Source organism: Chenopodium album, chromosome 12 (genome assembly GCF_948465745.1).
Source record: "Chenopodium album chromosome 12, dcCheAlbu1.1, whole genome shotgun sequence".
In the NCBI taxonomy this organism is placed as follows: Eukaryota; Viridiplantae; Streptophyta; class Magnoliopsida; order Caryophyllales; family Amaranthaceae; genus Chenopodium; species Chenopodium album.
Genome location: NC_137845.1, coordinates 14,130,646 through 14,202,734, shown reverse-complemented (window position 1 = coordinate 14,202,734; position 72,089 = coordinate 14,130,646). Strand labels below are relative to the sequence as shown.

Genomic DNA, 72,089 nt, shown 5'->3' with positions numbered 1-72,089 from the left:
TTTATATATAAAAGGGAAGTACAATTAGTACACTTCCTTTCCTTTAATTTAGCATATATATATATATATAAATATATAATTAGCATAATTAGTCTTGTGTATTGTGAAATGCACAAAAGGTGAAGTGATATTGATATACACAAGGGAGAAACTATATTAACTTTATAGAAGTAAGAACTTGAATATTAGAGAAAGTGATGTACATAAGGGAGAAACTAAAATAACTAATAAGAAGTAAGAAGATTTTTTTTTTTTTTTTTAATTTCTTACTATTTTTAACATGAAAATTTTCCAAATAAATGACATAAATTGGTAGGATTGGTACATGCACATTTGTGTTTTCTATATTACGTGCTAAATTTAGATTTTAATAAAAAAGTTTCTATAAGAAAAATTCATAAAGATAAATATACGAAATATTGGTATAAAGATTCATAGAGATAAATATACGAAATATCGGTATCAATTTACAACAAATCTTATGATTTATAATATAAATTCATCCTCCCTAGTCGTTATGGAAATTGGCTAAGACATAATTTAAAGTATATTATGAAAAAAACCTTATATATTAGACATGTTACTAATCACTTATACGAGTATATTAAAAAAATGATGAAAAGCATAGCATTCTTCCACTACTTTTTGGTGTGTACCAATATAACTTGGTTGGGCCGACCATGCATATGATTATGAGGCCACTTTTTTTCTTTTTTTTTTTGGCTGCCCTGACATTCCCTTCTCATCATCCATTTCCCTTTAGAGCGAAGATGAGGCCTCTTTGTCTTTCTGATATTTTTAATTGGCAAAATAATTTATTTATTTTTTTTTTTTTTAGGAATAATTATTTGATTTTCCCATTAATAATGCAACAATTTTGATAATTTTTGTGGTCGTGTACACTAGGAAGTGTAATATAAAAGTTTAGAAACTACAAACTACAAGAATATCAATACCAGTAGCATTTAAAATCAAATTACAAAGGAGTAATAATATACGAAGTATAAATAAACTCAAGTTTTCACACATTATGCTTATAAATCTACTAAGAATAAAAATAATATTCCGTATTAAAATTCTAGTAATTTTTTAATAGGCTTATATCTGGATAGATTTCGTGATACTATTATTCAATTATAAATCAACGTTTTAAAAAATAGTATAGATTCACTTAGTTTCATCACTGAGGATTGATTTATTATTATTATTATTATTATTATTATTTTTTTATTTTTTTTTTTTGGCAAAACTCGTTGTTAAAGATATATTCACTTTTACTATGTGCTCCATTATTTTTAGTGTACAAAAGTAAAGTAAAAAAAAAAAAAAGAGATTGAGGAGAATGGACAAAAATAAATCATGAAAAATAAAGGAAGCAATATAATAGAGTGGTCCTATCAATCCATTGATCTAAACTCGTATTAGTATTAATATTTGTATAATTAGACAAAAGTGAACAACCGGCCCTTTTAATAGAACTAATGAGTTGTCAAATTATAAGCACCATTACCTCCAATATCTTTATGAGTGCAATTAGTCTGGCCTTTTTAGATGGAAAGACAAGATTATTTTACTAATCCATTACTCATATGCATTTTAGAAATTTCCATTAAATGTATACATTTATTTTACAAAAAAAAAAAAAAAAAAAAAAAAATAAATAAAATAAAATAAAAAATAAATAAATTGGTGCAAATAGTTAAAGAAAAAGTATATTTTGTTTTACTTTGATGTGGGGTATAAGGTTGTATCTTACAAATTTGGGCATAGGAAAAGTGCATTGCACCATCTCATCCACAAAATAAAAAAGAATAACATCATTGGATTTTTTATTTATTTTTTGACAAATAAAAAAAAATAACATCATTGGAAATTTTAGCACACAAGAAATGCTTTTTTCAAACGGTATCCTAGACAGATTGAGCATCAACGTCTCTTTATAACTGTCATTTTTAAAAGTTAGTAGTGTATAGCTTATGTCATGAAAGAGATAAAGATTGGATGGATTACTTTTTCCTTAGATTCTACAATGCATTTGTTTTTGTATGACAATAAAATAGTAAACTCGTAATAGTAACGAACAAGCCTAATGCAACGAGCTTATACTTTCTTTCTTCTTTCGAGTTTTGTAAAATAAAGTTCTTTTTCCATTAGAGTTGTGAAATGTAGGTCATTGTTTAGGATAAGTTTCAAGATGAACTTTTAGCTGTGGTTTTAATGGTCTTTAAACAAATATGTTATTGTACAGATAATATACTTGAATAAGGAGGATTTGGAGGAATGGAGGGGAAGGGAGGAAAGGAGGGAAGAGGGAATTTTCCCCATTGTTTGGACGCGATGCGACATGTCGGAAGGGAGAGAGAATTAAAAGGGTCTATGTCGAGATGAAGTCTTTATCCAGAATGACTTGCGTTTATTTTAGACACAAGTGAACTCTATTGGTACTGAATACTGATTAGTGCATTTTTCTTGTTTGAATCGAATGGGTACCATCAAAGCCTAAATCCTGATTGGTAGTACTCAGCTAGGTACCAACTAATTACCAAGTTAGTACCAAATATGAACCAGAAGAGAAAATAGACAAGCCCTTTCTAACTTAGCAAACCTACATTATATTTCCCCTTTAAATAAGCCATTACAACCTAAGATCTATGACTACTATGTTAGCTGTTCGTATTTTGTTCATTCCATCGGTATGCTCCCAGATACCTGATACACACATTGTCCTATAACCTCTCTTCCCTTTGTAATTTATCCATCCCACTCTACTCTTAATATTGTACTTCCCTAGTGCTGTAGTTATCGTAATGTGACACAATTCACAACTTTGAACATTACATGCGTGACACAAATCACAACTTTGAACGCCACAGAAAGTTAGAGTGAGCAACCTATATGTAATAAGGAGAGAGAAAGAGAACCAGAGCCAAATATGATAACACTGAAATTATTTAGAGCTTACCAAAAACTAATGTTACAACTATTGAAGAACGAAAGAAGTACGGTGTATATTGCTAAGATTAGAAAGCAAAGAGAATATATTTAAAACGGATTGAGACACCACACATCATAGACTCAATACTCAATATATTTAAAGAGCTTTATGTACACAAATTCTCAGCATAAAACACAAGTACCTCTGCAGCACTCAATACTACCAACAAAGCTAAAATCATACTTCTTTCACAGTTTCACAAATATCGTCACAGCCTTTTAAAAGTTGATAAATAGCTTTCTATTTTTACATTTTTCATCATCATCATCACTAATAATTAATCCCACCCCTACTTCCGGTGAAAAAAATGAGCTTCAAACATATTTTCCTATCTGGGGGTAAACCTAGTTTCTAGGCCACCAAAGAATAGAGAGAAAATTATAGTTGGAGGTTTGGCATATCCACAGTAATTCATCGAGGCAGCAGAACAGGTAAAAACTCCATCTGAAATTTAAAGTGTATGATGTTGTGTGTCAGGTTGAAACATACTGACCAAAGAACGGTGAATCATCTCGAAACTGGTGAAGGTAATCATAGCAGCTGGTGTAGTCCTAAGCAAATTGGTGGCACAACCACGGTAAAATCCAGCGATGCCATCTTGTTGAAAAACTTTCCTGACACAATCAGTCACCCCTAAGTACCGTTTCTCTGAATGATGCCCTTGCTCTTGAAGTCGTGATCGAACAACCTGAAAGATAATTTCATTCATATTAGGGCATTCTAATCCAGTTCTATTAAAATGGGCCCCAAAAAATGCCATCACTGAGCACCAGGAAAGGGATTAATTGCAGAAAAAGTCCAAGAGATTACGAGAGACAAAGATCATAATTCATAAGCTAAGAGAAGGTTGAGAGAACATTCCATGTATTGTTTTCTTTATACATTAATCCTTCAGCAAACAATTACAGAAAAGGAACCTTAGCCGTCAAAAAGGTTGGTGGAAATATGAACTATTCCAATGCAAATATTAGATAAAGTATTTCTCCTTCAATCTAAAATATACATTATCTCCTTTCCACAAATATACTTCGGAATATAAATGGCTCACGTTCTGTTTTACTCAATGAGGATAGCCTACTATCTCCTTTCACGTCTGCTTTTAGAATAAATTAACAAGTACAAATGACACACATAATCACTTTCCTAAAACTCCATGTAGAGTCAGGTATTTATTCTGGGAGGAAGTATTATAGTTGAATATGTGTTAACCACTAAAAGAGGTTGATAACAGACATCTGATTTCTAAATTATTTACCACTGCAGCTTGTAAGACCCACTCAAACCAGCATTCTAGTAAAATAGTATATGTCAGCTAATTTAGCTAAAGGTATAGATTGTTGATGACTTGATGTAAAGATCAATTTCTAAAAAAAGTCCTCGTCAGTCTAGGGCATTCTAATAATCAATAGATAATCGAACAGAAAGTGTCTGAGCTGACCATCAGAGAAAGTCTTAAGTTTCTAGAAGCATCATACCTCATGAGGATATGTCAATGTAGATGCAAATATCTTCGATACTGATGAGGCAATTGCAAAATTACGCGCAGGAACCTTATCAACAGAAGTGTCATCTATACAAACAAAAAATTGGTTATTATTCTAACATAATATGAGAGATCTATTCAGCTCATTATCGTTTTAAAGTCTAATGAACAAAGTGAAGTACCTTTGTTGGCCAAGTAGCTTTTAACTTGCTCATATATAGGAAATTGGATTGCCACATGACTTACTCCAGCCAATGCAGGGACCAGGCCACTGTTAATCCAAATACATAAAGGTCATAAACACAAAGTCAATATTACTGTGAGATCTACACAATGGGTCATCAAAAAATGACAACAAAAAAAGCAAAGTATCACTTAAAATATCCCAGATTTTACAAGGACAGTTACATAAAAGATGTTGTTAACTACAAATTGTGAGTCTAAGTGAAGTCTCTTCATTCAAAGTGGAGTGAATGACAAACTATTCTATGCCTTTAGGAATTTTAAGCCAAATTATACAGTATGGTTCAATAATCTGCCTGCTACTTATCATGAAACAGTGCAGTATTACATATTGGGATCAACAATTGAATAAAAATCAGCAATAAAAGGAGTTGTTCACTATAAAATGTGATTGGAGGCTATGTTAAGAACAAAAAAAATCCTCAATTAAGATTATCAAAAAAATGACAAAATGTCAATTGGAATAGCAAGAAGTAGTGCACCAACCCGGCAACCCCCAGAAGACTAGTATATTTGAACACTGCTTTGCTTGCTCGCTCTATTTAAACCTACATTCTTAAAGTAGCAATAAAACCCGGTGTATTTTCATCTTTTTGATATGATTTTAAATCTTGAGAAATTAAATATTCTGCTTCTGTGCTGCACCTCTACTCCACAAAAGTCTTCAAATTTCAAGGTTTTATGTTTCCCTATTCTTATTTACATCAGCAAAATGTTGGTCTTTTGCGTTTTGCCTTCCATTTCAATGATTATACCCCTCGATTATCCAGGCTAAAGACATTTACTTTATTCGATCTTCAGTTGGCTTATTTAATAAACATTGATGTCTCATACTGGAGAATTTTGAAATTTTTTTGATGAATCCATTTGAAAAATGAAGACAGCAGCATTTATGACCCAAAAGGCATCAAACTGATAGAGACATAGCAAATAGTAGTTGACAGCTCTTTAAATACAAATTTCATGATAGGGTTTGCCATGTAATGAGGATCCAGAAAGAATTCATGCTGTCATGCATGTAGTTCAAAATACGAGGAATCAAATTAGGCAGTAAAGTAGCTGGAAGATAACTAAAGCCTTGTTCTCTTCACCTCACTCAATTTAAGTTCAGTAAATATAATATTAGTTGAGAACATATTAGTTAAGTTCAGTTTTGTAAAAAACAAAATTTAATCAATAAAAATTAGTAACATTAAAGAAATAATATAATAGAGAATTAGTAATATAATTTAAGCTCATTAAAAATAATTTAAGTTCAGCAAAAATAATTCAAGTTCAGCAAAATAATTTCAGTTAAGCACTAATAAGGTGAAGAGAGCAGGGCCTAAGTGTATTTCCAAAATTAAAAATTATTTGTAGATAAATTATGCCTTATTTACAAAAAGAAGATTTTTGCTTACATGATTATTAACCCACTAATACTCTCACAAATGAAATGAATGAAATAGGATTGATTTTTAAAGGTTCACTAGGGTTAGCACTTGGCAGCCTAGAGGGGTATCCACTAGATAGTCAATATCGATCAGTACTTTCTGAACAAACAAACTGTTATGAAAAGAAATTCTTACGCATTGACACTGATCGTCAAGTAATCTAAATAACCCACATATATTCTAATGGAAATTATACAATTGTTACACATTAAACACTTTGGAAAAGAGTCATGTGAAAAGGACAATGGATAAGAGAAATGAAGGTTTGGGCTTTAGAAAATATTGGTGTTGCTCAGTTTGGTTCAGGGATTTCAAGAAAAGAAGGTAATCAACTACCGTTATTCCCTTTTATGGTATAGGTTTGTCCAACTTAATCACTCCCTTTACCCCTATGATTTGCCAACTTTCTTCTACTATGATTTCCCACCCCCTGTGAATCACCCTTAACACCAAACTCTTCTACACCAAACAACCTTGATAAACCTTATATCACAGCACAAAACAGCACCACCACCTAAGCCACCATGCCACCACCCCACCGACGACCACACCATTGCAGCCACCATACCACCACCCCACCGATGACCACACCACTCAAAACTACCCCATCCCAGTCTTGGACCCCACCCACAAGAAACGTACCCTTCACACTTCAAAAGCACACCCCCATTAAACTTTCAACACAGGTTGTCTTGGGTTCACTAGAACCTTATTTTATATCATTATCAGGTTCCCAAACATTAGGGATGAAAACGCAAACGCTACTCCAGTAAGACATGCAATTCAATTACTTGCAATAAAGCATGTAATTCAACTTGGTGGCATTATATATAAGAAAATATGAAAGAACAGACAAAAACATGGGTAAAGCAAAGTAAAAGGGATGGAGAGATATTCATTATGTCATCCGATATAAAATAGAAGATTTTGCTGCCGATCACTGTCTTTATTATTCAAAAACACATTTATATAGCATATGAGCTGGTCGAGGTGTAGGCACAAACCTATATAATCCACGAATACCCTCCTCGTGTGCTATTCTCCGCAAAGCAGACAGAGTACTCTTATATGGAACTACACCCTTTCTCATTCCTTGCGTCTGCAAAAAAATTTAAATTGAATGCTTAGTGCTACAAGTACGAAATTATGACGGATGCACAAAAGGGGCGGTGGAGCCTCAATAACACTCGGACTACCTAGCATGTGAAACACACATCATTGACAATAATGAGTAATAAAATGTCAATTCATTATTACAAAAATAAAAAAATATATACCTGGAATCTCGTCTTTACAACCCAAAGAGGATTTGTAACAATGATTGTAGCAGCCCCAGCTCCAGAAGCAGCAATCACATTTGCGCCCACTGAAAGTTGAGGATTCCCATCTACAAATGCACCACAACTGGACATATGTTACAACAATACAACTTGCAAATAAAGGGCAGGAAACTCAGATAATATACTATGACAAAGCTCTAATTAACATCTGGCATCAAAAGAACAGAGCAATTCCATACTAAAAATGTTTAGAAGTCAGAAACTAACCATCTGAGCCAAGAAGGCTCTTAAACTGTTCGTACAAAGTAAAATACACCTGCAATCAATGTAGATTCAAGTCACTTAGATGAAATCAGACAAAGAAAAAAATCCCAGCAAACAAATAACCAGATAGAATGCAGGCTGAATATAATAGACACACAAAGAACACGTGCTCTGGGCCATTCATAATTATTCCCTGCTAAGAGCACTAAAAAAGGGGAGAGAGAGAAAAACAACTGAAAGTGAGGCTCTCCAAAGAAATGACTGCAGAAACATTATGTCATGGATTTAATCTTCACGCAGGGCAGATGGCCCCAAGTGGCTTGAAAAAAAAAATAATAAAATAAAATAAAATAAAATAAATAAATAAATTAAAAAATTAAAAAATTAAAAAATTAAATTCAACAATTGAAGCCTTAATCTCAATAATGGGGTCAACTACATAAGCCAAAATTTATCTTCTGAGATCATAAACCATTCTTCTCCCTCCGTGTCCTACTCTCGAGTGATATGTGCTCCTACACCCAATTTCTTCATAAAAATCTTAAATCCTCCCATCCAAGTCAGCTTGAGTCTCCCTCGACCTCTTCTTAGACTATCAAGATCCCACCTCTCTACTTTATTTCAAATGCTCAAACCAACGCAATACAATCTCCCTTATTTAACCTTCAATATCCGCCACCTCCAACTTTTATTCAAATTTCTTCATTCCTACTTTTATCCCTTAAGGTGCTTCCAGTTTTCCACAAATCAATCTTGCTGCATATTTGCTACTCTCATCTTTCTAACATGGTCCTCCTTAGAAGCCTAACATTGAGACCCGTATAACAATGTTGGTCTAATAGCCGTCTAATAGATTTACCCTTACGCAAATGGTATGCTCTTAGCATAAGATACCCCAGTGCAGTTCTCCATTTTGGTCCACCCAAATTTAATCCTTTGGTTCACATCTTTTATATCTCCATTTTCTGCAAAATTGATCTAAGTTACTTAAATCACTCGCTCTTAGACGACTCCTTAGAGTCCAAAGTCACTACATCCCTCTTATTGCTAAAGTCACAATCCATGTGCTCTGTTTAACTCCGACTTAATTAAACCCATGGGATTCCGACGTTCATCTATGATAGAGTGTAAAACATACTCCTAGGCATCCACCACCAGCTTACGCTTTTGGTTGAGTTGGCCCTTTAACAATGGTATCAAGAGTTAGTGTAACACAAAGATCACAGGTTCAAATATCATCCCCCCTCCCCACTTTCAAGAGGAAAATTTTGCGCTAGGTATGAAGAGGGCCTATGCCGCATCCACACTTCATGCCCAACGGGCTCTTATGTGAGGGGGAGTGATAGAGTATAATCCTGGACCTCAGCCATCAACTTTTGGTTGAGTGGTCCTTTAACAATCTCCAATGTAATTATAACAATTTAAAAATATATACTTCCTCCATTCCTCTAGTATTGCAACAATTATCATTTTAGGAAGTTTAACAAATATGCAATATTACCATATTTGTATATGCTTTCTCTGTATCTCTATTTTTATTACACGAATCCCTATCTTTATTTTTTTCAATCTTTCTATTGTGACTCGAAATCTAGTAGGGCTAACTTTGAATGCAGAGATATCTCAAACTATATGTGATTTTGAGGTGATTCAAGTTGGAGGTGATAGCGTGTTTCAAGATCTTTCCAACGATAGGTCATATGCCTAATTCCGATGAGAAACAAGAAATTTATGGCCGTTTTACGAAGAACTGATGCTGCTGGACATATGTTGACGAAGTACACAACCAGGCACGCCCATGCCTAGTCGAAATTTCAGTTTTTTAGTTCGGTTTTAGCTTAACTATTTTAAGGATAATTTCCTAAAATTATATCTTTTCTACGACAGCTATTTGAGTAATGTTTGGGGAACAATTTAGGATTTTTATTAGGGTTTCCTTGTGTTATAAAAGGACCCTTTAGTTGATGAATTAGATCATACCTTTTGAACCATTAGGTTTAGGACTCCTTGTATTATTCTCTCGCTCTTTCTCCATTATAGTGAAGAAGCTCTCGATTCCCCCACCTGTAGATGTAGGTTTAATTTGACCGAACCATGTAAATCCTTGTGTTCTTTGTTTATCTTCTTTATTGCTTTTCTCGTTTTTATTTTTCATTGACTCGTTCCGCATTAATCAAACACGATTACACCTTTATTTCCTATCATCTTCAATTACGTGTCTTTCCTCCTTGTTGCAACATTAGGGGAATGGAGGAAGTATAAAATTTCTTTAAAGAAAAACATTCCAGAATATTGCAATGATGAAGAAGACACTCAAGACCTGCGCTGTTCAGTTTGGAATTTTGGATGCTTAAAGTAAAACTTCTTATATTGCATATTTGCATTAAGCTTTGGAAAATCATAAACCAAATATATAAAATTTTCCTCATATTCAGTTCAATAGAAATAAGCATGGATTCAACGTATGTCATTTCATGAACAGACAATTAAGCAAATATTATCTCTCCACCTGATTGAACAATTGTAACCACATGCATCACTTAATTTTACTGACAGAAGTGACAACGACTGTGAACTGCAAAATTTGTACTATCAACCCTGCCATGCACAGTTGGAAGTAAAATGGTTAATGGTGAGAGAAAGAGAGAAGGGGAAGCAAAAATGAATCTGTTGAGATGGATTTACAGAAGATTTTAAGCTGTAGGATTAAGAGACGAAGTGCCTCCTCGCTCCACAGTAATTTTAACAAGAAGATGCTACTAAAACCTAAGCAGATTACACCCCCATTGAGCAGGAGCAAGTTAAAAAAAATAAGGGCAAAGACTAAGAATTTGTTGATGGGTAATGGCTATATAATATTCTTTAGCCTAAAAATATGGCCCCCTTTTACAATCTCCATTAGTTCTTATAGGTCAAATCTTGAGATCTTGACAGTTCTATTAGAAATTCCATATTAGCTACTTCTTATCAACCACTGACCATAAGTCAAGCTTATGGTTTAAATAAACATTTTCCTCCATGGTCAAATCTCAAAATAACTTTTCAATCAGTTTCAACTTGTTTCAGTAAGGCAATATGGCTCAACAGACCAAACACTTCCTAGTCCCACTCCTGGAAATCCTAATGGGATAGTCATCATTGTTTATGAATGAAGTATCATCAATTTCACCAAAAAATAGTCTCAGTTACATTACCTTTACCTTTATCTCACTTAATAGATCAAAAAAAGCATAGACTACATACGAGTTAATAGGTGATGCATCCCCATAGCACCCTACCATACATGCAGACATGCTAACTAACTGTATGTTTAAATTGTTATTCACACAAACCCCATAGATCACGTATGCACGATGATATTCCATTTCAATAATAATACCCATAAAATAAAGCTATTAGGTTATAGATGAAGTAGATGAGCGATAAAGAATCCTATTAGCATCCCACATATGAAATATAATTCAGAGTAGACAAGAAAGAGAAAATTTGTCCAGCCTAACAAGAGCCAATGTCCGTGTTCTGCAACATTATATTCACCGGGAACGTCTTAACACATCATTTCAAGATGTATAAGATCAATCAAAGTATCAGGAAACTAAAAGCTTAAGCCTTTCACTCAACCACTTCCTGTTTCCCATGATTTTTACAGATTTGAAAATCTACAAAATCAAACTTTATATTGAAACATGAGCTTGGCTCAGTGTATCTACAATACTGAAGAGGAAAAGAAAAATTATAAAGGATAAATTTTTACTAAACTGTGTTTAATAAACATTCACAATGATAACTTGTCTTCAGAGCTACCATGAGAAATTGCACTCACAAAAAATATAAACCATGTTTCAAGTACCATGAAAACGGTGCCACTTACCGCCCAGTTAGGAAGCAAAGCCAAGACAGTAGGAGAGAGACCACGATACATTCCACGCAAGCCCTCTTTATAAAATATATGTTCTAAACTAGATACAATGATGCTACCTGTTTGAAATGAAATTCCAAACGTCAGACATTGGAAAAACGAAACAGTTGAATTAAGAATACTGATCGCTAAAGAAGCCAAAGCTTTACAAAGACATTTCACATGTGTAGGGAAAATAATCATTTACAAGTTAAGAAGCGGTAAACAACCTTAAAAAGAAAACCTAAGAAATAGTAGTAAATTAAACAGAGGAATTTACACAGGACACCTGCAAATGTTTAAGGGAATTTTGAAAAGGCATACAATTCCCGCCTTCCCGGTCTACGTTCTAACAATACGGATGGCATGCCCTTTCTAAGTATAACAGGCATTTAGCAAAAGATCAAACTTTCATTTGCATCTATATTTCTCTATAAACCATCACAATCGGCCACAGATTTCTCCTTGAGTTCCTAAAATCTATCCAAAATCCTATCCTTCGACATCATTACTAACATTACTTCAAATATTAGCAGTTTAAATACATGAACCCCCCCCCCCCCCCCCCCCTAAGGTACTAAATGCTTACATATATAGCGCAATCTTTAATCACCAGCTATCAATCCCAAATAGAAGTAGCAAGTTAGCAACAAACATGAACCACTCTTCTTCTCCTAATCTCCAATTTTACCTACACTGTAATCTACTGAACTTGCATATAACATTAAGTTTATAACCAATTCAACCTTTTACCTCAATTCTCATCAAACATTAAGAATTCATTTGAATTCAAACAATTAGCCAACAAAATTCTAATTCCGCAATTATAAAAATTAAAAATTCAAGTGTTAATTTAATCACCAAACAAACTTCAAATACTCATTAAATACTGACTTCCTTAAGCACAAAAAACACTAGAATAATTAATACTATTTATTGCATTAAAAAAAGAGTACCTTTTGCCGGTCCATTTCCAAGAGTGGAAAGGCCATGAACTTGAAGTCTAGTTTTAATAACATCTAAAGGACAAACAAAAGAAGCTGCAATTACACCTGCAAAACACAAATTCAAAAAAAATTAATAAAAAAACTCCCCCAATTTCAAATCAACAATCCAATCAAAAATTCGCGCTACTCGAAAACTCAAATCAAACAATCCACAATATCAATACCAGCAGCAGCACCGGCACCGGCATTACAAAGAATCGAATTATGAGAATCGGCAACCGCCATTACAGTAACAGTAAAATCGCTGACAACAATCAAATTGAAATCTGCAAATCTCTTGAATTTGTGCAGAAAATGATCGAATTCCAAAACAATCCTCCCTTGAGAGGCTGATTATCGAGTTACAGCAGACTTGCATTGCCAGAAAAACTACAAAATAGTAGTCAACTTCAACTACTATGACTGGTAAAACAATTCAATTCGAGATTTCTAGAGAGAGAAAGAGGATGAAAGTTAGGGTTTTCGATAAGATCGAGGTAGTGAGAGAACTTTAGAGAGAGAAAGCTTGAGGAAGAGCTTCCATGGCGTCGGAATTAGAGGAGAGAGAAAATCATTGAATGAATGAATCTGGTGAGAAATCAGTGAAGATGGAAAACTGGAAAATTGCAGAGATTTTTCAGAATTTTTTTATTTTTATTTTAATTTTTCAATTAAACTAAATTAAGATTAAATAAAATTTCAGGTAGTTGGGAAATTCAAGTAAATCGATTCGCCACGGCTGGGCCCGTAGTGGTGGGCCCCACTTTTGGGATGTGAGGAGAATAGTCACACGTACGTCGTCCATCACGTGGTGGTGGAAATTTCTTTTTTTGTTTTTTTAATTTTTTTTTCGGAGTTTTTTTTTTTTTTTTTTTCAAGTGGGTTTTGTAAAAATAAAAAAATAAATAAATAAACAATTATGATGTATAAAAACAAAGTGTCTCCTATAACACCGATCGAATAACCCTATAAATCTATAATATTGACTGAGTAATTCCTACAATACTGACGAAATAACACTGTAATATTGATCGAGTAACTTTTTTTTTTAATAACAAAAATATTTCATTAATTAAAGTTAATCGAGTAACCTTTATAACACTAATGAATTAACTCCAAAAACAATATGGCCAGACACATGTAAGAATTTGAGTTTTTCTTATTTTTATTTTATTATTTTTGTTTGGTGTGAGTGAATTGTGGTGTTTGTGTGTTTGGACATCAACATCAAGGGAGCCACTGGGAGGAGTTGGAAGAGAGTTTATCCATTTCTTGAGTAGTGATGATTTACTTTGACTCCATTGCAATTTTTGGATTGTTTGAAGTTATGAAAAAATTAGATTCGGATTTGGATATGATCATGAACTTCCACTTTATGTGTCTTGTATTTGTCGTGAATATTTGAGGTTGATATATCTTCTTATTTACAACTAGTATAGCACCCGTGCGATGCACGATTACTAGTAATCTTCATTTTATCTTGCGTAAAACCTTAAATTAATTGAATATTAGAATGAATAACAATTAATTTCTATAAATTAGTACATTAATCATAATTATTTTCAATGTTAATCATAATAAATCAAGATACGAACCTCTCAGAAGGATAAAATTAAATGATGTATGCCCAGTACTTATTAAAAAAAATTTTAACTCTTATGTTTAAAGAATTCAAATTAAATGCAACAACTTAAACTTATAGTGCTTTTTTACAGTGTTTTTTTAGTGTGGCTAGCCACACCGTGCGACAAGATGACACTCACCAAAACACTGACCTAGTAACCCCCGACTTATCGAATAGCCCCTGACCAACTGAGTAAGCCCTGACCGATCGATCGAGTAATCCTTTAATGACCGAGTAGCCCCTGACCAAGTTACGCCTAACCGGCTAAGTAAACCCTAACCAAGTCGTCTAATTGACCGAGAAGCCCCTAACCGACCGAGTAACCCTTGACCAAAAAACCGTGGCCACCCCGTGTGATCAGCCACATATGAAAATGTGTGTTTAACTTAAAATTTATTATAATAGTTTTGTCCTCATTCACCTGGTATCCATACCCAGGTAATACGCAATCACCCGCCTATCACCTATTATACCTGTACAATCCTTGCCCCTACAATTTATTTTCATGGTAATTATATCCACTTATAATACATGTCTCATCACCTTCTTAGTCCTTATTTGATCGACAACTTTTGAATTGAACTTAATACATTTTTTCAATACCTTTCAATTTTTTATATATCAAAAAATAATACATTAACACAAAATGATAGTTATTAGTACCCTTAAAAAAACTGCTCGGTTAGTTTAAGTTTATCTCCTATTTTTAGGGGATCCTAAGATCAATTCTCATCATATGTCCTTGTGGTTATCTAAACAACAAAAAATTACTTAATGAATGTAATAAAAAAAATACTACAGTATAACTATATATGGACTTTAATTTTAGTATTAATATATCTATTGATTTTGCGATCGATTATTGTTTAATGCAATTTCATATATTTGAAAACTAACATTTACATCAAATACATACTTAAACAATTTATGTAAAAGCATTTGGGCCTTACCACTAAACGAATAAAATAACAGAAATTATCTGACAATATAATTTCATTAAGTGTAATTTTTTTTTTCAAAAGGGAATGTGTCGTATGAAAATAATAAAATTCAATATTGTACTGTCATATAAATTGTATAAACAAATCGCAAATATGTATCTTAGTCAACTTTACAAACTATAGTTATGGGTAGTCAAATACTGAGAAAAGAAATAAATTATAATTTAGTAAAAATTTTGAGATCCTTTTCTCATTATTATATCTTATATAAAAAAAATAGTTTTTCTAACGTGTGTCCATGGACAAACAAATAAAAACAAATTCATATATATATATATATATATATATATATATATATATATATATATAATATTCAAAAGTATTGTTTTAATAGAGAGATATTTGGGGAAAAATGTGGTAAATTTTGTAATAGAAGAAATAATAAAGGCTTTGTTATTTTCCAAATGATATATTAGACCTTCCTTTTTCAAGCTTGTAAATATTTCTCATTAACAAATATTTATTAGAAAAATCGAAAAAAAAAACCCAATATTATATACAAGATCAGATCATATAAATTGATCATAGAGATTCTTTACAAAACAAAGTAATGTTTTTCACTTTAAAACTTTTTGTTACTCCATAAAATATTACGTGGTATATTTATTTGACAAAAATTTTATACATGTTTATAGTTGACCAAGATTATATAGAACTCCTTAAAACTAAATACTTTAGTAAAATAAGATTTTATAATTATGAGAAATATTCTATAAATGCCATAATATATATGAATAAGATTTTTTTACAAATATACACCAGAATATTTTTTAACCAATATTAAAAAAAAAAAACCTAAAATAAACTAAAATAGGGACACGTGTCGGCCATGGAGCTAGTGTACCCTGTTTTGGTATAGTACTAGGTTAATCCCGTGCGATGCACGGTTTAAATAATTAAAAACTTACTTGTATGTGTGTAATATAAATATTGTAAGTAAAACATAATAAATCGTGATCTATCCCTTTAGTTAGATTAACTAAGATTAAAAAATATTCTAATTAACTTCATGGTTATAATAAAATTTTTAAAATAGCATTCGTTTTTGATTCATTATAAAAAAAATTTGAAGAATTGATATAGAGGGAAAAAAATCCAAACTCTACTATCTCTAATAAATTGTGTAATTAGTCATTTTAGTCATAAAATCTTTTTGAAAAATGTATAATTAATCAATAATTTTCAAATATTAGCTTTGTTTTGAAAAGGAAAAAAGAGAGAGAGAGGAAAAAAAAAAGAGAGAGAGAGAGAGAGAATGATGTCACAAATAGTTTAGGAGGGAAAATTTTTTATAAGAAGGTGACATGTATATAATGCTGATGTCAGCGGTAATTATTTTAGTATTAGTTATAGATATAGATAGATAGATGTTAGTAGCCAAATATTCTACCCCCTCGCCCTTTCATTTCATAATGAAAGATTCATTTCAATTATTATCCTTATCTAACTGTTCATAAGAATCTGTTAATCATTTTTTTAGGTGTTATAGTATAACCGAGTGTTAGAGTAGTCTTCCTAATAAAGAAGTTAATTCACATTGGTAGAATAGAAGAAGTTAGCGTGGTTTATATAACTTGATATGTTCTTTTCTTCAAAAAAAATCTATACATATAGCTTGGTATGTTGAAATGGTATAATAAAAGAAGTAGCTTGTTTTATACTTCCTCCGTTCCAAAAATATTGCAACAATGGATTTTTACACTATTCATCACTTTTGATTGATCATATAATATGACTATATGAGATATACATAAAGTAAAATATAGTTATGTAAGATCTTGTTATATTCGTCTACATATAAATGTGCTTTGAGATGTGTAAATTCATCCTTGTTGCAATATTATTGGAACGAAGGAAGTATAGTTTGGAACCAGAAACCAGTGTATAAGTTTGATTCTTCAAAATCGGAATCGTTAATATCGTTCATACAAAGGGTAATTAATCGTTAAAATAATTCATAACATTTGAGTTGATTCAATCCTCTTCCTGTAATCTCTAAATCAAGTCACTTTCAAGTTATGTTTTTTTTTTTTTTGTATTTATATATAAAAAGCTATAAAGGGTAATGATATAGACGAAATCTAATCTTAAATTTTAAATACTACCCTCAATACTTTTACAATTAAACTAGTTGACATCCACAAAGACTTATCAGTAGTTCAAAATGAGTGATTTTGTAAGCTTGTAATTTTTGAAATCTCATCTGTGCACAAAGAAGAGTTTCTTACTGGTCGAAGTGAGTGGACTTTGTAAACTTGTAATTTGTGAAATCTCATCGGTGCACAAAGAAGGGTTTCTTACTTTTATGCATGGTAAGTGGTAACAACTAACAAGCTTGCTGTTTGTACCAAGGTCTCCTAATAAATGAAGAGGATATTATTTTTTAAAAAAAAAGAGCATGTTTTTGTTTTCAATTCTTTGCAGGAATCATGTTAAAACAATACACAATATAGTAATACACTTAGAATAAAAAATAGAAAATTTTGTCAACAACTACCAATTAAAGCACGTGTTTTGAAAACAACTACCAATTAAATTTTTTTTTTAAAAGAACTACCACAAAGCTGTAAAAAGTTTAAGTAGCACTACCACTCTAACAATTTTGGCTAGAATCTCCGACATTTGGGTCTCACTTTTTACCACTTTTAAACTTTATGAAGGGTAATTTAGTCAATTTAGATGGTTATTTTATAAAGTAAAGGTAAAAAAATAGAACCTATATGCCGAATATTCTAGTTGGAATTACTAGAGTAATAGTGCTACTTAAATTTTTTACAACTTTGTGGTAGTTCTTTTAAAAAAAAAAAAAAATTTAATAGGTATGTTTTCAAAACATGCGCTTTAATTGGTAATTCTTGACAAAATTTCCTAAAAAATAACAGCTTTTGTTAAACTGACTCTTGACTTTCTATGGAGTTCTCATGCTCTTCCAATAATCAAAATTTACAAGTACCTACTAGCTAACGTATGCCCCTAATTTGCTTAGGCCTGCTAATATTGCTCAGTTAATCGTTAGCCAGTTAGCCTCCTTTGATTTTTTTCGAGGCTAACAATAAACTCCAACAAAGATAAACACGCGATGATGATAATTGTGTAGGAGTTACTCCGTATTAGTTAGATGAAAAGTAATTCCATAGTAAGTAAAGAAATAACTTCATGAATATAGTTACATAGTCATGTTAGTCTCACAATACAGCGTAATATGATCATCTCATACAACGCGATGGCTGCCACTCTACAATCTAACACCATATTCACCCTTTTTCTTACCACATAAGAATGTTGATATCTTCTAAATCACATCCGATAAGAGTACAAACTATATCACAACAGTAAATATGTTGTTTCTATGTGCAGAGTGTTACATTCTTACATTGCGGATTGCAATACATGCTGTAGCCTGGTTTCTTCATCTGTTTCACTAAGCTTAGTGATATCATTGCTGATCTGAAGTTACACGGATAGGTCCATAAATAAAACAGCTGGAGCATTCTTCCGCAAGAGCTGAGACAATTGCCACCCAAAGTCACCACTATAAGTCATCATCAAGGATAGTAGAAAATACAAGCGACTGCATAAACTTGCATTTTTGTGCATGTTCCTCCTGCTTCTCCTCGGATATAACAAAGTTTTTCATTCCCCTGCCATTACAGAATATAGTCAATAACTGATTCAGGTTTTGGCAGATTTAAAAACATTCCAGTAACTATAAGATATTATTCAAACAGAGAGTCTAATATTTGGTAATTCCCAGTTTCTGCAAAATTGAACAAAGCAAGCACAACACTTGTAACAACTAACAAGAAACACATACAAGCTTGCTACATTTAAATTAGAGCTTTGGCCTAGAACTGACAGTATACCTCAAAGCAACAATGCCCCAGAACCAGCCCTATCTATTTCTAGACATGTAAAACAAACACAAGCCAGTCCAACAGATATCTTTCTTCTAGACCTGCACAAAATAACATGTAACATGGGGAATTTTTTTAAATATTTCAGGTGACTACTTCATCACTAAACACCCTATTATGTGGAAACTAACGACGAGACAATTGCAAATAACAGCTGATCCAGATATATAGCCTGTGACACATCAATTACAGCTGGATATTCATCAGCTCAGAAAATTTCAAGCTGCCAAATTGGTTCCTGGGAGGGTAAAGATTTGATTGTATCAAAGTAAGTTGCACTGAAGTCATATTTTACTTCAGAAAGTTCTCAAACTCACATCTGACTTATATGGTTCGGTAATTCCTCAATGTTCTGCATATTACCAGTATCTCATATTTTCATGTTTATTAAACACATTCATAATGAATTCACTAGGGGGGGAGAGAATGAGACGAAGATGACGATGAAGCTTAAGTGCAGTAAAATGCTTTAACATGAACATATCTTGTCTACTCTACTGGCACACATCAGTAGGAGTTGCACTCTGGAACAGATCAATTGATAAATGAGGTATTGAGGTACAAACAACAAGGATAGTATAATAGCAGTCTAGATTGGTCATACACTCACACAAAAAGAGCTTTAATAATAGCCTGAAGAAGCTATCACAAGCACTACAAACACCTATATCTTGATTTATTTTTCACCCAGCAGAGAATGAAAAAAATAAACTGCAAATTCAAAGTGCAAAATTTTAAGGAACTATAAACATAACCAATTTTTTATTTTTTTTTTAACCAAACTAGATACCCATATTTTGTATGGATAGAAGAAATCAATCCTGGAGAACTGAAGTCTTCAGGAGGCTTTGCTTATCTACAGCTTGGGTAAAATTTCTTTTAGTATACAACAGACTACAAATCTACAATGTAAGGCAACCCCAATGTTGACTTAACTACTCAGAAGCCTTAACACTAGCCACAATGCATATAAAAACCCCCAGCTGTCCAGGAAAACTTGGGTTAGATGTCCTACATACTGCACCCTCTTCAGCAATAGATTACAACAGAACCACAATAGCTCGTAAATCCAAGAACAGCCAAATATGAAGAGGTAGCAAGATTTCATTTACTGCATTTATAATTTGCAGCGATTTTTAGAAAATAAAGGGGTGGTTTCAGAGGTTTCTATCACTTGAAAGAAATAAGTTGAATAACAGGCATGTTGCTACATTACAGCTGAAACCAAAAACTATATGCAACAAATGACATGACAGGTACAGAGAGTAGTAGGGAAAAGGGCTGAAATTGCAGCTATTTGGAGAAAGGGTGATGAATTCAAACTAACGAATCCCTTTTACTCCTTCACCCCTCCCCTCCATGCTATATATATTTCCAAAAATTGTAACATATAGAATACCATTAGATCATCTACAAAATATGGACACGATTATGGTTTCACAAAAGCAAAGAAACACATACATAAGTACCTAAACTCATACAAGTGTTCATATTGTTCAAATTTTAACTCTTAAAACACAAAGAGATTTCAACAAGCTGTCAAGCTGGAAGTGTTACTCATTCAATCATCCTCCTTAAGAGGGTATCATAATCACAAAACAATCATCCATAAGGGGAATGGTAAATCGTCATATGAATCTTTCCAAATCTAACTTAAAGCAAAAGTTTACAGGAGTTCTATCTGTTAAGTGTAAACTTTGTCTTTCTGTTAGTTACTAATTACTATTCTGAAACACTAAACCCTCCTACATATCTTGTGTATCTTTCTAATTATGAAAATATTACAAGTATTATTTTTTCTACTTGTAGCCTTTTCATTTCACTAGTCCCATTATCCAGAAAAATCCCAACAATTTTAGCACATATTCTCCTGTTGAGTTCCCATTATTCTCAGTCGTTTATAAGGCCCTTAGAACCCTTTCTGCTGTCTTATGTGAAGCTACCCACTTTGGCAACAAGTTCAGCCTTTTCAATCGTCCCAGGTGAGAGATTAGCCCTTGTCCACACAGAGCTGTATTTAGTTTCCATGATTAATTCCAATTTCTGAAACCTTGCTCTCTGATCTCCACTTGATATCTATTGAATTAACAACTACTAATGTTCAGAGATTTACTTGTCCTGCTGATAACACCAATATGTGTATTAATGTAAGTTTTATCTAGTCTGATTTTTTTTATTATTATTTTAATTTATTTAACTTCAAAATAGAATAGAGCCATTAGACTATTGGACTTCATCTAACATGTCATACATCACCCACATCATCAGAGATGCATTATCACCCAGAGTCAAAAGAGTATGAGAAACCTAAAAGGTTTCGAGTTCCAACAATCAAGGCATGTTTTACACATGATTGATTGCTTCTAATTACCTACCAGGCATAGAAGTTTTACCATCAGATAAAATGCCACAAAGCAGGTTGATGCAGCCAAGTGAGGCATGAAAACTTAGGATCAAGAATAATACTAACATCAGACAAAAGCCATGTAACATACCCACCAAAATGAATCAAGAAGGAAGAAGTGCACAATCCTTAAACCATGAATCAGGGAAATAGCCCAAACATCTCTCACCTTTCTAGCGTATCCTCATCCACAACTTCCTCTTTCACAGGTGCATCAACTGAAGAACACGATGGCTTGCTTTCGATCTCAGGAGTTGTTGAATAGCTACGGACAAATGATGAGAGCAATTGATCAACAGCTGCATCAGAGGAAGAAATTACAGGTGAAGAGCTCCCTAGAAGACATTTCAAACTTCTCTCTAGCATTTCCTTCCTTAATAAAGCAAGAGTAGACTGAGAATCACCGTGACTATGTCTAGCCTTGCTCCCGCTGTAAGTACTCAGTCAAGGAAAAATTTCTTCATATTAAGGTGAGAGATGAACAAACATTAATATAGATTTTCAACTGGAAAAAAAAAATAGAGGTATAAGAACATCCTAAGAGCTCAAGAAGTCAAGCTTTTTACATCTAAAGCAGCACAGACAAAAATCAGATTCTAGGGTTTTCTAAACAAACATATGTGAGTTCATAAGCTCCAATCCTTTTCTTTAAATGCTGTAAACACAAACAATCATTCAGGTAAGAAAGTGACGGTCCACGGGCAGTGGAGTACATGTAGTCTGATTAGTATAACTTTGAGATCACATAGACAGTAGAAAATAAGCTCAGACTCACATTTGCTAACCCTTGCATGAATGGGCCTATTTCAATAGAATATACTTCCTCTTTCACACATTTCTCTTCAACCACACATTGTGATTCATACATAAGGGAAAGTGTAGTCATGTGAGGTCTCATTATATTCATCTTGGTAACTACTCTCCAAGTACTATGCCTCAACTTATTATAATCTCTACTCTTATATTAATAAAGATATTTAAGGTTGAAAATGTGTATAATTTACCTTATTTTTCTTTTCCTTTTCTTTTTATGTATCAACCCTACTGCAACCAGTAGTTTCTTACTGGGTTTACAAAAGAAAAAATTCTTAAAGTGTGCATTTTGTTCCGCAAAATCATGTTACATAATTCCACAATAGAATTCACATCTTTCTTCCCATGTCACCTTTTACATATTACATGATGTTGACTCCCTTGCATTAAAACGCTTTTTTCGCCAATCCATTATTTTATTTGAAATTGACCAAAATATTTAGTAATTTATTATGCAGTTCATAGAACATGGTATCTCAAGTAATTTTGTGTCCACCATATATGTTACCCACCCATATTATGATAGTTTTGGTTATTAGATATATGTGGTACTTATTAAACTTAGACATTGTAAATGAGGCTTTAAGCTATTAATGTGAACTTTTTGAAAGAATTCAAGCCGCGTTAACCGTGATCCTTTCTATTCATTTGTCACAAGCTGTTCCATGACTACACGACCATTTCAGCAATTTTTAACTATGCGCAGTGTGCAAATTATTTTGAATGCACAACGAACCACTAGCATTCAAATTAATGAGTAAAAAAAGGATATCTTATAGATGTTTTCATGCTGAAAAGCTATGTGCTCAACCAGGTCTGCTCCAACACTTGTTCCACACATGGGACAAACCTGTCAAAAGTGTCAACATTATTAAAATCTAAACATCAGAGTTTGAAGTGAAGGAGAAATTATCAGGCTGCTATCTTTCACTATGATTACCACAGGTAAAAAGGTCATGCAATCATGTGACATTTAAGTTGAGAAAAGTTTAGGTTTAGCATATTGGGGTAAATTTATGCATGTTATGACCAAGAACAATGCTTGTAATATACAACTCAGCTAGATAGGCCATGCAATTTTGTGGAAAATAGTATACACCATAGGTATAATGGCCATGCACTTTGGTGGCAAAGATGCCTAGAAAAGTTTAGGCTTCGCGTATCAGGGTAAACTATGTGGGCTATTGCATATTTGCAGTACTGCCCACAATGCAGGCACGTGTGGCAAAGATCCGTAGCTTTGTTTGTCATTGCACAATTTTAATCAGTTTTAATCCTATTTATTGGCTTTTAAAAAATTTACTTATTTGGAAAATACTTCAATTACGACTATCTTTTATCCCAACCTTGCAATGTTTCATCCACTATAGCAAACTCTTTTCTTTTTTTTTTTTTTCAATAGAGGTTTTAATTTCTTGTCTGGGCTTCGAATTATTGAAAAAATGACAAGGGAAGCTATTGCAGGATATAGGCATATAATTTGTACTTGAATAATCAGACTGTGTCTACTACAATTCTACCACACAGGAACAGATAATAAAGAAAAGTTTGGCAAAACTAACTACTCCTAAATATTAGCTGATGTTTTGAAACTGCACTTTCTACAATTCATTTGCCCCTTTGAATTACAAAGAAACCTAGCAAAATTCTTGCTTAACCTTCCCCCAAAACCCTAAAAAATCCTCTAATATTGTTCAAGTTCCTGTAGATTCCATCAAAAATGGCAAAAGTCCATTAAATGAAATCCTTATAGCTTTAGTCTGCATCAAAGCAATCTTGGTGAAGGGTGGGGAGGACCTCAGCTTCCTAAGGACCTAACCATTTATGGCAAATTCAAGCTGACAATATAATTCCTATACCCAAACTATACATCAAATTCATGACACAATCTACAATAAAACACATTGGACATCAATTTCATGGAAAATTATACAAAACAAAGGCCATTAAGTGTCAGTCAAAAAACTATGTGAAGTCTACATATCAAGCATCAGTTAAAGAATGTTCATCTACAAAGATGACGTCAAAAGTCAAAACCCACTAAAAAATCCCTCCCATCATAATTCACTATCTCAGTATTCATTATCAAATCATTTTTAGCCTAACTGTAATCTTAAAGAAATCCCAAACTAACTTTCCCAGCAATGGGCCTATCTCTAATACGGCTTGACGTCTTGACAATACTTAGGAAGCTAGCAACATGATAAAACAAAAGGACGGCCAATTTCATAATACACTCAACTTAATCTATCTCAAATTCCTATAAAAAGAACACGAAATCACAATCATACAACCTACAATTAGCAGTCAATAAAACTAATTGAAAGAATAAACAAACAGCAGAAAACAACATACCCCTCGTTTAGATTCATCATAATGCTCCTCTTCAATATGACAGCATAATCCAACAATATCGAAATCCTCAGAACAAAAGGGACATGGATAATCTACCTCAATATTATCAGTATCTCCATCAAATTCTTCATATTCCAATAAATTATCTGAAAAACAACCAAAAATTAAAATTCAGAAATACCCAGAAAAATTAAACAAAACCCCATCAATCAAAACCAAATTGAACTCAAATAACACCCAAAAAACAGGGATTAAAAAAACCCAATTCAACAAAGTTAGAGCTTTACCAGAGTAAGACTGATTGTACTTGGAAGAAGAAGTAGAGAGGGAAAAGTTCCAAGTTCGATCATCCATTGATAAATTAATACACAAAATTAACTGAAATTTGGGTAATCTGTAGCAATAGGTGTGATTGAATGCAAAAAGGTTGAATATTTAAACAAGTCAATGCGAGGGTTTTGAGTTTTTTTTTTTCCCCCGAAGATGTGTAATTGTGGATATTGGGAGAGAGGAGAGAGAATTTATGGGGCCAAAGCCGAGGTAAGGGGCTGTTTCGATACTTAGCCTCCACGGCTTCTGATTTGAGGGAAAAGACTTTTTTGTGACCATTCTTATTTTATTTATTTTTATTTATTACAAGTGCTTTGTTCTGATAAATGTTTTTTTTTCCAATCTATCTATCTACTTTGTATCTATTAACCTATTTAAAAACAAATTCTTTCATAACACTTGTCATTACTTTGTAAAAAAAAAATTCCACTTTTTTTTTGTTTTTTGCAAAATCTATAAGTAAACTATGAATCTATGATTGTAAATCCACTTTGATAATCATATTCCATATATACACAAATGAAATATTTCTGAATATTTTTTAAATATTTTATTTTTTATAATTTTATTGTCAAAAATATTTAACAATCGTGCATTGCACGGGATTTTAACTTAGTTTTATGGATAAGTAAAAAGAAAAAGATTAGTCCGTAAAAAAAAAGATATAATTAGGACCCCTTTCTTATGAAGGGCGATCCAAAAGGTTTTAAGGAAAGCATAGGGTACAAAGCAGAAGTGTAACAAAAAGAAATATCCATCGACATTATGCCCAATATTTGCAGTCTAATATGCTGTTTTATTTGCTTCTTTATAAACATGTCAAATTTTCTAATGGGACAATCTGCAAAGTAAGATCTTGATATTTTCTATAGCATGATCAATCTGCCACGGGATCGACCAAATAGCTTTCGATGTAGGTTGTCTCCTTCAACGTGTAGACTTTGTATTCACTCTTGGAGGACAAGGATGCTTCCCTTGTGAAGACTTGAAGTTTCTGTTGTGAATACATTGTTGTTGGTGCCAAGGTCGAAAGTTTGGACTGTAATGGGTGTGCAGTCACTATCTCTAATAATGACTCTAGCTATTGTTGAGTTGTTTTTGACCGAACCATCAAAGTTGAGTTTGGAAAAGTTTAGAGAAGGAGCTTCTCATACGTCTAATTGGGGGTTAGGAGGGTTTGGATGATGAAGATGATGGGTTTGGGATCTCTACATTGGAGATCCTAAGCCTACATAGTTATCTATGTGGGTGCAGTAATTCCACTCTTCGAAAGCAAAGTGCGATCGGTGGAAAGTTTGGGAATGTTTTAGTCTCATTCTTGAAAATAATAAAGTTTCATTGAGGTGTCTAACGATAAGCTGAGGTTTATTATGAATGGAAGCAAAAATTTTAAATTTTGCCATTGTGAAGGATCCAAACTTACATATACAGACGTAAAGTACGAGAAATAATTGAAACATAGCAATTAAAGGGAACACTTATAATGACAAATGTAACCAATTTTCATAAACAAAACCACAGAGGGCGTAAAACACTCATTTTGCGATTGAGATTAAAAATTTGAACATTTCTAATCTTAAACACTCCTATTCTTCAAAACACGTTTTAAAACTTAAAAGTCTTATAATCTTTTTTTTTTTAACACAAACCAAAAGCTTATCTTTTTATTAAATCATCCTTTTTGCAAATCATTACATAAAGTCTCTTCTCAACAGGGTACTCTTCTAGCCAAACACGACACTCACTAAAATTGCAACTTAATTTTGCTAAGCTATGAGCCACAACATTTCCGGTCCTCTTAATAAAGGAGAACTGTAAGTTTCGACAGTCTTTTGTTAGCATTAGGATGTCCTTCACCACATTGACAAACGCATTAGGAGGAGTGATGCCTTCCTTCATATGCTAAAATAGTTTTATATTGTCAGTTTCAAGAACAAAGTCTCTGAACCCCGCTTCTCTGGCTATAAAAAAAACTCTACCTCATTGCAATTGCTTCCGCTACATCCACCTTAAACACCCCCCCCAATACATGAGCAATAAGCCAACAACACATCACCAACCGCATTCCGCAAGACACCCCTAATACCAAGCTGCTTCTGCTAAAAAAATGTTGCATCGATCAATGTTGAGTTTATACAGCCCACTAGCAGGCCTTGTCCACACCGAACCAAGCAACTGCTAGGGCTGATTCACAGCAAGCCTCTCTTTCGCATTCTCAAATTGCCAACAATGCTAATAATCTTGTGTGCAATCTCATGCTTAGGCATTTTTTTCCCATTAAAAACCCACCTATTTCGCCTCATCCATACTCCCCAAGCCATACACCAGAAAATATCCCACCACTTAGGATTCTTGACTTTCTCGATCTCTGCGTTGCACCATGTTTTGAAGTTCCTGTCCTCATCCATCTTTAAGTCAGGCCTAAGCACAGAGTACCTCCAAATCGGGGTTACATTCGGACATAACAGTAGCATATGAATAATTGTTTCCTCTACCTCTCCACACGTGCGTGGAGCACCGAATCTCAGAACACACATCTCTCACCACCAGATTGGTTCTCACAGGCAGACTTTCCTTTGCGGCAAGGAACTTTATCTTAGGTGAAATGCTAGCATGCCTAATAGCCTTCCAATTGAACAAACACTAACCAGCAGAATCATAAGCTCGTTCCCTCTCCTCTTCTTCTATAAGTAGGTTGTTTGCACTTCTAACATTATAGTACCCATCTTTCGAGTGGTGCCATAACCACAAAAAAAAGGAATAGGAATACTGCATATGTCACCTCCCTATGTGTGAAAAGCTCATTTAACACACTCTGGTTCCATTTTTAATCGTCCCACAACTCATTCACAAAATTTGGCACATTATCCCCCACACCTCTAGTTGACAAAATGCAAAAATCAGGAAAAGCTTAGGTAACCACGGACCTTCCTAGATGTTTATGCTACTCCCCTACCAAGAATCTTTCTTGCTCCTTTCTCCACAATATGACGGGCACTCAAAATTAGATCTCCAAGTGAAGCTCGCATTAGGAACAAATTTTAGATTAAAAAAATAATTCGAAGAGGGGAAGTATTTACCTTTTAACACTTTAGTCAACAGAGAATTCTCATTTGTTAAAATTCTCCAACCCTGTTTAGCAAGCATTGTTTTGTTAAAAAGCTACATATTTCGAAAACCCAAACCACCTTTATTGTTTGCCCTATACATTTTGTTCCAAGTCACCCAACACAACTTCCTTTCCTCACCTTTTTAACCCCAAAAGAAATTTCTACACATTTTTTCGACCTCCTTAAGAAAACTCACCGAAATTGAGAAGCATTGCATTGCTTAAGTAGGAATAGCTTGAGCCACATACTTGATAAGAATCTCCCGACTTGCTTGAGATAGAAATTTCTCCTTCCAACCTTTGAGTTTCTTCCAAACGCGATCCTGAATATTTTGAAAAATAATTTTCTTAGAGCCTCCAATTTTGTAATCTATTTATGCAAAATTATTAAAAATATTAAAATCTATTGTAAGCATTGAAATGCATAAGACTTCGCATGACTATATTACTGTATTTCTTACCAACTTCGATTATTAATAGGATTTTTTGACTTTTACCACCAAAAAAAATCAAAAAAATGTTTTTTACCACCAAAACTTCTAAAACTTTTATTTTACCACCAAATAAAAAATTAAAAGTTGTTTTTTACCACCTGTCGTCAAAAACCTAACGGAATTTTTTAAATTCTTCGATTTTCGTGTCAAACACATGCTCTTTAGGGGTTTTGGGAGGCACTTTGTCCCTATGGATCCAATTTGAGGTCAGAATTGACAAAAAATGATCGGAAATGCCTCGTTTTGCGTGTTTAAAAAAACTTTGATTTGCGTGAACACGCAAAACGAGGCATTTTCGATCATTTTTTTGTCAATTTTGACCTCAAATTGGACCCATAGGGCCAAAGTGTCCCCCTAAACCCATGAAAAACATACTTTGCGCATGAAATTCGAAGGAAATTTTTTAAACCGTTAGATTTAACGGTTTTCTTGCCGTTTGGTGGTAAAAAACAATTTTTAGAAATTTTTTTGGTGGCAAAATAAAAGTTTTAGAAGTTTTGATGGTAAAAAACAATTTTTTAATTTTTTTTGGTGGTAAAAGTCAAAATTTCCTTATTAATATGGTCAAAAGAGAGAAAAAAAAAAAAATAATTTACGCGATTGCTTCGAGGCTAACCAACGTAACTCAGCGAAAGATAGAAAGGTCCGAATTAAATATTTTCTAACCAAAAAAACCCAAAAAAAAAAAAGTTGATCACCTTCTCCAATTCTTCATTCTTGAAATTCATATCTTCATTAATTTTAATTCTTTCTCCCATAAATCCTAATTTTTCCTCAATCACACTCATAAAATCCCCAATTTTTCAATTCCAATTGATTTTGTTGAAAAATGGCGACAAGAAATCGAACAACACTGTTCAGAAAGCATAGAGATGCAATTAAAGCAGTTAAAATGCCGGATTCATCGTTAATGGGCGGCATTGGTGGCGGCGGAAGTGGTGGTCCGGTGATCGAGATGACTTCACTGTTAAATTCGAATGCATCTTCTTCTTCTTACACTCCTCTTAATACTGAAGATCCTTCTACTTCCAGGTTTTTTGCTTTCTCTCTCCTACTGTAATTTACATTTTATCTGATTTCTGTAAATTGTCTGTTTTTTTTGGAGTAATTATGAATTGATGATTGCAAATTTAGCTTATTGTGGGGGGAGGGGTTGCTCGTGAGCTCGGATCGAATCCCGTTTACATCATTGTCCTTTGTGGCTCCCCGAGATGCAAAAGGAAAGTTAGTGCTAGTTTTATGTAGAATGAACTCAACTTCCGTTTACAAAAGTTGTAACTGAAAAATGTTAATAGAAATCGGGATGATGGAGTTTGTTCACTTGTTCTGGGTTCAAATTTAGCACTGATGTTTGGTGATAAGGGTTTACTTATGGATTGATCCTTTTTCATATGATCTGTTCATAAAAGTTGTAAGTGAAACATGTTAATAGAAATTGATAGTGTTTTCGTTGCGATGAGGAGATGTGAATTTTCTCACGCATTGCTGTTTGGCAAGGCAAAGAGAGTAAACAGAGAGAAATATAGTGATTGGATTTGCTGACTGGTTTGCTTTGGCTCGGAGAGTGAATTATTGTCTGTAGTTCAATATCTTGTTGCAATTGGAATTTAACTCTCGTCAAGATTGGAGGCTGATGGAGAATCAAAATGAAGGAATGAGACGGTTATGAGGAGTGAAGGGTGTAGTAAAAGGAAGGCAAAATGAGGGTGTATGAATAAATTATCAGGAATAAATTAAGAAGTATTGTTTTGCATTCTTTATTTGTTTAACAATTTTGTTTCCATTGCTTCTGTGGGGTCGATGCCCAATTTGTGTATTGAATACGTACACATTCAAATAACGTGGTCAAGAGCTGTGACAATATTGCTGTTTAGAGCTTCTATATTGGGTTTCAGACATCACTACAGAATATGTGTATATGTGTTTGGTGTGATGACTAATGACTAAGCTATAATTTTTCTGTTTCATCTTGCTTATAAAGGGGGTTTTGTGACATTTTCCACATAATTGACTGAATGTGAATGATGTACTTGTAAATTAGTTATTACTAAGGAAGCTCATTGTCCAAAAGGCGAGAAAGGAAAGATTGCCAAGGAACTCAAACTAAAGAGGGAGTTGTAATTGATAGTTGAGCCTGGATAGGAAGCCTTACCCCTTAAGGACTTCTTAAAGGATTTATCCTTAAAAGAGAGGAGTGTGAATCAATAGATGAAGTGATATGGCTAAGGAAGTAGATTACTCATTCCTACTTTGATTATACCTTGTATTATGGTAGGAGTCTAGGACTTGAATGAGTTTCGGGGGTGTAAAGTTAAGATACAAGAGGCCATTGGTGAGGGGACCACTACTTTCTTTGAGAGTTCTTATATTCGAGGGTTTAAGGAAGGCATATGATAGAGGGATTGGATTATTCTTGTATTTTAAGTGCTGAAAGTGCTGTAATATAGAGCCATTTAATGATGCTAAGATATACATTGCTGTTTTCATTACAGAGTGAGGTAACCCAAGTAATTCCCTGAGCTGTAATGGCTCCTTGTCTTTCTTGGAATCTTATGATTTGGTGGAAGTTGATGATTAATGGTGTTATCAGTTTAATGAGACTAATGTAGTTGACATGGGTATGAACCCAACATTAATAATTTCCATTTCCAATCTGAAAGTTAGGGAATATACACCTTTTAATGTCTCGTATACAATATTAGCAAAGGTTTGTTGTTATAGAATATAGATTGGGTAATTTCTTTTTTGGATACCTTCAAGGCTGCTACGTGCTTTGGTGGCCATCAGATTTTTAATGCACCTCTTGTGGATAGGAAGGTTGTTGTTGTCCCTAGAAGAAGGGATTATAAGGGTATCATGTTGAAGTTACACTTTGAAGGTAGCATACTAGCATATGGCAATCTCTCTCTCTCTCTCTCTCTCTCTCTCTCTCTCTCTTGTTTTGTTCATTTTGTTTGTTGATCCTTTGAGCCTCTCTTTTTTCTTAGGAGGATACCTTGGGTTTTTTTTGAAGGGTTTATGATAGGGGTTGGTGATTCCCTTTCCAAAATTCTGAATTCTTTGGGCCTTTGGTGCCGTTCAATGGGATTTCTCTTGGGTTTTCCTTAGATGCTGTTTTCCTTAGGCGTATAACTTTTTGAAATTCAATAGTTCTAGAGTGTCTTAGGTTTTAAGGATATTGGAAGTGCTGAAGTATGCATTATTCTTTCACAGATTCATGTGTGAAATATGATAAATCATAATGGTAACTTACCTGTTTTAACATATAAGGTGATGGTGTGATTTTGCGGTTTTTGTAGGCGGTAATGGTAATGAGTTTATTTTTATTTTAATTTCTTTATTTTTTTGTTGAAATACTCATTCTTGGATATAGAGTTGCATTATTATATACATATGAGACTTTTCTTGCAACAAATACTTTTGAGTTCATGCCTCATGGCCATTTGCTCCCATTTACATTGGAGCTTTTAGTATGCTATAGTGTAATTAAGCTGTAATTGGTGAATAAATATACCTCCTATGTGATTAAAATGGTGATATGGGCAGATAATGGTAACTTTTGCATAGAGCGAAGAAGCTATTGTAAATTTATCGGCTTACATTGTTTGATGTTTTTTTTTTTTATTTATTTATTTTTTTTTTTTAATTTTATTTTACTGTTCCTGCAAACTGGAAAGCTTGTATGTGTTGGCTGATATATTGTGTATAGGCTAATTGGAACCACACACTTTATAAAACAAAGTTATTTTGCAGTTCAACGTTTAGGGGTAAAACAGTGAGGGATGGAGGGGTTGGAGCATTGTCCAAATGCATCTTTTTATCTTGAAATAGTATGATACCTCCACATTCATTGTCTTAGATGTAAAATAAAAAATCAACCTTCAATGCTGAGTTTGTTCTATTCTTTACCTTGACTGGTTTTAACTTCCAACACTGTTTTTTTCCTTTTACCGGGGTGGTGGATGTTTAGATATTGACCTTGTACAGATTATGTTTAGGAGATGCTAAGGTTATCCAATGTATAAAAAAGCTCAAGGCGTGCTGAAGTGATAAGGGTTATGCAGCGCCTTAGGCGCGCCTCTTTGAAGTGAGGCGCACTATATAAACAATTAAAAAATTTGGCAGAAAATTGCTTTAGGTGCGCCTCATGTGCGCCTCGGGCGCCTCTAGTGCGCCTTATTAAAAACGCCTCGCCCAGGCCAAAAAAAGCGCTTACCCCCTATTGTCTTGCACCTCATTGCCTAGGCGTGCCTTAGGCGCGCTTTTTCAAACACTGAGGTTATCACCATTCCCAAGTGGAGATTGTCATGTCAAGGTTTGGATGTTGATGTCAAAAATAATTTTGTTTACAGAGTAGACATTAACATTAACTTTATCTTAATGCCTCTTGGAAAAACGCAATGACTGTATGCTATTTCACGTTATAGAAGGACCATTGAAAGTTTAATGAGCCATTTCGATGTTGTCTTTTTAGAACTGAAGCCAAAGAGTAGTAACATTTTATTCTGCCTTGTTTTTTTTTACCCTAGTAAGTTTTGCTCAAAAATATTCATGCTTTTATTCAACCCATTACTTGTGGAGACTTTCAATCAAACTTGTCATTACTAATTGCTTACCTTTTACCTTTTGTTTTCTTCCTCTATTATCTTTATTGGGTGAGATATGAAATAGATTGTACGGGAAGGAAAATAATTATAATCAATTAGATTAACTCCAATATTGATCAATGATATGTCCAATAAGTCATACTAAATGAACTTATTCCCTGATTTTCTGAAGCAGTAAACGTATTTGAAAGTAGGTTGACCAAACATAAGATTATGGAGAACAACCATGCTGAATGACATCATCATCAGATTGTACAGAATAAGTTTTAAATTACGCCATTCAGAATTGACTTATACTCCTAGTTGTGGTGACCTGAGTGGAATTTTTTTTTTTTTTTTTATTGTGAAATTTATTTCTTTGGTACAGCAGGGATGCATTAACAGTGGGTCTACCACCAGCATGGGTAGACATTGCAGAAGAGATAACTGCAAATATTCAACGTGCTCGACTCAAAATGGCAGAGCTAGTGAAGGCTCATTCCAAGGCTTTAATGCCATCCTTTGAAGATGGTAGGGAAGATCAGCGTCTGATTGAAGGCCTTACCTTAGATATTACTGATATACTGAGGAGATCAGAGAAAAGATTGAAGGAACTTTCAGCACGCGGCCCTTCTGAGGATTCTGGTGTTAGAAAAAATGTACAGGTGGGCATTTATACCTGCACTTCTGTTTTGTAATTTTTGGTTTAAATTTTCTACTTATGGTGGTTACATGTATCATGTGGTTTAAGCGTTAACTTGATTTATTTGTTAACATATTCATTATATTTATTATTGTTCTCAGTCCTCACTTCCTAACTGAACAATTTTGCATGCATGAGCGCTTGTATTTAGGTCTGAGGTTTATTACAGTTTAGTACCTCTATCCTATGTCTTGAAAAAAAGAGGTCAGGGAAGAACATTCAAGGGAAGGGTGGGGCCCTTTCTCTCTAACTCTCTTTTCAATATAATACTTTTGTTTATACATTAGGAGAAACATAGCTACATGAGATCTTGTTAGATTTTTCTCAATATTTATTTCTATAATATCAACTTTTAATTTTTCCTTATAGACAATTGAAGTTATAAATGATAAAAAGTAGGTGCTGGCAAATGTGTCAGGTCAATATGTTACACAGCAGAGTTAGTATAGGTGCACTTGACCCTTCAAGCATGAAATGGAAGTTGACGTCATTGTAAAAAAATATTGTTATGTACAGGAGTGGTCACAGATTCATTTTGGGGGGGTTTGGTTAGCTTCTTTATTGATTAAAGCGACTGTGGGGCTTCCCCAATTTTGTACTTAGGGGAGACACAAAAAAATTGGGTTAATCTTAAGACTTACGTAGTGCTCTTCAGTTACTTTTTGAGGACATCTTGTGCTCTTTATGTACTTGGGTTTGTGCAATATTTGTAAAGAATAAAACTTTTACAAAAAATTCTAAAGCTTGGCAAAGATGTTTGAAGATACTCCCTTCATCCGAATCATCCCAGTAGAAAGTTGACCTAATCATGTCTACCCCAATTATAAGTTGACATACTACTAGTAAGTTTTTTCTCATAATTCTTCTCTTAAGTTAAACCTACACTGGCCACACCCATCCACTCTCGTTGCGACTCTTTGTACTTTTTCTTTCTCCTTGTTCCCGTACCATTCTCTTATCAGTCTTGTGTTATTGCAGAAAGTTGGAGGGGTGATTATAGGTCATATCATATTCAAACATTTATTCCTGTTATCTAGTACCCTAATGTATTACCTCTCTCTTTTTAGCCTTCCTCTTGGTGATTAGAGTAGTGAAAAATTATGGAGAACCTCCTTTGGTTTGGGGTAGGAGAGGACAGGATAGATCATCTTGTGGGGGTGGGATGAGGATTGTAAGCCTTGGGAGAGGAGTGGTCAAGGTCTCGAAAATTTGGTGGCTTAAAATGTTTCCATATTGGGTGAGTGGTTATTCCGCTCCTCTTATGCACACAATTTGCTTTCATATTAATTCTTAGATACAGCCATACAGGTATGTACTTTAGGGTAATGGATAGATGTTCTTGCAATTAAACATGCAACCATGCCTTCTGCTCCATTCTTGAATTTTTTTTTTTTTTTTTTTTTTTTTTCTGTGGCATCTCTTTTTTACATTGCCATGGTCATATAAGAAGTTGAGGTTTAGGATTCAGTTTTGGAAAAAAGGCTTATGTCTAGATATATGTTTTTTCATTTCCATCCCTCATCTTTATCACATTTCCCCTTTGCATTACATTCTAACTACTGTTTTTGTTTGGTTGTGACTTGTGAGGGTCCAAGCCTTTTATGAAATTTATACTTTTAGAAGATTTAGGTTTGAGGTTCTCTTTCTATCGCTAAAGCGGAGAGCTTGCTTCTGTTTCTCTTTTTTAGTAGCTTCTTTCACAAATAGCCATGTCATTTCGTTTCAGCTTTTTTTTTTTTATTTTTTTTTTTTGGGGGGGGGGGGGGGGGGGGGGAAGCCAAGGTCCTGAAGAAAATTAACGCATGGTATGGGCTGATACATAACAGAGGCCCAATCAGTGGCTATCCTACATATTATGCCTTGGGTTATGGTCAATGTCACCACCATGAGTCCATGACCTAGTACTCTTTGGCTAAGGTGACACTCAAACATTTTTGCCTGGCTTAAACCAAAGGTTTTGGGCTAGAATGGGCTGCGGGCTCCCTGTGTCAGTGTCAGAGTCTCAGACCATGGCCCATTACATTACTCAGGAAAAAAACATCTTAGTAGTGAGGAGTTTTGGGTGTCACATTTTGTTGTGCATTATGGCATGGCCTCTTTTTGTGTAATAGGTTGTTTTGTCATTATGGAGATCAGCTGGGTGTGCTCATAGCCTCATGGAAGATTTGTAGGTGCATTGGATTACTTATAGTGAAGAAAACATTGGGGTGGGCTTGATTGCATGGATGTGCTTTGGGTGTTGGTGATGAATGACCGAATTATCTTGAGCAGAAATTTTAGTTGGGACTTAGGAGCTTTTGGGATAGAGTGTTATTTTTCTGTGAGTGTTTTCTTGTTAGTTTAGGTGAAGTTGAGTGAGATTAGCTATTTTTAGTATTCAGTACTCCCTACATCTCCAATCAAAAGTTCCATTTCATCCAAAAATCTTGATCCTAAATAAAAGTCCCATTGAATCTTTGTTTGGTTTGTATTCACTTTTAATTGACCAAACCCTAGTAATAGTAGTAACTAACTCTTCTATTCACTTTTGATCTACCAAACCCCACAATATTGTTTTTTTTTTTTTTTTTTTTTTTTTTTTTTTTTTTTTTTAAATTTTTTTTTTTACCTACACTTTTAATCAACCAACCCCCACTACCTTACATTTTTATTCAGCTTCCTGAAAAGTGTGTGCAAAAGACAAATGGGGACTTTTATATAGGGATGGAGGGAGTAGTTTTCCTTATGAAGATTCCTGATCTTCTTAAAGTTTTATGGTTCTGTTCAATTTTTAAATAAGATTTCTCAAGATATCAGAACAAATGATTTACTTCTGAATATTTCTGTGACAGCGTTCCCTTGCTACAGATCTTCAGAATCTTTCTGTTGAACTTCGTAAGAAGCAGTCAACATATTTGAAGCGACTTAGGCAACAGAAGGAGGTAATGCGTATACCTCAATATTTTTCATTTTGTATTTGGCTAATTGACTTTGCATCTTTTTTATAGAACCGTTGCTTCTTTTTTCTTTGGTACAGGGAACTGATGGTGTTGACTTGGAAATGAACTTAAATGGGAACATGCTGAAAGACGATGAGGATGAATTCAGTGACATGGTATCATTTTTTGCTGAATTGCTTGAAATTATAGCATTTATTGATCTTGTATGACTATTTGTTTATTTGTCAACTAAAACTTGGTTGATTATTTTCGACCAAACCTTAAAGTATCTGGTTTTAGCTGGTTACAAGTGAACATATGGAGATAAAAATTAAGAAATTCATTCGTTTAGCTATTCAAGCTTTGCAGATTGATCTGTGATGATTAAAGGATACATTCTTGAATGCTTAAAGAAAATGCATACAGTATACTGTAATAATAATTATAATATGATATGATTTCACTTTCTGATACTCCTGTACATTATTTCATGTTGTTTAATGTTTACAGTTGCTCATGATACAAGCAGTTGATGCAGAATTTGTGTAATAATGTGGTATTGATCCAAGTTATAAGAGATGCAACCCAAATGTTTTATAGCATGAATGTGTTTTCTACATTCCACTCTTGGTAGTTGTTAGTTATGAGAAGCAATGGAGTATGCCTGCGACCTGGATCTTTGATATTGATTCCAACAGATTTCTAGTCGTTCAACATAATTGAACCCCTAGTAAAATTGAGTTTTTAAAATTGAGATGTTCATTGTAGGTGTAACTCTTAGCAGTTGAAACATATTGTTTATTTGTGTCTTGGTTTACATGAACTCTTCTTGTATAGGGTCTTGACAATCATCAAATTTCCGAGTTCAAAAAAAGTGATCATTTGACAGCAGAAAGGGAAAGAGAGATCACTCAGGTAACATTTATCCCCACTTCTTATCTCTTATCTAAAGCTACACAATTGCCTGTTACTGACTTCTGCCGCATTTGTTTGTTGATGAATTCGGTTAACTTTATAGGTTGTGGAATCTGTAAATGAACTTGCTCAGATCATGAAAGACCTATCAGTTCTTGTGATTGACCAGGTTATTCTCACATCATGTATATGTATTTATTCACTTTATTTCCATTAATAATTTGGTGATTGAAGTTGCCATTTCTTTCAGGGTACTATTGTTGATCGGATAGATTACAACATTCAGAATGTTGCAACATCAGTCGAGGAGGGCTTCAAACAGCTTCAGAAAGTATACTCTCCCCTCTTGCCTTCCCACCCCCTTCTTGCACAGCTCTTGTTTGTCAAAACTTGGAAAAAAAAAATTATGTTCTTACTTCTTAATTTATTATATGTTAATGCCTCAACTTATGCTTTTGCAATATTAATTTATTGCAGTAGAAAATGTCTAGATATTTTTGAGGAACCTTGTCTTTAGATTGCTGATGTCTAGTTAGGGGTTCTTTACTTCAGTGGATTTCGTCTTTTTTTGAAGAAAACCTTAAGCTGTATACGAGATTTGCCCCTTATTCGAGCTGTGGGATTTGGGATAATCCCCAAAAGAAGATGATCAAAGACTCACCAGCAGTTGAGTGGAAGAGGTTCTTTAAAGAAATTATATTTCTTGAACAAAGTGATTAGTTACCTGCTAGATAAGCACGCCTTAGTCGCAGATTTGATCTGGCTAACAAAAAGCTCTACTAATGGAGCATATTAGTGGAGTGTTGGCTCAAGGAGTATTGGATGATACCATAGATAAACATATTGTAGGAAGGAGTCATCACAGGAATACCAAGAGTTTAGTGTTCTTAGTATTTTTAGAATATATGACAGGAGAGAATGATGATTACATAATACTCTCTGGAGAGTCACTAAAAATTTACTAGGATCTTTGCATACTGCATATTACTCTGTGCATGCAAGATACAAGTAAAAGGGCAAGCAAGAAAAAAACTATTTTGAGAACTAAGATTTGGCAGCTTCTTTAAAAGAGCTTTGTGAGAACCCTTGTATCCCCAACTGCAATATTTATTTTTTATTTTTATTTATTTGTGCAACCATTCCTATCTTTCCTCACTAAACTGTGCTTGAGTAGGCAATTGTGACTTAGCATTGCTCATCAAACAAGGGAATGTGACTACATTTATATAGTACGGAGTAATATACCTAAAAAAGATGTTCTTGCAGCTCAAAATAAGTGCACTTTCACTGTTTTACACCATTCTCATATTAAGCAACTTCTCTTTGGACATAGAGCTTGAATAAGTACTTAATGTATAATAACCTTATTTTTTGGCATTTCCTTTTCCTGCATTTTATGAGACTGTAGTTTTCCTGTTTTGCACTAAATTTGTTCTTCTGTTTATAGATATGTTTATAAGTTAATCTCTGATGCAACATTTGTTTCTTCATGGAGTAAATTCTGCTATAGTATTGTTGGTCAGTCTGTAATTTCTACACTGCATTTTCATATTTCAGGCAGACAGGTCACAGAAGGGGGGTATGGCACGGTGCGCAACAATTCTCATTATTATGTGTTTTGTTATGTTGGTGCTTCTCGTTCTAAAAGAGATAATATTCTAGCCAATTAGAAACTTTTCTTATGTGTCTCCGCTAGCACTGGCATGGAACATCTTAGCTAAATGTCACTGAGGTTTAGTGAGATCAAGAAATCTGTTCATTGTAATTACCTTGGGGACCACAGATACAAGCACTGCATAGATTATTTTCTGGGTTCTGATGCAGGAATGGTGACACGAAAACCTCATTTTCTGATGATTTTGGATAATCACTATAGAAACAATTTTTGTAACAATGTTCAGGGGGGTATGAACTCCCCATTGTATATGATCCTTGATCCGGTAGTGTTCTTGATTATTATTGTAATGTTATGAGGAACATCTTCGTCAGTGGCGAGGTGTTGCTTTTTTATCAGTTAGCATGAATGTGCAAGCTAGTTTAGTAAATCTATAGATTTTCAGGAAATATATTCCGTATACTTGTAAATCTTTTTTGCGAAAACATATTACTTCATACTTTGGTGTCTGGTTTGTATGAAGATATGAGGAAGAGAGTTTAAGTTCTCGTCAAAAAAAAAAAAAAAAAAAAAAAAGGAAAAAAAAAGTTGAGATTCGAAGGTATGTAGGGCAAAACTAATGGTAGCGGGTAGCTTTTAGAGGTTGAGTAGCAAATTGTTATAAGAATAGCGAGTAGCTGTCATTAGTGGTGGGTAGAGGCTAACTGTAAAATAAGGTTTATATATTACGGAGTATAAGTGTTTGGCAAAAGTAACTAATGGCGTATAGCTAAATTAGTTTTTCATGCCATATAGGAATTAGGAATTCAAGCAAATCTTTGTTGTAGTTAGTAGTTTCAGTTTGCTATTTAAATGAGTCCCACTTGATCAATTAGTTTTTAAAATTCTACTTTATTAATAAATTAATCTCCTATATTTTGGAAAACTTTTCAGGAAAATTTGCTTTCTAAAAAATTACTTTCTAGCTACAAACAATGACATGGTTAGCGATTTTTGAAAATTTCAAGTAAATCCTTAGAGCATCTCTAATGGTAAGTTAATTGTTAAATTAGCTTGCAATGCCACATGATTTCAAGCTAACCATCTTTGTACCTATTTTGTGCCCCATGTCACATAAGCTTTACTTTCTCAATTAATTTTATAATAAATATAATTATTTTAATATATTAATCTCTAATTTTTTTGAAAGTTTTTCCTCAAGCAAATTTAAGGGTGTTCGTGGTGCGGTTTGGGAAAATTACATTTTGTATCTTTTTCAAACCGCACCATACCACACTTCTAACCAAACCGCATTGTAAAATGCGATTTGTGGTGCGGTTTAACCGTATTTTTTAAAAATTATAATTATTTTTGTAAAACAAAACTTTTATTTTATTTTGAGATTATTAATTTATAATTTAAATATTAAATTCTTTTTTTAACCCTTAATTTATAACTATTTTTAAAATAACAACCGCTGACATCACAACTAACACCATCTCTACAGTAAATTGAATACAACTCTTCAATTCGATATTCAACTATCTATTTTCAATTATCTATTTTGTTTTTGCATTAGCTCTAAGTTTGTTATAAAACAAATGGATATTTTGATCTTGGGATTTTGCATCGCACTAGCTTGATTATAATACTAGACTATGTTAAATTATAACTTATTATATTTAATGATAATATCTAAATATAATTTATTTTTAGTGGTAAGTACTTTCTTCTCGATTATATACAATAAATTATTTTTGTATTAGATTTTATTCTAAAATTGAATTTTTTTTCAAAAAAAAAAAAAAATATATCAAGAGATAACACGTGTCATTGCTGATATGTTTTTTAATATATAGCTATTGATTGATACTTGTTTTTGCTGGTAAAAATTTCTTCCCTATGTGTAAGTTTTGATTATTGATTATTTGTGGGCTTATATGAGGCTGTGTTTTAATCCAAGAATGCTTTAGGTTTTAGTCTCTTAATCTCTATACATTGGATTATAAAATTCCCTTTTAATGGCTTAAACCTTTTACTACGTATAATATTCTCCTATTTTATGTCTTTTTAAAAATATTTACTTTATAATAAGCTAGCTACCACATTTAGGAGAGTTGGAAGATCCTTGCTCCTCTTCTAAATAAAAGAATTAAATGTCAATTAAAGCAGCTTGTAGATGTGTTGATGTAACACAATAATGAACAAACTTGCTATTTTGTTGATTGTGATTTATGTTGTTTTTCCTTTAATTAAATGGTAATGGTAGTAAAACTTTTGTTTTGTCTTAGTTTCAATTCAATATTTTACCAACTTTGCTCAACTCTAACTTTTATGCCTATTGACATATTGTTTTGCTCAACTCTAACTTTTATGCTTTTTGACAGAAAATTTGCCAATTAATACCGCGTATTAATGTCATTTTGAAAATTACTACCACGAATTAAAAAATTTGTGAATTACTACCGTAAAAATTTTAAAATTTTTGATCTTACTACCAGACTCCACTTTAAACCATTTATGACGTCATATTTAACCTTTAATCCTTGATTAACCATTTACAAGACCTTAAAAAAAAGAAAATAAATTCCCACCTAACCCATGGTTACCCCAGCTTAACCCAACCCACATTTCCCTCCCACTTCATAAATTTGACCCTTTGACCTTGAAACTCCATTAAAGAACAACCTACAAAAATGATTGACCTTGTGCTCTGATCCGAAACGAATCTTTGACGAAGCTAAACTGACCAGGTTTTCGAGCAATGAAGGAAAAGGGAGGGACCATTGATTAAAAATACCAAACCAAATCACATATTATGCTAATTAGAGGCATTGTCATGTGACATTTAATTAAAATTATCAAACAAAATCACAATTTATGCTTAATTGATAGCTCATCAATTCAAAGAAAAATACAAAAGCCCTATGTTAATCAACCAAAATCGTAATCCACAAACCCTAAATGCAAAATCCCTAATATTCGAAAACCCTAGAATTCGAAAACATTAAAAAATTACTTTAAGAGAATCAAATTAATTATACGTTTATTTGGAGCCATTGGAGGAGATGGGAAGAATTAGTGTGGATTAGGAGTAAGAAGCTTGGAGGGTTTTTTGCGATGGAGAAGGAGGAAGATCGATGAGAGAGAAAAGAAAGAAAATGGGAGTTTGGTTAAGTTAATTAGATAAGGTAACCATGTATTAGGGGTGATTTTTTATTTTTTTTGGTCGTTTAAATGGTTAACAAAGGGTTAAACGTGGATTAAGGAAAAAATGATGTCATAAATGGTTTAAAGTGGTGTCTGGTAGTAAAATCAAAATTTTTAAATATTTTACGGTAGTAATTTACAAGTTTTTTACTTTGTAGTAGTAATTTTCAAAATGACATTAATACGCGGTAGTAATTGGCAAATTTTCCGCTTTTTGACAAATTGTTTAAAACTCTATATTCCCACTCTATAAGGCCTAATCTATTTTTAAGACCAGAGATTTTGATAATAATAATGTATGATAAATGTATGTTTTAATTGATTATACATTTAAAGCTAATTATATGATTATTTTGTATTTGATCAGAAACATGTCAATCATACCTATGGGACAATTTGACATCCCTATTCTTCAACCTCTACTCAAACAAATGGTAAACGTTCCACTTTATATATTATTTTTTTTCCTTTTTTTTTTTCCTTATTGGTGTTGTTACTGTTATTATTTTTATGTTGTATTTTATTGCTATGAACTTTCAAATATATCAGCTTTATAAGAGTATTTGTTGTTGAATTTTATTGTTATGTATTTTCAATACATTAACTTAATATAATTTTACTAATACACAAACGTATTAGAGACTACATAAAATGAAAGAAAATGGAATTTAGGAAAACGAAAGGATTATTTGTTATTTTGTTATTTATTAATTTATTATTGTTATTGACACGAATATAGGTTTCAGTTAATGACAGTGCACAATTAAAGATATTAATAGTCAAAGTAACACACTGCGTAATATGCAAGAAAGTAGAATTTAGGAAAACAGACGAATTATTTATTTGGTCTTTATCATGATAATTCGGAGAGGGAAAAAAAATGGGATTCTGTTGTGGAAGAACACGACTCATTACATAAATGGTAGAGTAACTTTATCCTTTTCACAAATAAAAAATAAATGTTATGTGAGATATTTATTTGAAGGTAATATTCTTATAATCGTGGTGATTGAAATTAGGGTCAGGTATCTCAACATACGAATCAACCTTATTTAGGTTTAGATTCACGCAATATTCCGATTCTTGCACTTATTGAGGTTATGAAAAGGTATCATCAAAACACTAATAAGTAATATTTGGGAGTAGATTGCAAGGATAGGTTGGCCAAAATAATATTGAGGAAAACTAGAGACAGAAAAACCCATGCAGTTGTTTTAGTTATTGAATATATTATTGCAGCGAATGATCCATATAATTTGGCACCCAATTCATATTGGATTTATCAAATTTCAAGGGCGCAAAGAGATTGATAGCTTATTATCTAACGTATTAAATATTTTACATCCGAGTGTGGTTATTGAATCATATTTTGGCATATTGTATCTACCTAATGTTTTAGCTCTGGAAAAGATATCACGAATTCATGAGCAATTTACACTCAACAATCTCAAATGCACATGCGAAAAAAGAAGTGAGTAAAACACTTTTTATTGTATGATGAAATAGGTGAAGGATGTGAAATCTGTTGTGGGAATAAAAAACTAAAGACAAAATAGATTTTAGGTTGTATTGTTGACAAACTTTATGTAATTGTGTGTTTTGGCAGCATAGTCATCACAATATTGTTAAACAAGGTTGTTACTGTGTTGATAGCTATCTCATTCAAATTGTAGCATACATTTGAATTTGTGTATTGTATTAAGGAGTAAACACCATTGTTTACTTAAAGTTTATTTAGCTTTGCTAAGTAGTAGGACCAATTAAACACATTGGTATAAAAAGTTAGTTATCACCTTCATGACACATTGGTATAAAAGTTAGCACCGGCGACAAATGATATAAAAGTTAACAAATTACGAGAAATTTGTATAAAAATTAACAAACATAACATTTGACCCTTCTTTTGTTACAGAAGCAATTTTTTTTAAAAAAAAAATTTTATTTTATTTTATTTGTTGTTGTTAGTTCTCATTTAATGACAAATAATTCTCTCCTCCATACTCATGCATCCAAAATTATCAACAAATAATAATAACAAAAAAAATAAAAAAATAAAAAAATAAAAAAATAAATTGTGAGTTCAAACACAAATCTCAAAAAATGAATGGAAAGAGAAATTTTTATGATAAAAGTTTCAAAAGTCAAAATTGGCGTGTAATAAGCTCTAATTTTAAAATTAGAGCAAATTTATTTATATAAAATTGATTATTGCAAAATCAAATAAATAAATAAAAATGATGTAATCTTGAAAATATGTAATCAAAGCTTGAAATTGTAATTTTTTTTTTATTAATTCTTATGCATAATCTTGAATATTTCTCTATATTTTAAAATTGCAAAAAAAAAAAAAATAAAAAAAAAATAAAAAAAAAAATAAAAAGTAAAGAAAAACAATAGATTTATGTTATAAGAATAAGAATTATCATGTGTACAATGTACACTGATTATTCTAACAATATGTCGCTTCTGGCTAACTTTCATACCAATCTGTCACGACTTACTAACGTTAATACCAATCTAGCGAATCATTCGGAAATTTTCTGCATGGCTACAACAGATCGATAGACCCCCTCGCCGATGAAGGCTGTAAATCACAACGATATGAAATAAGGTATAAAGAATGTACGATTTGCAACAACGATCGTAGCTTTGCTTACGGAATATTTTTATTTGATTCTATTATTATGTATTCATTAGATCTAAATCTCTTTATATATGTCGTATGACTTTATTTATGAATCAATTTTATTTCAAATATATATATATATATATATATATATATATATATATATATATATATATATACCAATCTGTCATCGGCAATATCCAATGAAATCCTCTGTTGAGTTTGCTGATTGTCAAGTTAGATAGATTTTATAAAGGGTTGGTTTGATCCTACCCATTTACAAATACCCTCTTTTACTTAATAAAGTAATTAGAGATGTCATAGGAAATGTTGTTTGGAAAATTTCAGGATATATGGAAAACTCGAAAAAAATAAAGGAAAATCTACAGTTTAACGGTTTTTTTATATATATTTAGTACAAAAAAGCTAATAAATTTAAAGTTTTGTGAGCTTATTAAGAATAATCTAACCATTATTTAAGGTTTCACACATATTTTTAATAAAAAAAATCAGTCCGGTCCAAAACCGATTTTTATAGGATTTTGGACCGGACCGGAAAAATAAATTTCTAAACTCGAAGACCAGACCGATTAATTCGGTCTGGTCCGATCCGGAGTCGGTCCAAGGTGGTCCGTTCCATTTTTTCGGTCCGGACCGATTTATGAATACCACTAGCTATATGCACATAATTCTCTTCAAGGAACCGTGCATTTACATTTATTTTTTATGGTACTCCACTTCTGATAGGGGGCTGCCCAGTTAATCTTCATGATTAACAATTTTGTCAATCTTTCCTGCCATGTCAGAATCTTGGAATAGAGAAAGTTCAGTCAGCAGGCGAGTCACGATACACGTTGGCATATTGTTTGTAAACGGCGCTGTTGTTACTTAATGGGGTTGTTACTAGCTTGACAGTGGAAGATGAAAGTTATGCTGCATTTAATGTTGGTAGTTGGTGGTTTATGGTTTATAGACCATTCATTTGCAAGTGACGTAATATTAGTCCATTTCGTGGAATTTGACCCTTAAATTGAATCTAAAACACAAAAATATAGAAATATTGCTATCATTTCTATTTATTTGAATTTGATTAATAAATACTTCGTATAAAATATTAAACATGAATATTGTGTGTTCGTTAAATTCGAATATCTTACGTAAATGTTTTATGCTTTTTTATTACTGTAAAAATTAAATTTACTATTTAAAATATATACTTGTACTTTTTTTGTTTTCAATTGTTGTAACATACACATTTTTACCGTATATAAGAAAAATGCACCTCATATGATTTAAAATATGGTTAACTGATTGATAATAGTATGTGGGTCATGAGTTTTAAATAAGAAAAATTTATGACTTAACAAAAAAAAAGTTCAAATATGGTGTGTTGCAACTTGCAAGTATTATGAATTTAACTTAAGAAAGTGTTACAAGTTTCTAAAACCAGAGGCCGTATTAAATTCATTAAAATTTAGGACATTTTGTGAAAAACTACCTTAAAAAGAAATTTTTTTGCGAGAAACTACCTAATAAAAAAATGTTGTAAGAAACTACCTTATAAAAGAATAAATGTTGTAAAAGATTACCCTTGGTCGAAAAATCATCATTGACTTTTATTTTCCGGCGTTGATCATGTCACGTGCCAATTAAGAAAAAAGGAGGAAAAAAGTGAATTAAAAGTCACGTGATTGGCACGTGATGTGGTCAACGCCGGAATTTGAAAGTCAACGGTGACTTTCCGATCAATGGTAGTCTCTTACAACATTACCCTTTTATAAGGTAGTTTCTTACAACATTTTTTTTATTAGGTAGTTTGTCGCAAAAAAAGTATTTTATAAGGTAGTTTTTTACAAAATGTCCTAAAATTTACTCATGGTTAAAGTCTACTGTATAAATTAGATTATAGTATTCATATCAAATTTTGTGATTTGAACTGAATGTGGATGAACCGACCAAAGACTTATAATTTTTTTGGGTGTTTCATCCAATTCACCCTTTGGACTAATCCGGATTCGATGATCAGTTTTGGGTGATTAGGTTTCATTCCCCTCCAAATCGTTGTTGCGGGGGGATCGAACACGGGTCCTCCACTCCTCCTTACCAAGTGTAGTCTCAATCACCATTGCACCAACAATCAATTGGTTGTTGTTGCACTTAATGCATAAGATAACGACCACTTTAATAAACGTGACACATAATATGAAACAAATGTAATATAAAATTTTTTTTTTAAAAAAAGAAAAAAATACCTAGCTTTCATAAGATTTTGGAAAGACTGACAGTAGCCATATTACATTTCTTTATCTATCTTTAAATTTTATTAGTTGGATTTAGTGAAGACCATGAGAGGATATTGATATAATATTAAATGTAGCTTTTGGCCCAAAAAAAGAAAAAAAGAAAAAAAAAAAAAAAAACTCACCTCCAAATCTTTTTAAAACACTAACGTAAGTGTGACCCTCCGTACATTATAAGAGGTTTCCAAAAATTATATAAACTTCTAAATGTATCTTAATTTATCTAAACTTATCTAAATTTATTTGAACTAATTTGAATTTATCTAAACTATTAATCTGAATTTGTATAAACTTATCTAAAATTATATAATAATTATCAGAACTTTTTTTTTTTTTGAATGGAATAATTATCAGAACTTATAGTCATGAAATAAGATAAAATAAGGTGAATTGAACAAACCCTTATCTGAACATACTTTAACTTATTAGAGCGATCTTATTATAGATTATTTTAGTTGTAAATTCAAACATTACTAAAATGTGAAAATCTTGCATTATTAATCACGATTTAGATGCTAATTTAAAATAAACAATCTTAATACTTCTAATAATTAAGTTGCCAATGAATTAACGATGATAAATCGCTGCAAAGACGATGGTAAATGCAAAACGGTAAGAAAAAAGTCATTTTACAATGATGTGATAATCACCCGATCAAGGTGATAAATAGTCATTTTTTGTAACACCTAGTTGACCCAAAATAATACTCTCTCTCCTCTTATTCTTCCAATATTTTTGTTTTTCACAATTTTTAATTCTGTCAATTTCCCTACTAGCTCTATATTTTATTACTTTGGTCGTGCTTGGTGAATAGCTTAAAGCTGAAAGCTGAAGTTGATTATATTAGCTGATTTGGACTAGCTTATTGTATTAACTGATTTGACTAACTTGTTTTAGTAGTTGATTGTATAATAGTGTTTGGTAAATAACTGATAACTTGAAGTTATTTGAGTATGTGAAATGACTAATAAGCTAATTGTAGGGTAGGTAGTTTAGGTAAGAATTTAAATTAAATGGGGTATAAGTGTCATTTCACCATAAATTAATGAATAGTTAATTGAAAAAGCTCATAAAAGGAGCTTTTTCAAAAAGAGCTTATTTATTGGAATAACCTCTTTAAATAAGCTTCTCACCAAACACCTTAAATTAGCTTATTTAATAGTCAATATGTTAATATTGGTCAAACAAGTTAATTTTGCTCAAATAAGCTGTTTACCAAACAGAGCCTTTATCTAATTTCTTCTAAAACTCCGCACATGGAGAAATGGAGCAAGTATTAAAAAAACGAACGAAATATTTGTTAAGGGAAAGGGACCTTTTATTTGAAATGGTAGAATATGTTTAGTTGTATTTAACAAACCTCTTATGTCTTACAACTGGTGTCCTATTTGTTTTTTGGGTTTTTTTATATAGTGACCTTGTTTTTTTCACTTTTCTACATTGTGCCCCAACATATATGACTTTCTACACGGTAACCCCAATATACTTTTTGTTTCCATACGGTAACCTTGCCGTTATATATCCTGCCGTTAAAAAACTCCGTTAGTGGGGCCCACCCTCCATTTATTAATATTATTTTTATCGAATTGGTATTCCGTTAAAAGTTTCGGGGGCTATTTTGGCCCTTAAGGGTCCAAATTGAGCTCAGATTTGACAAAAAAAATAACGTAAATGTCTCGTTTTGTGTGTTAAAATATCAACACGTAAATCGAGACATTTCTTAATAAGCAAAACGAGGCATCTACGTTATTTTTTTGCCAAATCTGAGCTCAATTTGGATCCTTAAGAGCCAAAATAGCCTCCGAAACCTTTGACGGAATACCAATTCGATAAAAATAATATTAATAAATGGAGAGTGGGCCCCACTAACGGAATTTTTTAACGGCAAGGTTACCGTATGGAAACAAAAAGTATATTGGGGTTACCGTGTAAAAAGTCATATGTTGGGGCACAACGTAGAAAAGTGAAAAAAAAACAGGGTTACTGTGTAGAAAAACCCTTGTTTTTTTGTTTAAAAATCTACTTTGATATTATCATGTTGTTCTTATTTTAATTTTGAAATTTGAATTTATACGCTTCATTCCTATGGCGGAAAAATGGTAATTTCAAACTAAAAAAAGTATAAATAACTAATACGAGTATATCAACAAAATCAACTCTTTGAAATTCCAACAATAAATGTATACACTTAGGGCCTGTTCTCATACGTTTATTTTCAGTTCAGTTCAGTTCAGCTCCTAATTTCTTTTTCTTATAAAATATTATTTCGGTTCAGTTCAACTCTAATAAGTTCAGTCAATGAGAACAGACCCTTATTGCATATTTACAATTATAATTACAGTATGACTTGAGTACTCCATATTTGGTCTCTTCATTTGAGATGTCCTTGGATCAGATCTGGTATTATAAAAATCAAAGAATTAATCATTAAAACTACACACTGTAAAAAATTTGAAATTTAAGTATACATAATTAAAAACAAATTAATAAGAAAAGCAAGTTATTAAAAAAAGGAAATGCATCGGATAGATTGAACGAAGAAAATTAGGCGAATTTAAGAGAAAAACCAACCTCGTTATTTTTCGCTTGAACACGGCAATATACAAACAAATTACATTAATAGTACGGAGTACTGTATAAGACTAAAACTTAAAACAAAATTAATTTTACCACACCTATTCAACCAGTAACAAAATCCCAAAATAATCAATCATCCACGGATCCACCCCATAAAAACTAATCCACCATTCTTAGAGCAACCCATAAAAACAAGACAAAAAAAAAAAAAAAAAAAAGCTCCTTACAAAAAATCAATCAAGCCAGTTCGATATGCTGAACCGGGTGATTATCTTATTGTATATTATAGTGGTCAAATAAATTTAAGAGCTCCTTACAAAATACCCAATCAAGCCGCATGCAAATCCAAAAAAAAATAAAATTTAAAAAACTTTCAACAATTTCAAAATTTACGTACAGTTCAAATCAGAGATGAAACTGCATTATTCCATATTCATTGTTAAAACTGAGGATATAACTTTTGCAACTTACTATGACTTAATCCACGTTGATTTCCCCTTGGTTGTCTTCAATAATCATACACCTCCAATTAACCAATTGGTATAGTCCCATTGTAATTGTGTGTTCCAATAATTTGCAAAAGTGAAGTCGTGAGTGTTAAAATATTTTGCAAAAACATAGTCGGTACTCGGTAGTCGGTGCTCTAACATTTCTTGATTTGGAGTTGGAGGTGAGTTTCACTAGTTTCCTGAGATAACAAACACATGATTGACCAAATACAAAGGAGAGAGAAAATAAAAAGGAGAGAGAGAGTTAAGTGTTTGACAGTGAAGACTTGACGTTAACAAACCATTTCAAGGGTATGTTTTCTTTGTTAAAACTATAATCATGATTTTATTTTAATTTTAGGACGTGCATTAGTTCATATATATATATATATATATATATATATATATATATATATATATATATATATATATATATATATATATATATATATATATATATATATTCCTTGATTAGTTTTTTAATACGTATGAGACAGTCGCATGTCATGACAATCAAGGTTGATACTATTAATAATCTTGTAAATTTTTGAGTGATTTCTATTGAGAAATAGTGGTATTTTTCCTTGTATTGTATACTTACGAATTTTATCTAAAAGGTTTTTTTTTTAAATATAACCCTCGAAACTTTCAATTCAGGTACTTAGAATATGAGTATCAATATATGCATGAATTCAATTTAATAATTTGAAAATGGATTTTAATAAAATGTAATGTATTATTGTTTTTGTAGTGACAAAATGCCAATATGCAAAGGAAGCAATATCTATGCTACAAGAAGATAGAAATAGATTTGATGTTGTTATAGCTGATCTCAACATGCCCGACATGGATGGGTTTGAGCTCGTAAAGTGTATTGGATTAGATATGGATATCCCCGTTTTAAGTAAGTATTACCTCCGTTTCTATAAATACTTTACACTTCAATTCCGTTTTGATTTTTACGGATGGAGAGGTATGTAGTATAATTCTTGCGAGTGATTTTTAATTTCTTTATTAATTATGTGTGAATTTTATTTTTATTCACGCTTATAATAATTATTGTTACTTGTAGTATAATGCTTTAAAATGCCCTTGAATTAGTCATAGATATTCAATTACACATATTGGTTGATTAATGGAATTAGAAAATACTATTAGCAAAGAAACTAAGAGAAAGGAGTTTTAATTACTTTCTAAAGACTAAATCCAGAGTCCTAGCCTAGAAATTAGTAACGAATATTTAGAGGTAACAAACTTAGGTAGTTAAACTTTGAATTTGATCAACAACAATATGTAGAGCCTACCCTATCGCACAATTTTTTTTTTTATTTTTATTTTAAATAAGCAATAGGCAGTGACGGAACCATAATTTTTTTATAAAGGGGGCCAAGCGTAATATATAGTAATATGTCTCGTATAAAAATAGTATGGGATGTATTGAAATATAAAACTAAATAAAAAAAATGTTGGGGAGAAGGTTCAAAGTTGAAGCCAACTCAACTATGTTACAACTAGTATACATTAATACAACATTTATTAGATAACTAAAATCAAGGGGAGGCTAAGGCCCACCCCAGCCCCCTTGGTTTACCCCTGGCAATAGGACAATACAAACTATTAATAGAGGACGGGGATTAACCCGTGTGTCATGCACAGACCCTCAATGTTAACCACTAGGCCTGAATCTCATTGAGTTATCAGTTCATCACAACTTTAATGATGTGAAAATTAGCCCATTAATTAATTCAACACATTTTAGACTAACCCTATCTTTAATTTTAAAAAATTTGTTTGTTTAGTGACCTCGACAACTGATGATGAAGATCTAATAAGGAAGGAGCTAATACATGGAGCTTGTGATTTCCTAATTAAGCCAATTCAAATAGAGAATGTGAAACATTTATGGAAATACGCGTATTGGAGACAAAGACATCAAAGGGTGGAACAACCCACAAGGAGTACTAGTAGTAGTTCTCACATAGTTAACGACACGAATGAATCCAACACTTGGGAGAATCACTTTCAAAAGATTAACATAAATTCCTCGAAAATTGATTCGATTGTTGCTAGTAGTGATGGTGAAGATGATGAGAAATGCATGAAGAAGAGGAAGCATGCAAGTAACTTGGGAGATTTACTAGTAAATGATGATGCAACTACAAAGAAAAAACAAAGGGTCATTTGGACTACTGAGCTTCATGCTAAGTTTGTAGAAGCAATTAATCAGATTGGGAGTGCAAGTAAGTTCTCTAAACTCGTTATTTACTTGTTTATTTTACTTTCTTATTTTTGAAAAGAATAATATAATTTCAAACACAAACTCAAACCGTATGTAATTCTAACAAATTGACAATTAAAAGCAGGACAAGTTAAAAAATCAAAAGGTATTATATATGTATGTTGCTCATTGGTTGAGTATGATTTGACAATCAATCAATCAAAGCCTTAATCCCATAAGGGGGGGTCGGCCACATGAACCAAATTTGATTATTCAATGTAATCATTGACAAAGATCCTCATCCTCCATCCTTTACGATCCAATGCTTCATCCTCATGCAAATCCAAAAACTTCATATCCTTCCTAACTCTTTATAACGAAGTCATTTGAGTATGAATTTCATTAGTGATTACTATATAAATTAAGAAACTAATGTAGAAAAAACCATGGTGTAGATTGTATGATACATATATACTCCATCTTTGTTCTACTTACTTGCAATTTGTGCTGTGTCCAACATGCATGTTTGAGTTTTTGACCAACTATATCCTTAATTGCATACTAGAGTAAATAATGAAAATTAGATATTATTGGACATTACACAATGAAACAATTCTAACGCGATCACAAGTGATAATTTTAGATTTGTACATTTGTAGCAATGGATGGTCAAAATTTTCTTTACTTTACACACTAAATAGTAAGTGAGTAGAAAAAAAAGGAGTTACTCCCTCCGTCCTTAAATTACATTCCTACTTTTCTCTATTATGTGAGTAATAAATGCTAAAAGTAGGAATGTAATTTAGGGACGAAGGGAGTAATAGGTTTTAGGAACAAAATTTAAAGAAATATTCAAATAATTCAGGTATATAAACCCTTAATATCTTTAAAATAACTCACATTCTTTAATTATTTTTTTAAAGAAAAAAATCAACATATTTGTGTTAACAAGTAATATTTTCCCATGTTAATGGGTAAAAATCAAATGTATTGTTGATGATACCTATATTCCATTAAGGTTCACTTTTAATTTTTTTTTTTTTTTTAAAAAAAAGAAAAAGAAAAAAAAAGCGTCATAATTCAATACGTACATAAAGGATTTCTAGTCTTCTTGTTGATCAAACCATTTGTAAAAAATCCGTTATTGTTTTTATTATATATATACATGTAGCTATCACACAAATCTTGCCTTTAAGAAAGCAAAATGCTACTAATGGATTTAATCAAAGAAAAATGGGTACAACCGTAAAACAACCTCCACTTATATGAATATGAAACATACATTAGATACATAAGCGTACTTCTGAAGTTTTTATGATGAAATCATATCCGTTTGTGTGTTTAACTACACTAGTAATAATATGAAAATATATAAAAGAATATAAAATACAATTTTAAATAAAGAACCATCCATAAGCATCTTAAAAACTACTAATAGCATGAAATATCAACATTAGACAATTGTTACAACATCAATCACTTCGTGATTCCTCACCCATGTATACACTTTTTAGAATTGAATTTACACCACCACCATCGTCTCCAACTTTAGACTACCATCAAATATCTCGATTGCATGACCATTGCCACTATTCTAACCGATAAGATTTGCAAAAACTTAAGCAATAAGTGATACCGGCATTATAGTGTTGGTGAATATTTGAATGACTACTGGTGTTATTTTATTGGATTCAATCCACCAATCCAACTCGAGTTTTTTTATTTGTTTACGTTAGTTTTAAAATGTGGTTTTTTTAAATCCAATTTGAGTTTAATTTGTTTTGCTGATTTATGTTATTATGAGCAACAACACATTTTTTTTTTTTTGAAATGTTGGCTAAATCTTCCAAATAAAAAAAAAATCTCTGCTAAAAAATCTTGATTATAATTATGCATAATATTAAAAATTATCATTTATGATCGTGTTAGAACTGTTTCATTGTGTAATGTCTAAATATCTAATTATCACTTATATGAATATGAAACATACATTAGATACACGAACGACTTCTTAAGTTTTATAATGAAATCATATCCGTTTGTGTGTTTAACTATACTAGTAATAATATATATATATATATATATATATATATATATATATATATATATATATATATATATATATAATACAATTTTAAGTAAAGAACTATCGACAAGCATTTTAAAGAACTATCGATAAGCATTTTAAAAAACTTAAGCAATAAGTGATACCGACATTATTCAAAGAATTTGTAATGCGAATTTTGTATTTTATCGAAAAAAAAAGATTTCTTATTGTGTTGGTGAATATTTGAATAACTATTGGTATTATTCTATTCGATTCAACCCACTGGTCCAACTCGAGTTTATATTTTTATTTATTTATTTTATTTTCAAAATGTAATTTGTTTATCTCCAGTTTGAGTTTTCATTTGTTTTGCTGATTTATTTGTCTCGTATTGTTATTATGAGCAATTTAAGAAAGCTTGACTATAATAATAATAATAATAATAATAATAATAATATTTTTATTTTTATTATTCAATTTAGTTTAGTTCGTTTTAGTTTAGTTTTGATCCTTTCAGCTCAGTTCAGTTTAATTCAAGTTATTTCAATACAATTCAGTATCATTTCATTTAAAAGAACAGAACCTTCTTGATTAAGAAAATTTTAAACGTTTTAGTGATCATTAATAGTTTATACTTTAATTTGAGATTGTTCATTAGACAGGATTCAAATTAAATGCTTATATGAAATAACAAAGTATTAAAGCACTACCTCAAGTTCCAAAAAACATAATACAAATTTTAGTGTCTATATTACGGAGTATATTACAAACTTCAAGGCTAAAGAATGAGATTGTCAACAATAAGAATTGCATGTTGATTGGCAAACAGTTGGATATTTTACCATAATTTGTAAAATTGAAAATTTTATTAAACATTTATTTATCCTAAAATGAAAATAAAAAATGTTTCTAATTTTTAACATGTTACTCCTATTAGATATCTTTTTATCATTTTCCACTATTGTTATATTATTGTTTTTATTGCAAATAAGAAAACAATTAATTATTTTTTATCATGTTTTTTTTTTTTTTTTGGGAAGAATTATATGCTTCTTTTCCTTATTGCTGTTCCTTTAATTTGTAATAGGGAAGTATAAAAAATGAAAGTAGTAGTACTTCGTATTATTTTGCTATAATTTGCAATACATTCATGTTTACTCATCTATATTTTTATTCTTTTTAAACATAATAACACAATGCAGAGGTAGTTCCAAAAAAGATTTTGGAAATAATGAATATTCCTGGCTTAACTAGAGAAAATGTTGCTAGCCATCTACAGGTATTAGTACTACAATTTGAGAGATTTAAATTATATTTCATTTGTGATGCATCACAATTTTATGCAAGTATAATCGTTTGATGCAGAAATATCGTCTTTATCATAAGAAATTTGAGCAAATTTCACAACATCAAAATGAAGGCAAGACTTTTATATCTCCTATAGATGTGCATAATTTTGGAGCACAAGTTCTTCCAAACTCGTCATCTTTTCAAGTACGAGATTTCACAAGTTTGAATTCACATCCTCGAAACTTGAGACTTCATCATCATGTCGAAAATGGTGGTAATGTTATATATCATCCTGTTGTTTCATATGCTTATTGTTCAACAAAAGTTCATTTAGTTGAAAATGCATATTCACTGAAAAACAATGTTATAAGTGAGGAGGGTTTGGATACTTGTAACACTGGGGAGACAACATCAATCGAGGAGCAAGTGAATAATACATACGAGAGTTATGTACAAGATTTATATTACAATGATACCACATTCAATTTTGATTGAAATGGTACAAGTAGAATAGAAGGAAGTTTTGAACATATTAATTTTTATTAAGGTTATCTTAATTACTCTAAAGCATTGTACAAATAATAAGTTAATTATTTATTAGGGTTCACAAATAATAAGTTAATTATTTATTAGGGTTCACAATTGATGATAATTGTGAGCTAATTAATCATTATATTAGTGTTTTGAAACTATTTGTATTGGTTGATTACTACGGAGTACTATTTTTCAAATGTTAACATATTAATATTAATATGATAAATCCAAATCAATCGATTTTTCAGTCATATACATGAATGTTGCCCTCAACATTATATTACGATTTCCATTCATTCTCCCATCATACATAGCATATGATAATCATGATTAAATTAAAATAAATTATACTTAAAATAAACTTAAGTCTCAAATGTAGAAATAAAATCTCACCATTAATGTAACAAAAACATTAGAACCAAGGTTCTAAGCAAGCTATACATGTCATTAGTAGAACTAACCATGGAAGCCGAGTTAATTGGTAATATTGTAGGAAGAGAACACTCCTCACCATTGAAGATGACTTTAGTCGGAAAACCATCACCGCGAGCCACATTAATCCCCGGTGTTTTCTTCTTATCAAACAAAATCACTGATTGCAAAGTACCCGGACGCTTAGGATCTTTGTTTGGATTGGATCCATTTACTTGCCCTAGAAGATAATCATTTCCACTTGGAAAACCATGCATGAAAATTGTGCTACTATCTCCCGGCAAAGAGCTTCCATTAAAGGAATAAACCCTTTCTAGCCCTACTCCGGCCTTGTCAAGCTCCGCGGCCACAAACCAATCGGAGAAATTAGTATTCCCCCAATTGAAGAGTGTAACCCTAGAAGTCCACCCTTTTCGGTAATCCGATGACAAATGCCAATTTATGGTGACTCCACAATTATCACCACAAGGTAATAAATTGTTGGATATGGGTATATGTTTTAGTCTTGCATACTCGGTGGTCATTTTAGTTCGATTTTCAAATGGAATCAGAAGCGCGTAAGATGGTAAGGCAATTGCATCCGCGGTAGCATTGCAAGCTTGTTCTTGTCTCGGATTAGGGCAACCACATGCACATGTTTTGCAAGGGATAACGGAATCATAGAAAAAAGAGGAGAATGACACACAACATTTTGGGGGTCTAGTGCTACTTCGTGTCTTATTGCACACCACTTGCCAACTAGCAATTGCTTCCACTTGTACCGGTAGGCCATTAGGGCTAGGTAGGAGGCTAGGGCTCACTCGAATTGGATTCCCACATTTATAGTCTTGATTAAATGTTCCGTTGATCTTCCAATTTTGTGGCGGGTTAAAAATGGTCACGTTAAGGTCAGGTGGCATCTTGTACACTTGCATTTGAAAGGTGGAAATAGACATGCTTGGATCCATGGTTGAAGGCAAAATTGTACCATTTCGACAACAATAGGGGATTGAGCCTAGGGTTTGATCATTTGCCAAAGTTGGCGGTAGGTCTATGATCGTTTGCTTATGCTCACAACTTAAGGCCCTCGAAAGGTCAAGACTTTGGTAGAATTTAGCTTGGTCACCAAAGATGCATTTTGAGGAGTCCATTTTGTAAGGTGTAGCGCCTCTCATAGTATAAATGAACTCTTTTCTCATCCATTCCCAACTTAATTGCCAATTGTCTAGGCGCCCTGTTTGATTTTGGTTTGAAATAGTCACTTGCGCCCAATAGTTCGATTCATATGCTGATATAACATCGTACATTATGCTCAAATCTCCACTTTGTCGCGGTAGGAATTGCTCTGTTGCATTGATGGTTGTTCTAGCATTAGGATCTCGTATGCAACATGTGGACATACTAGTATTCCCTGCATATATTAGCACCACAATTTGAAGTTTTGTAATTGTTCTAATGAGCATAAAAAATTACATCGTAGAGGACTTATAATTAACTTCCAAAAACATTTCTAAGCCATATGCAATGGTTAACTTTGCAAATAGTTGATTATTTCATGATTAATCAAGGGTGATTAACGCTCTTGGTATATACTACGTAGTTAAACAATACACTTGTTTAGCGGTATTTTATGTACAATCGGTTGTAAGTTTTGCATGGTACGGCTAAAGCTATTTCCTCTAACCTCTACCATGAGTTTTACCTTGTTGGCACATTGTTCATTCTATTCAAATAATTCAAGGCCTATTGATCACTTTGATATTCTTGATATTGTATTGCGTAAATTTATTATTTATATGTAGACATTGTGACCAATTAAAATCACAAATATTATTATAATTAATGATAGGATTACTATAAGTAATAAGTTACAAATGACCAGATCAAACACAACATTATGGCAACTTGGCAAGAAATCAAATAGATTTATTACAGATTTCTAGAGCTATAGTGATGTAGGAAAGTGGAACGAGTATGAATTAGGTATAAGTTTAACTAATGTAATTGACTTCTAATTTGTTAATATATCGAGTATAAAAATTAAATTAATTCTCCACCAAAGATGATAATTCAACCGACTCTTTTAATTAAACATACATCGAATTATGGTTACATACCTTGCATAGTAGAATTAGCACATTTAAAACCATCATTAGCAAGGCTAATATTTGAAGGCATAGGAAAATCTTCCGGTGAAACACCAAATTCAGTACCAACCAACTCAACTCGAACACTCATTTGAGCTAAATCCCCGGCAGTCTCTACCGCGGTCTTTAAGTCCGTCGTAGGGTAGCCAGTAAACACGGTGCCATTCGAAACATTAGCAGGTAAAGGTAAGCCATCAAGAAGCACAGCATTAGAGGCAGACACTAAAAGTTCACCGTGTCGAAACCCTACAAAAGCTCTCCATGACTTTAACTCTTGTAAGCCATTGTTTTGGATATAAAGCGTTGATTGGAATTTATATGGTTGGTCTGTTGGGTCCAAGGCCGTGATGTTCGGGGGGAGTTGCTCGCCCCGGGTGTAGGTGTACTGTAAAAATATGCCATTACATGAGGAAGAAATGTTTTGAGCTTGGGAGATAATTGATGTAGGGAGAAAGAATAGACAATATAGTAGGGTAAAGAAAATAAGTGTTAATGGATTTTCCATGTTTAATTAGTTTGAATGGAAGAGAGTTAATTAAGGAGATTTAGGAGTATAATAGTATGAAGCTACATTTGCTTGTAAGATATATATATATATATATATATATATATATATATATATATATATATATATATATATATATATATATATATATATGAAATGGTGATAAATGAGAACTTGTTGAGAATTGGTCTGTCGTACGTGTTGATTAGGTCTTAAGGTTATAATAATTACACTATCTAATAAATGCATTACGTACTAGTTGAATAGAAATAAGGTTTAGTGGGCAAGTTTTTTATGCATTAGTGCTTGTAATGCACAAAATATGTTTATACATAATACATTGTATTAAGGCTTTAAACCGGTAAAATATGTTTTTTTTTTTTTGGAAAATTTGTCAAAAATAACCTTTTAAATGGTCTACTTTATCTAAAACAACCTTTTAAATTTTTTTTTTTGCAATTTCAGACCACATTATAAATTTTTTTTATCAAAGACAACCAAATGTTACTTTCCGGCGTTGACTCTATTTTTCCCGATGTTGACCACGAGTGTGCGAGTCACGTGACCTCCTATATTGCATAATACACCCCTTTTCCCTCCAATTAACTCCTATTAAAACCGTACTTCTCTTTCATCCCTCTTTTAGTACGAGTGAATTGGAGGGAAAATTGGTGTATTAAGCAATATTCGAGGTCATATGCGTTGCACACTAGTGGTCAACATCGGGAAAAATAGAATCAACACCAGAAAGTAGCATTTGGTTGTCTTTGATAAAAAAAATTTAAAATGTGGTTTGAAGTTGCAAAAAAAAATTTAAAAGGTTGTTTTAAATAAAGTGGGCACTTTAAAATGTTGTTTTTGACAAATTTTCCTTTTTTTTTTTTTTTTTTTTTTGTGTGTGTTCTACCCGCTTCATCCTTTGGGCTAATCCGAATTCGGGGATCAATTTTGGGTGGTTACGGATCAATTCCCTTCCAATTGTTGTTACGAAGGATCGAACACAACTGGTAAAATATGTTTAGCTATGAGTTTACACAAATTTTTGTATGCGGCTAGCCACATGGTGCGGCAGGGGTTACTTGTATGGTGTTACTATAGGTGTTATTTGTTTCTGGGGTTACTTGTATGGGTGTTACTGGTTTTGTCAGGGGTTACTTGTAGGTGTTACCTGTATTCCGGGGTTACTTGTATGGGTGTTACTGGTTTTGGTCAGAGGTTACTTGTAGGTATTACTTGTATTATGGGGTTACTTGTATTGGTATTACTAGTTTTGATCAGGGGTTACTTGTAGGGTGTTATTGGTTTGGTATGAGATTTTGGTCTGGGGCGGTTACTCAACCCATTCAAGTGTTCCATACAAGAAACCCCAGAATACAAGTAACATTCTACAAGTAACACTTACAAGTAACTCCAGAAACAAGTAACCCAGAATACAATTTTTTTTTTCAAGAGTTCTTGTACGATGTTAGTGGTTTTGGTCAGGGGTTACTTGTAGGGTGTTACTAATTTTGGTCGGGGTTACTTGTAGGGTGTTACTGGTTTGGTATAGGGCATACGTACAAGCAACCCTTGAACAAGTAACTCATACAAGTAACCTTGAATAAGTAACTCATACAAGTAACCCATGCATACAAGTAACACTTATATAAGCTAGTAACGTAACTCATATAAGTAACCCTTGAATAATTAATCATACAAATAACCCCTGAATAAGTAATCCATACAAATAACCCCTTAAAAAAAAAAAAAGTAACCCCTAAAAAATACAAGTAATCAGTAACTCTTGAAAAAAATAAAACAAGTAACCCCTGAATGATACAAGTAACCCCTGAATAAGTAATTCATACAAATAACTCTTGAAAAAAAAAATATAAGTAACCCCTAAATAAATAATCATACAAGTAACTCCTGAAAAAAAATACAAGTAACACCTGAAAAATACAAGTAACCCTGACAATACCAGTAACTCCCATTATTTTTGCTGACTTGGCAGTAGGCCACATCATGTGGCCTGCTGCACCAAAAAGGCACTGATGAGTTTATATTATTTCAAACAAGTTATAAATCTTAAATATATATTTGGATAGATAGATTTATTAAATGGTTGAGTACAATCAGCAAACACCTATATATAGAGTTTTTTTTTAATTGAGATTTACATCGTATATATTTTCATGAAAATAACATGTACCTATGATTTTATTTCAGTTTCATAGCTATTAAAATCTTGACATTCATAAATTAAGAAGATTTTATTTCAGTTTCACACAGGGACAAACCTTCATTGCGGTGGGTCGACCCCTTTAATTTTTCTAAGTTATTGGTTAAAAGTAATACTGCCTCCGTTAATGGTAATCTGCAACGTTGGGGTATTATTTGTGAGCGATAAAATATTCCAAAATTGCAGATAATCATTAACGGAGGTAGTATAATGTTTAATAGTTACAATTAAAAAGTTATGGCATAGTGGTTAAGTATTGTTATTTTTTAGCAAAAGGTTGGAGGATCAAACATTGCCCCAAAGGTTTTTGGCCCAAGATCCCTCCCTGATTTCACAGCTAGTAAAATCTTGACATTCCTAAATTAAGAAGATTAATCATGCTATAAATGAACACAGTACACAATCAATTCAATAATTTAATTAATTAACTAATACTCCGTCAAAGCAATGGAAGCAATTGGCAGATCAAGAATCACCCTTTTGGCTTTTTTTCATCCTTTTTTCTCTCCTAGTTGTGGCACATTGTAAGTTTTAAAATAATGAAATGGTTATGCTTTTGCAAACCTCATAATCAATTAATATTTGTGAGTTTATTATTTTTGTGCTCCCTTTCTTTATAGAAGATTGTCTAATTAATTTAAATTGGTTTAATCAGGACGTGGCACTTGCTATTGCTGTATTGTTGGGGCATGCTATTATTCATCTGCAGCATGTTGTTCTCATTGTAAATGTTAAGGACAATACTCGAAACCTATTACAAATGTTACATATATGGCTGTTTTTAAAATAAGATATGTATATATGTACTAATAATAATAAGAGTAATGCTATATGTAGTCCTAAATATTATATATAAGCATTAAATGCATTCTTGAAAATTGTATAAAGTTAGGAATTTATGACAAAAACATGCGTAAATTAGTGTTTATATTTTTATGATTTCTTAACTTTTTACGATTTTCAAGTGTAAATTTAATGCTTATATGTAGCCCTAAGGGTCTGTTCACTTCAGCTTAATTTCAGGTCAGTACAGTTCAGTTCAACTCCTAATTTCTTTTTTTCATAAAATATTCATTTCATCTCAATTCAGTTCAATTCAACTCAATTCAGTAAATATGAACAGGCCATAAGGACTATGTATAACATTTTGCTAATAATAATAATAATAAAAGTTACACTTATTAAAAAGAGACGTAACTTTTTTCCAAAAAAAAAAAAAAAAAAAAAAAAAAAAAAAAAGGCGTTTCTCAATATAATAATAAACCAATTCAAAGATCAAATCTTTTATTTTTTTGAATTTTCCCTTTTATTTATTACTGTAAAAAATTTAGTGTGTACTCCATGCCTTCGTTCACCCTTATCTTCCCCTCACCTCAAGTGTTCTTACCTTCAAATTGAATTTATGAAATTGCATCATTATACTTGTGAAAGTATTCCGAATTTTTTTTTTCTTTTTTTCGTGGGGTGTTTTTTAGACTTTAATACCAAATACACTACAATACCCCTTAAGTTGAGTATGTAGGTTACAAATGTTCAGCTTGGAAAGCAAATGTAAAAAATTCATTTACAACTTAAGACATAATTATTAATTAATTAATTATCAATAACTAATACAAGTATAATATAAAAAATTAAAAAAAAATTAAAAAAAAAAAAAACCCAAATTTTATTATTATCTCTCTGCTCCCTCCACCTTCCTCTCTCCAAAACCATAGCCTCTATTGTTGAATTTTAAAGGGGCTTTCATCGGTTTTAACCGGTGAAAAGCCCCAATTCTTGTTTTTAAAAGTTTTTTTTTAGGTTTATAATAACACTTCCTCCTTTTTTTGTCCCTTGAAAGAAAGGGTTTTTGATCTCCTTCGAAAGACTAGGCTTTTTTGACCTCCTTCGAAAGACAAGGTTTATCTCCTCTTTTTGAGAGAGAAATTTATTAGTTTTGAATCCATAATATTAGATCTAATGGATTGTTGTGAAATTATTTTGTTGATGAAAAAGTTATCAAGTTTTCGAATACAGACAGATGAATTAGAAGGAAAACATCCTCACGACTACAAACGATCGTTAGATTGTCTCTCCAACAAGGTTGTATTTTCCAGCAATATAAGTGGGAGATGTTCCACAGTGCAAAATTTACTCGACGATCGTAGTTTTTATGAAGGAAGATTTTATTTGATTCAATATCTTATGTATTTGTTAATGTCGAATCTCTATTGTAGATGTCGTATTACTTTTAATTAATGAAATATTTTTCTATTCAAAAAAATAAATAAATAATATACTATAAAAATGAGGAACTCCCATAATTAATTGTGATATAATATAAAAATGAGCAACTCATGTGGAATAAAAAATGCAATGCATATAGAAAAACAAAATAATAACGTAAAAATTATTAAAACAACAATTAAGAAAAATAAAATTTATTGTTGATTAGTTGTGTTGAAAATATTTAAAAGTAGTATACATTATATTACATTAATGATGCATATTATTCCCAATAAAACTATAAAATCTAGTGATTTATGACTAAAGACTTATTTATAAATGTCTTTTAATAAACATGAAAATATTTATAACAACATAATAAAATGTACAGTAAAACTATTAGCACAACATACATGTAAATATATAATTAAAATAATAAATCACCTTTATATCCAATAAAATTATTTCAATGGAAATAAATAGTACTCGGATCATTAAAGGCAATTATACTCATCAGTTAGGCAAAACTTGTTTGATACACAAGAGATGTCACTTATAACCACCAGTTGCGGATAGTTAGATCCAAATGTCGCCTCCTTTTCTCTCTTCTTTCTCCTCCCTCCTCTCTCCTAGGGTTTTAGCTTTTTTTAATCGTTTAGGTCGGAAATAGTAATATGTATAACTGAATTAAATAAAAAAAAAAGGGATGAAATTAAACTAGTCTAATTTAATTTGATAAAATTTCTTTATTTTTCATATTCAAGTGGGGTCAATAGATCCCTCTTAATACTTGATAACCATTGTGGCCTCGTGGGTTAAACTAGAGTTGTCAATTCATGACCCAATTTAATAACCCAACACGACCCGAACTCAACCCGAACAAATAGGAGAAGAGTTTGGTCCACAAACAAAATTTAGGAGCTTCACTAAAACCAATTGGTAATAGTAGAAATAACTCCTCAACTTCATAAAGTGGAACAATCTCTCCTCTTTCTCTCATGTAGGACACTCACAAGTGAGCTACAATTGATTTCAACAGTTTATTGTATAAAAGATTCTCTTTTGACAAATATTACAGACGAAAATGAAAACTGTTCTAAGTATTCTGAGGACGGAGGAAACATGTTTTTATGCGAATAGTTTTTTTAGCACGATCCGAAATTTAACCCCAAACTTGACTCAAATTGACAAATTTACTTGAACTCGATTGCATTACGGAGTAGCAAAATAAGCCATTATCTAATGAGAAAGAAAAAGGATACCTTCAAAGTTCAAACTGCTTCAAGTAGAATTTGAAAATGTGCTCCTAGCCTCCTAGTAGTTGTTTTCCCCTTACCTGTTCCGAAGGAAGAAAGTAAAAGATTGCGAAAATGAGTTTAACAACAATGGTGGCTGAAGCAGTATGGAAGAACATCGAGGCCAACCATTCAGGTTCTACTATAAACAAACCCCCTTTTTTATCAATCGTAAATTCATTTATCCACATTAGCCCAATTTTCACTTCAATTTGTTCTTCTCATCTTTGATTTCTTGAACAATGGAATCGACAAATTTTAACAATGGAAGAAATTGATGTAAATTAGTGACTGATGATCAACTGGGAGTGTAAGTTTCTTCCTCAATTCTCTAAATTTATCCTTTAATTTTTTGAATTTCGTAATCTGGGTAATCTTAATTTATGCTTACAAATAAAACCCAGGTTGCATTTTTTGTTCGGGGAGAATTTTGAACGAGCTACAAGGATTGTGGATCAACAAGGTGTTAAAAGAATTTCTGGTGAACCCAGTGGTCGCTCTATATTTCAGGTCCGTCGGTTAATTTTACTTCTCTCGGTTTGAAATTAGTAGTCACGATGATAGTGTAATTTAAACTAATAATGTGATACTCCATAAGAAGGAGGCCGAGGGTGCTAATTATAAGCAGTAATTTTACAAGTTGGAGTTAAATTCCATTATTATAATGGAGTTGTATGATTGTTATGATTATAATGTTTAATTTTATCTACATATGATCAAATAATGTCCCTGGATTGTTTTAGGATGATATGAACTTTTGGTAGATTTTAATCAATAATTGTGGAAATTTGATTGAGAACAAGGGTCTCATATATGTTAATTAGGTTGTTGGAGAATCTCGAAAGAAAGAAGAATATTTATGTTTTGCCGAGCATTACTGTGGATGCTACTCATTTTTCTATGATATAGTGAATCGAGGGGAACAGCTTTGTGTAAGTTGAAATTCTATGGTTATGTTGAAGTTGTGCTATTATGAACTATGTTAATGGTTCCTAGGAATAACACAGTTCTTGGTTTATTTTAGTGTAAGCACCAGTTGGCTGCGAGATTAGCTGCATCTTTAGGAGCGTGTATAGAAGTCAAGGTATCTGATGAAGAGCTTGCAATGCTGCTATCAAAGCTATGACAGTAGTTGTATACTCGGAGATGGAAGCAGGTATTTGGATTTTTAGTTTTCCTCGGGTCATTCTTATCTGATCAAATTTAGCGCTATGTTTGAGCATCACTTCTAGTCCTCTACTGTTATGGTATAATGGTAATGTTGTTTGCCAATCTTTTGTGTGTGTATTATCTGTGAGCCTGTGAAACCTAGAGAAATACAATGCTCTCTGACAATTGTTAAAATCACCATAGAAATTCTGAAAAATGACATATATGTGTGCTACCGATATTGAACCTGTAACACTTCTCGTGTATTAAATGCTGAAAGCCTGAAACATTTGTGGCCTCATGAGAGTTCAATGTGCTAGATTGATAGTTCATTTTCCATTTACTCTCTTCTGAGATAGTCTACAGAACATAGTGTTTCTGATAAGAGTGCAGAGTCACGCCATGATTCTTGTATTTCTTGGAGTTTTCTTTTCCACCATTTCAACATTAAACCTGAATATGTACCATGGTGATAACTGAATATCTTGGCAATTTTGAGTTTGTGCAGGTGATTTCTTTTCTGTTACATCTAGGCTATCAGCAATCGGAAAAGTTTGTAATCAACTTAGAAAAAGCATGACGTGCAGTAAGCAATGATAAATTAAATTGTACTAACTCATTTTAGCTGTTACTGACTTGTGTAATATAATACCAAAATGTGAAATTTATGTGTGCTTCCATAGGTTTTATATTGCCACCAGCAGTTTTTTTTTACCAATTCCTCCTGAAAGTTCAATCTCACTTCAATAGGTCATTATTTGCTCCCCTGGGCAGCACTCTAGGCAGTTCATTTTTTTTTTCCCAGTTGTGAGTTCTAGAGAGTAGAGGAGGCAATCAGACCTAGTGGGAGTCCTGCACGGTATATCTGCAACACTGGTGCAGTGGCATAGCCTTATCAACTTCGGGCAAACAACCCCTGTGGTTGATTAGTCTTTGATAGCCACTTTACTGCAACACTAAACAACCCCCATATATGTGTGCTACTGATATTGAATCCCTGTGGCACTTTATTGCTGGCATGCTTAATTGATTAGTCTTCAGGGATTCATAACATGGAATTTTGAGTTTTGGAGATCTAATTTATATCAACTTCGGTCATATAGGGGGTTGTTTGCCCGCAAATTTCCAGGTAACGCCCGTAAAATTAAACTTAAAAGTACGAACATACCCTTCATATAAAAACCGGTCCTCATTCACACCTATTTAGTATTTACAACCCTTCCTTCAAAACACTACACCACCACCATTACTAACCTCTTCTCAAAACACCACTATTACTAATCTCTTAGATCTAGGTTTTCACCACAAGCCACCACCAACCACTAAAGGACTAGATCTATCGGATCACCGGAGCAAGATGCCAAGAAACGACAAAGGGAAAGGCATCTTGGAGCTGAGGCTGGCGGATCAAAGATTTTTTTTTTTTTTTTTCGTTTAAAAGGAAGAAACGCATGGGATTTCATATCTCCTAGGAAGAAATTGAGATGGTTGGAATCAATAAGTACTATGGATGACAAATTATCTTCATGTGGCTTGATTCGTTGCTTATATATTTGAATCCAAATACTGACATACGGTACTCAAGTGTCTCCGTTGTCTAGTACAGAGTTGTTTGAGTTAGCATAAACTTGAATTAATTTGGGAGTAAGAGCATCTACAATGGTTGTATAAAAGGACATGCTTGCAATTTCTAAATAATTAGAGCTATATGCTAGCCAGTAGCCATTGTAGAGCTACATAGGTTATAGCTAAGGCCAAATTAGTTCACACTACCCAATGCACATATATTGATTTGTTTAATACTTTTATGTATTTGTTTTTTGTTTTATTTTTTTATGGTTTATTTATTACAAAAGGAAGTAGCTTGCTATTTTAAAGGTTATAGCTTAAATCATGTAGTTTGGGGAATAATGATGTTGCAACCCAATACTACATGTATATATATAGTTAGCCATTGTGGAACAGTGGTATAAAATAAGTCCTAGCTTGCAATTATTCAATAGTTGTAACTACTAGCTTGACAATGTGGAGCTACATTAGATGTTGCTTTGTTGAAACAGAGCTATGTAGACATGTAGTTAAGCTATGTACTTTCACAATGCCCAAAGCATGTATTGTCTAATAAAAGGAATAGATTGCATGTGATTATTTTTTTGACATTAATTTCTCCTCTTTTTAAAAATTTTTTAGCTTGCTATTGTGAAGGTTGTAGCTTGAATTCATGTACTTTAAGAATAATGATGTAGCAAGTCAAGACTAGAAGGGGTGTAGCTGTCCATTGTTGATGCTCTAATACTTATGTTGCTAGATGATTTCTTCGATAGTCATGAATCTCATGATCTAAGGGAATGCTTTCTTTCAATAGACAATTCGCTTGTGGCGAGTATTGCCCGGGTTTGCACTACTTTGCATGATTAATAAACTGAGTCTTACATACATACCGAAGTTGATCAGGATATAATAATGAAGTAGCAATACGGGAAAGATGCATGATAGCTTCTTATAGTATTCGATGATGTGTGCCGGTGTGTAATTTAGTATGGAAAGCAACCTTTAATTTCACAACTTAACTATACTGATGTCGGAATCAAAAGTATACTTGTATTGTATACATATGTAATACAATTATTATTCTTTTTTTTTAAAAAAGAAAAAGGTAAGAAAAAAGGGAAGCGTTAGGCACCCCTCCTCACGAGGGGAATGCCTAGCGCATCTGAGGAGATAATGGGGTACAACGATGAGTTAGTAAAAAGAGTAATATCTATGTTATCACTAACAAGATGTCCTACATTTGCGATCCAATCGGCTGCTCTATTTGCTTTTCTGTAAACGTGATGGATTTCCCAAAATGGTGAAACTGCTGGAGGAGGGTCTGAATGTCGGTGATGATGTGGTCAATTTTTCATGGAGTAGACCAAGTCCTTCTTAGAGCATTAACAACAAGGAGATTATCGTCTTCAATGTGTTAATGTTAAATCCCGTGCTGGATAGCGAGAAGAATGCCTTTTGTGGAGAGCTGTAGTTTATGTGACTAAGACGTTGGTGTTGCCAAGGTTGAAGGTGCGGGCTACAATCAGAGCACCGGCACTATCTCTAATGATAACACCTAGTGCTGCTGAATTGTTTTTAAGTGACCCGTCGAAATTAAGTTTGAAAGAGTTTGAAGGAGGGGCCTCTTAGGCGACCTGGCGAGGAACGAGGTTGTGGGTAAGGGCCTGTTCTCATTGACTGAACTGAAGTGAAGTGAAGTGAACTTATTAGAGTTGAATTGAACTAAACTGAACTGATTAGAGATGAACTGAACTGAACTGAAATGAAATGAATATTTTATAAGAGAAGGAAATTAGGAGTTGAACTGAACTGAACTGAACTTATTAGAGCTGAACTGAACTGAAAATAATCGTATGAGAATGGGCCCTAAGTAGTGAGAATTGGTTTGGGATCGTTGTATAGGAGATATTGAGCTAAAAAAGGTATCTATGAGAGTGCGACGCTTCCACAACTCAAGCGCAAAATGCGCTCCATGGAAAGTTCGAGGGATATCTAAAGTGTCGTTTAAATTATAGAATTACGTTCTTTCCAAATGTCCATACTAGAAAAATAAATTTAGTGAGCATAGAGTTATTATTTCTAAGGTTGTTTAAAATGGGAAATAAATTCCCTAGTGGAGGTGTACTTCCTAACCAATTTACAGTTAAAGGGTGTTGCCAAATCTCTTTTGATCTCTCGCATTCAAGAAATAAGTAATCAATTGTCTCTGGTAGGAAGGAATAACAGAAGGCGCATTCTCCAAAAGAAATAATTCTCCTTTTTTGGAGCACGTCCCTAACCCCAAGACTGCCATGCAACATTTGCCATAAGAAAATTTGGATCTTAGAGGGAATATCTAGTTTCCATATCCAACGATGAGGCCATTTAGGCATATCTTGATTAAGATTGTGCGCTATCCAAGTGGTCGACTTGACAGAGCACTGTCCCGAAGGGGTGGGGCCCATACTGGTGTGTCTGTCATTTCTGTATAAGGCAAAGGGGTGCCCATAATAAGGGCAACAATATGTTTCGGCAACACGGTAGCAAGCTTGGGTTTGTCCCATTGTCTATTTGGAAGTATAAAATCTGCAACTCTTAAGTCAATATCTACTTGATGTCCTTGTAAGTGTAAAATTTCTAAGAGACTCCCATTAGTAGCCCAATTATCTATCCAAAAATAAATGTCCTTTCCATTGCCTATTTTCCATTGAATTTCTTTTCGTAATATTTCTCTTTGGACAAGGATAGCTTTCCATATATGTACATTACCATTCCTTTATCAAGTGTACAATTTCAAAACTCAATAGAATCAATAACAATACGAAGTAATATATATGTAGAAGCCTTTTTTTTTTTTTTTTTTTTTTTTTTTTTTTTTTTTTTTGACAGGATGCAGAAGCCATGTTATGTATGTACAAATGTTAAACAATTATTCTCTTGTACTTCCTTCTATGGATGATACATTAGGAGAGTGTTCTACACAGATAACAATTAAATGTTACTATACTGAAAATAATCAAAAACGAATAAGGTATTGTGGAAAGTGGAGGAATAGTAGATGGGCTAATACGCAATTTTTAAGTCACAAGTTGCAAATGCGTGGATTAGTAGATGCTCATAGTACTTGGAAATTTGAAAAGTTCCCTTGGTCTCCAAGAAAACACTTGGACGTAGAGCAAACACACTTTGACTTGGTTTGCGAGTCCAAAAAGAAAACCCACCTTTTTACTTGCGCCTCAAGCGAAGAGAGGGGGTGAGACACAAATCATACAATGCTTAGACCGCATTAACTTGGGGAACACGAATTTATTCCTCTGTTCTTTTTTACTCGACCTGTTTATTTTATTATGCTTGTCAATGTAAAACTTTAATGATCAATAAATTTAATTCTTTTTAAGTAAAAATTATAAAAATTGTATATTATGATAGGGCAAAAGCTAATGAGCCCTATCGCCCTAACTTGTGATTTTGTCATGCATTCCTAACTTAATACCATTTCAACCAATATAATTATTTTTTATCTAACGCCCTAGGGCACTCGTTAGCAAGATCCTTATGATAGTAGTTATTGAGATGAATTTAAAAAGACCCCACATTATTTTGTTTAAAAGTTAAAGCGGGCCAAGTAATTCGTAGTATTTTGTTTAGGAAACTTAAGTAATATCATGTGCCATGCACATTCTTTTAATTTATTTTAACTTTCTTGCTAATTTTTAATTTTGTAACAAATCACTCTTACAATAGCGTGTTTTTAGTGCGGCGGATCACATCGTGTGTCTGCCAGCAAAAAAACGAAGTAACCTCAATTTCGACATGTATTTAGCCAGGAACATTAGCAGGTACAGAGCGGACTGGACACTAACATAGTAACCTACTAACCCTTATTATACTAAGATTAATTGCTATTAACATAGTAGCTTTATTATACCGACAAAATAACTCCTACGACATTAATAAAGTAACCCCTGTAACCATGTCAGTCACCCCTATAACC

The 72,089-nt window shown here is 32.6% G+C and overlaps 4 protein-coding genes and 1 pseudogene across 5 annotated transcripts; 2 read left to right on the top strand and 3 right to left on the bottom strand.

Annotated features, from left to right (window-relative positions):
* Positions 1-3,070: 3,070 nt before the first annotated feature.
* Positions 3,071-13,241, bottom strand: LOC145570382 (nicotinamide adenine dinucleotide transporter 1, chloroplastic-like). The gene is made up of 9 exons (XM_081629440.1): positions 12,768-13,241; positions 12,553-12,648; positions 11,570-11,676; positions 7,702-7,750; positions 7,432-7,541; positions 7,159-7,253; positions 4,661-4,749; positions 4,471-4,565; positions 3,071-3,683 (listed from the first exon to the last, which is right to left on the bottom strand). Exons 1-9 carry the CDS (start codon positions 12,826-12,828, stop codon positions 3,447-3,449), a joined length of 939 nt encoding a protein of 312 aa, XP_081485566.1. The 5' UTR covers positions 12,829-13,241; the 3' UTR covers positions 3,071-3,446.
* Positions 13,242-18,336: 5,095 nt separating this feature from the next.
* LOC145572084 (protein DEHYDRATION-INDUCED 19 homolog 4-like) lies at positions 18,337-25,257 on the bottom strand. The gene is made up of 5 exons (XM_081631105.1): positions 24,981-25,257; positions 24,694-24,839; positions 23,111-23,188; positions 21,695-21,957; positions 18,337-18,848 (listed from the first exon to the last, which is right to left on the bottom strand). Exons 1-5 carry the CDS (start codon positions 25,045-25,047, stop codon positions 18,740-18,742), a joined length of 663 nt encoding a protein of 220 aa, XP_081487231.1. The 5' UTR covers positions 25,048-25,257; the 3' UTR covers positions 18,337-18,739.
* A 4,102-nt stretch (positions 25,258-29,359) lies between these two features.
* Positions 29,360-39,761, top strand: LOC145572083 (tlg2p-like protein a). Of its 2 annotated transcripts, none has more exons than XM_081631104.1 (8): positions 29,360-29,658; positions 33,604-33,877; positions 36,747-36,836; positions 36,932-37,009; positions 37,671-37,748; positions 37,852-37,917; positions 37,999-38,079; positions 39,306-39,761. In XM_081631104.1, the coding sequence occupies exons 1-8, from the start codon at positions 29,456-29,458 to the stop codon at positions 39,408-39,410; spliced, it is 975 nt and encodes a 324-aa protein (XP_081487230.1). In that variant the 5' UTR covers positions 29,360-29,455; the 3' UTR covers positions 39,411-39,761. The 2 variants fall into 2 exon arrangements, with proteins under 2 accessions (XP_081487230.1, XP_081487228.1); XM_081631102.1 differs by having other exon boundaries at positions 33,601-33,877.
* A 17,266-nt stretch (positions 39,762-57,027) lies between these two features.
* On the bottom strand, positions 57,028-59,695 carry LOC145570931 (COBRA-like protein 7 pseudogene; annotated as a pseudogene).
* A 5,658-nt stretch (positions 59,696-65,353) lies between these two features.
* Positions 65,354-67,279, top strand: LOC145572082 (uncharacterized). Its single transcript, XM_081631101.1, has 6 exons — positions 65,354-65,552; positions 65,705-65,726; positions 65,821-65,926; positions 66,241-66,348; positions 66,441-66,572; positions 67,074-67,279. Exons 1-5 carry the CDS (start codon positions 65,492-65,494, stop codon positions 66,540-66,542), a joined length of 399 nt encoding a protein of 132 aa, XP_081487227.1. The 5' UTR covers positions 65,354-65,491; the 3' UTR covers positions 66,543-66,572; positions 67,074-67,279.
* Positions 67,280-72,089: the final 4,810 nt, after the last annotated feature.

What these genes read in the sequence shown, in the direction of transcription:
- LOC145570382 (XM_081629440.1), bottom strand. Translation starts at nt 12,828, where the DNA reads ATGGCGGTTGCCGATTCTCATAATTCGATTCTTTGTAATGCCGGTGCC. An exon ending in CGGTGCCGGTGCTGCTGCTG is followed by an intron (nt 12,649 to 12,767) that starts GTATTGATATTG and finishes TGTGTTTTGCAG; the next exon opens with GTGTAATTGCAGCTTCTTTT. An exon ending in GGTATTCGTGGATTATATAG is followed by an intron (nt 4,750 to 7,158) that starts GTTTGTGCCTAC and finishes TTGGATTAACAG; the next exon opens with TGGCCTGGTCCCTGCATTGG.
- LOC145572084 (XM_081631105.1), bottom strand. Translation starts at nt 25,047, where the DNA reads ATGGATGATCGAACTTGGAACTTTTCCCTCTCTACTTCTTCTTCCAAG. An exon ending in ATGATGAATCTAAACGAGGG is followed by an intron (nt 23,189 to 24,693) that starts GTATGTTGTTTT and finishes CACTTTTGACAG; the next exon opens with GTTTGTCCCATGTGTGGAAC. An exon ending in AGCATGAAAACATCTATAAG is followed by an intron (nt 21,958 to 23,110) that starts ATATCCTTTTTT and finishes CTGAGTACTTAC; the next exon opens with AGCGGGAGCAAGGCTAGACA.
- LOC145572083 (XM_081631102.1), top strand. Translation starts at nt 29,456, where the DNA reads ATGGCGACAAGAAATCGAACAACACTGTTCAGAAAGCATAGAGATGCA. An exon ending in GAAGATCCTTCTACTTCCAG is followed by an intron (nt 29,659 to 33,600) that starts GTTTTTTGCTTT and finishes TCTTTGGTACAG; the next exon opens with CAGGGATGCATTAACAGTGG. An exon ending in CAGTTCTTGTGATTGACCAG is followed by an intron (nt 37,918 to 37,998) that starts GTTATTCTCACA and finishes CATTTCTTTCAG; the next exon opens with GGTACTATTGTTGATCGGAT.
- LOC145572082 (XM_081631101.1), top strand. Translation starts at nt 65,492, where the DNA reads ATGAGTTTAACAACAATGGTGGCTGAAGCAGTATGGAAGAACATCGAG. An exon ending in ACTGATGATCAACTGGGAGT is followed by an intron (nt 65,727 to 65,820) that starts GTAAGTTTCTTC and finishes AATAAAACCCAG; the next exon opens with GTTGCATTTTTTGTTCGGGG. An exon ending in ATCGAGGGGAACAGCTTTGT is followed by an intron (nt 66,349 to 66,440) that starts GTAAGTTGAAAT and finishes GGTTTATTTTAG; the next exon opens with TGTAAGCACCAGTTGGCTGC.